This window comes from Argentina anserina, chromosome 6, assembly GCF_933775445.1.
Source record: "Argentina anserina chromosome 6, drPotAnse1.1, whole genome shotgun sequence".
In the NCBI taxonomy this organism is placed as follows: Eukaryota; Viridiplantae; Streptophyta; class Magnoliopsida; order Rosales; family Rosaceae; genus Argentina; species Argentina anserina.
In genome coordinates this window covers 16,547,270-16,619,358 of record NC_065877.1, presented here as the reverse complement: position 1 = coordinate 16,619,358, position 72,089 = coordinate 16,547,270, and the positions used below count along the sequence as shown (strand labels likewise).

The following is a 72,089-nucleotide window of genomic DNA, read 5'->3' as shown; positions in this document are numbered from 1 at the left end:
TGTGAAGCCGGGTGATTAGTACTATCCCGTGCTTAAGTGGATTGCTGGTAAAATTATTTTGTGCTTTGTGAGTTAGCCTTGGGCCCTAGTCCCTACAGATAGTGCACTATTATACTCATAGGAGAATTGACCTTGAGTAGACATACTTTGGTGTTAGCCTGGGTATGTTGAGGCTTATCCGTGTTTTTGGTAAACGTCAACCCTAATATGTGACTTTGTGATTAATTACCAGTTTTCTTGAAAATTCACAACAGTTGATTGAATATATTGATGTTGATATGTATATCTATATGGATAAGTAAGAATTCGTATGACCAAATACATCTGGTTCTTGGTACATTTTACTTGGTTGTTCATATTTGAATTTCTCATTAGCCAAATTATTATAAGAATGTATTATGTACTTACTGGGTCTGTGTTACTCATGATGTTACACAATCTTATTTTCAGGTAATGAGTAGATGTTTGGGAATATGATGAATCTACTAAATAATGATAGTTTTTCTTCAAATATTATTTCAAGACAATAAATGCGAGACTCATGTATCTTCGCTAAATTTTAGTATTTCTAAATCTGTTGTATTGTAAAATAACTCTGATTTTGCTTCCAAATAAAAGTATTATTCAGACATATATTTCTATCAGTTTTATTAAGGAAACCATATTTTCATATAATAGTAGTATCGGATTTGGGGGCGTGACATAATGAAAAAAAAAGTTTAACGTAGGCTCAAATTGGTTAATACTATGGTGTCCCAAGCAGGGCACAAATAAGGCATAAGGTTGTTTGGCATAAAGTGGTGGAATCCTAAAAGGATCCAACAATCATTTTTAAAATCAGAGTATATTATGATAAAGAGTTTTGAAAGTTTCACAAAGTAAGTTCTAGCATTGTTCATTACAATTCTATGGCATAAGAATTGATCAAAATAGATGTAATGAGGTTATATAGCCAAGAAACGATAGAATAAAATACTCCAAAGAAAAACACATATATGGCTTGAAACTCACAAAGGTTAAATGAATCCAAACAAGTAAGGAACATGCTTATTTTGTACCTAAGTTTCAAAATCCTTATCTACTACATGTTCGTACAATTTCTACACATCGATTAACCATCAAATAACAATGAAACAAAATTCAATTTAGTGATCATCTATCAACAAATCATTCAAAGATCAACTCATCCTAGACATTTAAAGGCATACCTAAGACTCAAAACAAAATCAAAACAACATAACATAACAAAAATAGAAAAACAATCTAAAAATCAAAAATCAAAGCAAGAAAATAAAATCAAAGCAACAAAATCGAAACACATATAAGCATCAAACAATATAATACAATGAATTATGTATACCACACCCCACACTTAAAACTTACATTTCCCTCAATTTACAATATGATAAGCAACGAAAATTAAAAAGAGATAATGGATAAGAAAATGCAAACACTCGTTGATGGCTCCTTCATTGGCCTTAAGTTTAGAGTCCAAAGTCTAGACTATTTCCAAAAATTCACTTTCTTGCAGTAGGTTCAAGAATAGAAGTCTCCTCAACGTCATGTTCCACAAAGTTCTCATAGTACGGCTTCAAACGATGTACATTGACTTGAAATTCCTTCCCTTGCACCGGACTCCGTATCATTATTACACCAGAAGGAAAAATGTTAGTGATAGTGAAAGGCCCTATTCATCTAGAACGTAATTTACCAAGGAACAACTTCAATCGAGAATTAAACAATAATGACAAAGTGTTTCTTCCTAATCATACGGTCATGGAACGCCTTAGTCATCTCTTTGTAAAATCATGGCCGAATCATAGGCCTCGTTCCTAATTTCTTCAAGCTCGTGCAATTGCAACTTCCTATGCAATCCGGTCTCATCAATGTCCATGTTAAAATTCTTGACAGCCCACCATGCATGATGCTCAAGCTCCACTGGTAGATGGCACACCTTGCCATAAACTAACCGAAACGGTGACATACCAAGAGGAGTCTTGTATGCAGTCCTATAGGCCCAGAGAGCATCATCCAATTATTGAGACCAATCCTTGCATGATAGTCCAACTGATTTCTCCAAAATTCTCTTGATCTCACGATTAAATAGCTCAACTTGTCCACTTGTTTGAGGGTGATAAGGCGTAGCAACCTTATGCTTGATTTCATACTTCCTCAACAACGCATCAATGGTCCAGTTGTAAAAGTGAGACCCTGCATCACCAATGATAACTCTCGGCATACCAAACCTAGAGAAAATGTTAGAACGAAGGAAATCTGCAACAACTCGAGAATCATTAGTCCGGGTGGCTTTAGCTTCCACCCATTTAGAAACATAATCAACACAAACGAGTATGTACAAGAAACTATTAGAGTTATGGATTGGTCCCATGAAATCTGCCCCGATAATCAAATATTTCAACATGTATAATACGTTGCATCGACATTTGATCCCTAGGACCAAGATTACATGTTCTTTGGCACCTGTGCAAGTCATACAAAAAGCATATGCATCTTTAAAAATAGTAGGCCAAAAGAAACCACATTCGAACACCTTAAGGGCTGTTCTAGGTGACCCAAAGTGACCACCACAAGACTCAAAATGACAGAATGCTAGTACAGATTGATGTTCAGAGTCAGGGACCACCACAAGACTCAAAATGATTTGATCAACACAAATGTAATACTTAGCTAAAGCTTTAAGTCTATTCTTTTGAGCATGAATTTAAGTATCCGGGAATTACTTAGAAATAAGATAGTTCACAATATATGTATACCATGGCTCACTTACCTCAACTCGAAAGAGTTTCTCATTCGGAAAACTCTCTTGAATGGCCAGGGGTTCGGCATCTCTCACTAAGCGGCTCAAATGGTCTGCCACAACATTGTCACTTCCCTTCTTGTCCTTGATTTCGAGATCAAACTCTTGGAGTAAGAGAATCCATCGAATCAATCTTGGTTTGACATCTTTCTTCGTCATTAAGTACTTCAAAGCTGCATGGTCAGTGTAAACAATAACTTTGGATTGAAGTAAATAAGAACGAAACTTATCTAAAACAAAGATCAGAGCAAGAAGTTCTTTCTCAGTTGTGGTGTAGTTCTGTTGAGCATCATTGAGCGTTCGGGAGGCATAGTAAATGGCATAGGGCTGCTTGTCCTTCCTCTATCCTAGCATGGCTCCAACTGCATAGTCGGAGGCATCACACATTAACTCAAACGGCAAAGACCAATCTGGCAGTGCCATGATCGGTGCTGACGTTAAAAGCTTCTTCAATGTGTCAAATGCGTGCTTGCAATCATCATGAAAGTGAAAGAGACGTCTTTTTGAAGCAATGAACTCAATGGTCTCGCAATCTTGGAAAAGTCCTTGATAAACCGATGATAGAACACTTCATGGCCAAGAAACGATCGAACATCCCTCACAGTTGTGGGGAGGGGTAAGTAACGCACAAGATCTATTTTAGACCTATCAACCTCAATTCCTTTAGATGAAACAATATGGCCTAAGAAAATGCCTTGCATAACCATAAAATGACATTTTTCCCAATTCAAAATCAAGTTAGTTTCTTCACAACGTTTAAGCACAAGTTCCACATTCTCTAAACATGTATCGAAATTTTCACCATAAACAGAAAAGTCATCCATGAAAACTTCAATTTTAGAACCAATATACTGAGAGAAAATGTGATACATACAACGTTGAAACGTACCTGGAGCGTTGCATAAACCAAAAGGCATGCGACGATAAGTAAACATACCGAAAGGGCATGTGAATGTCGTCTTTTCTTGATTTTCCTCCACAACACTAATCTGATTGTAGCCACTATATCCATCAAGGAAACAATAGAATGAATGACTAGCTAACCTCTCAAGCATTTGATCCATGAATGGCAACGACATGTGATCCTTCCTTGTTGTGGCGTTAAGCTTCCTATAGTCGATACACACATGGTAACCAGTCACCGTACTTTGAGGCACTAACTCGTTATCTTTGTTCTTTACCAATGTGATTCTGTACTTTATTAGCACAACTTGAATGGGAGAAATCCACATAATGTCCGAAATATGCTAGATGACACCACAATCATGTAACTTAGTGATCTCATCCTTGATAACTTGCATCATTGTTGGGTGAGGACGTCTCTAGCCCTCCTTTGTTGGTTTTGCACCATCTTCAAGTAAAATTTGATGCACACACATTGTAGGGCTGATTCCCTTGATGTTGGCTAGGGTCCATCCTATGGCCATCTTGTATCGTTTCAAAATCTCAATCAACCTCTCCTCTTGTTCCTTGGTAAGTGCGGAGGAAATGATCACAGCCAATGTATCCTCATCTCCCAAAATGGCATACTTTAAGTGGTCCGAAAGAACCTTAAGATCAAGTTTTTGGGCTTTCACCACAGAAGGAAGATTCTTGTTAGTCGTTAGGAGAATTTGACTAGGAGAGACATAACTTACCTCACATGGCAAAACCTCAAGAGAGGCCACGTTCTCTAGCACAAAAGATGGCACTACATCATTGGCTTCCAACTCAGAAACGTTGAAGCCATCACTTGAAAATCCGGCCCATTGGCAATGGTAAGTGCCAACTGGTCATGTGCCAAGGTATCTAGATAGTTATCTGCAAGGGAATCAAGAATGTCAACTGAAAAACAATCACTTAATTCCGAAAGGGGATACCTCATGGCTTCAAATATGTTGAAGCTAATCACTTCACCGTTGAACTCAAAAGTGAGTGATCCACTAAACACATCAATCTTCGTTCTTGTAGTCCTCACAAAGGGACGCCCCAACAGAATAGGGACTTCCTTGTCATCTGTTTCAGTTGGCTCCATGTCAAGGACATAGAAGTCCGCAGGGAATATCAAGCTCGAAACCTGCATAAGAACATCTTCAACATAGCCCAAAGGGACTTTGTTGGAACAATCAGCTAATCGGATAACCACACTATCTTTTTTCAAATCTCCCAGACCTAAGTTAGCATAAATGTAGGAAGGCATTACATCGATCGATGCTCCTAAGTCTAGCATTATCTTATGAAATTTGTGTTACCGATTGTACAAGGGATAGAAAAATTCCTTGGATCCTCTTAGCTGGTAGCTTCCTTTGTAGCACGGTTGAGACCGTCTCACTCATTATGACCACTTTCTTCTCTCGAGTCATCCTCTTATTGGTGCACAACTCCTTCAGAAACTTAGCGTACTTCGGGATTTGTTGAATACATTCAATGAGAGGCATGTTCACTTCCACCCTCTTAAAGATGTCGAGCATGACTTGATCAAAGTCATCCTTCTTTTTCTTTGCGAATCTATTGGGGAAGGGGACACGAGAAAGAGTATTAGTTGAAACCAAACCACTAGAGTTAGGATCCTTACCTGTGTTATGCACGGCATGATTACTTTGGGGCAGAGGCACGACATCATTGACCTTAGAGGAGGCATGGTCCTTCTCTAGGTCATTACATTGAAACCCTCAACCTCTTTGTCTTTAGAAGGCACGGCCTTCTTGATTGGCTGTAATGGAGCATCCAAGATTCTCCCACTTCTTGTCATCCTGGCCTTCGCATTGGGATTTGGCTCAGTTTGGCTCGGCAACTTACCTCCTTCATGAATCTTACCCATGAAGTCGATCATTTGTCCCATCTGCTTCTTAAACTCGGTTATGTCTTTAGAATGAGCTTGTTGACATGTAACTAAAGCTTGAATAGCAGAGCTTAAATTATGTTACCCTTGAGCAAGGGACTTCAAAAGTTCATCATAGTTAGGTGCAGATGCATTATTCGAACCATGAATATTGGAATTAAATGGGACATAACTTTGAGGTACTTGAGGCCGCACAAACAAACCTGAAGGAGAAGGTCCTTGACCTTGAGCATTGGACGGTTGAGCATTGTTGTTCCAACAAAAGTTGGGATGGTCTCTAAGTCTAGGATTGTATGTGTTCGGATAAGGATCATATATAGGCTCTTGTTGCCCCATGAAGTTCAACTCCTCTTCAGTCATTGTACCATTTGGACAATTCTCGGTGGTGTGGTCCTTGAAGGAACAAATGCCACACGCTTGAGTGTTGATGCTCGAACCATTGAATGCCTTGACAAGAACGTCAAACTTTCTTTCTAAAGTAGTCATTTGATTCCTTGTATCAACATCATACACCCGACAACTCTTGCTTCCTCTCTTCTCCTTAGAACTAAATTGGCGATTGTTGTCAGCCAAGTCATCAATCAAGGTGTAAGCTTCTTGACTAGTCTTGTTCATGAATGTGCAGCCACATGCCGAATCCACCATACTCTTGTTAGTGGTGTCGAGTCTTTCATAGAAGAATTGCACCAAGTTATCCAATGAAAAACCATGGTGAGTGCACTTTCTTTGTAGGTCCTGAAATTCCTCTCAGGCCTCATAGAGTGAATCACCATCCTTTTGAGTGAAGTTCTGAATCTCCCTCCTTAGTCTTTTCGTGAGTTGAGCCGGGAAGAATTGTTTCAAGAACTTCCTAGTCATTTTGTCCCATGTGGTGATGATTCCCGCAGGCAGAGAGTACAACCAACACTTAGCATCGTCCTTAAGAGTAAATGGAAACAAAAGCAACCTCAAACCTTCTTGAGAAAGATGATGAATTGATTGGAGCTTGCAAATGTCCAATAACTCTCTAAGGTGAACATTAGGGTCTTCCATTGAGGAACTAGAGTACTTAGGCAGCTGCCCAAGCAATTGAACCGGAATGGAGAAGTTGGCTTCATTAGGTGGAGTAAAAACAATGCATGAAGGTGATTCAGGGGTGGTGGGAATGAAAGCATTCTTGAGTGTCATTGGAGCATCGGCAGGAACTAGGCCACGGTCTGCAATTGTGTCTGTCTTTGAATTGAAGATGAAGGGGAAAAAGGAACCTCCTCTTCTTCTGATCTAGGTGAAGAGTTTAAGATTGAATTGCTTGGAGATGATTCGAAATCTAGGGGTCCACTTGAGAAAGATTTTTGTAAGTCTCTAAGTGCTTCAATTCGATCTTTGAGCTCTTGTGTTTTCTTAGATATTGTGGACATGCATAGTTCATGTAAAACAAAAGTTAGAAAGTTAGCATTGAAGAATACAAAATGAAAACATGAAACATGCTCTTCCTTAGACATATACACGACACACTTATGGAAGAGGCGCGACAACTATGTTATCATGTTACAAAGTTAGTTCTTTATGTTTACAAAGTTCATACAATTCACAAGTTCTTTTGCCGTTTCAATGATTGAACGATCGATTGATTCTAACTTGTAAACCGATGTGGACGTGCGGCCTAAGTATGGATGTCTAGACACAAGATCAAGTCTTTATTTCAGAAGGCCATAGCTCAATTAGAGATAGTAAACATGGTAGGACTCATTTGTTAAACTACGGAGAGCGAACTCCCTATCGACTCTATCACCGAGATATATGTCAATTTGTAGTTCTCTGAGATCCAAATTTGGTCCCACGCACCAGGGTAATAAAAGAACGTGCCCCTCACTCAGCTTAACCTTGTATGCATCGTTAGTAGTATAAATCAAGAGGATATTGTTCACAAACCGGGGATCCATCCAGGACAAAGAATCACAAACATTTAACAACGAATTCATAGGAGATATAAAGATTTGATATATAATCGGATCAAGAACAGAAAAATAAATCCTCAACTAATATATACATGTGATCAAACAACTAACACATAAGCAATTACCAAACAAATACCATAAGAACAAAGGTAACGAAATCAAATCTCAATTAAGTTCATGCCGTAAGGTTCATTATACATCCTAGAATCAGTTATGCAGTTAAGTTTCTCCCAAAGTTCCTAACCCAATGACACTTTAACACATTCAAACTCAGCCTCAGCCTCATTCGAAATATAACATACTAACCTATTATGCAACCCCAGTCATATAAAGAAATTAACATATTCAAAGGCATAAGTCTAATCGAACCTAGGCAATAATCGGTGAAGGTGACAAAGAACAAACAACTAATCAACTCCCAAGTATCAAAATCGTTTATAACTTTGGATTATTACACATGCAACGTCAACTTCCGGGTATCAATCACACACATAAGTAAGAACACACTGAAAGTCCTTTAAATAAAATAAACAGAAACTCATGGCATAAAACCTAAAATCATTGAATAAAAATCGAAAACCTTAATTCATCATGTTATTCGAAAGTTACAATTATCTCATAGACAAAAATAAAAATAACTTTAACAAAACCTAAACAAACATCATACAAGAACAAGAACAAGAACATAAAAACCCGAAAACTAAACATGAAAATCATAGAGTTACACTTTATAATTCTTCTTCCCATGTTCCTTACAAAGGTAGCACGAGATCTTCCAGAGTATGGTATCCTAAGCTCCCAAGCTTTGGACAGAAAATATGGTGAAGGGTGGTGAATTCGGATTCTATGGTTCTTGGTGAATGAAAGTGTTTTGGGCAAAGCTTTGGCTATACTTGTGTGCAAGGTTGATGAATTTTTTTCCGTGGAAATGTGGTTATATATATAGAGGAAAAAACCCATGGGAGCCTGGTCACAAAGTCCACAAAGTTGAAACCAAATTGGTTTAGGTTTCCTAGATTTTTTTCAATTCGGCAGAGCTGACCTTTGTGTCTTGTTGTCGCCATAACTTTCTCTAGAAAATAGATATTGAGGTGATTCTAATGGCATTAGAAAATAGACTTCCGTAGCTTTTCATCAATATATCATACATTGTCTGATTCATTGGGAGCTGTCCACGGGAGCCCGTCAAGTTGGATGACTTGCACTGCCAGAATTCTAATTCTGATAAGGATTGTACATTAATTGCATATCTTCTTCCTCCTTTAATGCTGATTTCTTTTGTATTAATTTTCTCCTTTGAATTAGGGAGGCAGAAAAAATCATAATTGTTGCAGCCTTGTTTGAATTTTCTTACCTCTTCTTATTTATTTGTTGCATGCCTTCTTTGACTTTCTTACCTCTTCTCATTTATTTGCTGTATGCCTTCTTTGACATTCTATGGTGCAAGAATTTATGGTGATTCTGATATAGATTCATGCCTCTATATATAGGAGAAACAATGTGCCAACTTTCCCTCACAGCCCTTGGATTAGAAGCAAATCAATGGCTGAGATAATTTTGCCGAGCTCACTGGACTTCTAAGTAATGATTCGGTGATATCTCCCTGTAGGAATATGATATTGATTAGATTCCAAATCCTACAGAAACTAGACTCCACAGATTTCTATCCATATATGGTACATCTTCTAATTCGATATGAGCTATCTAGGGGGGGAGCCCGTCAAAGTTGGACTACAAATCTTGACAACTTTCTGATTTTTGCATGGATTGGGCTTTTAAGTGCATATCTTCTTCTCTTTAATAATTCTGATTTATATGCACGAAAATATCTTCATATACACCTTGGAAATCCATCTCCAACTTGGTTTTAGAATCCAACTCTCAATAGGAAACCATCAATGCTGCACGGTCTCTCATTATTCTTTGCGCAACTAGGATTGTTTTCCTTTTCCAACATGGATTTGTATTTCCTAATAAGAATAAGTAAGTTAGAAACAAAGAAATTGGAAATGATGAATCCTACTCGAACAAGGAATCATATCTTAACAAGGATTCTTAACACTTTACATAACTAGAAAATCTCATTTTAATTCTAAAATATTAGGGATGTATATTAAGAGGTTTGGGGAGTGTATATTAAATTTGTTTCTATCATAAAAGGTTAAAACAAAAAATAACAAAATCTGAATGTGAGTTCAAATGACACAGCAAACACAATCTATAAAATACTAATTCACTTTAAAAATGTAAATCTCTCACAAATTCTGTAGATTCGTGAGTCATCAACAACACCACCTATTTTTATCTTGTTGAAAAAAACACCACCACCTATTATATTAAACTCATATCGGTTGTTGTTCAAGTTTCTTTTATTTCTACTGCTATGACAACCCAAAAAAATGACCCTCTCTGTATCGAAATTATGAAACACTGCACGGAGAAATCCATATTAGACCTGCTTCATCTCTATCAAAGTTTGAGTTCTTCATATTCCTTCTCGTTTTCCATGCCTTTAGGTTTTTGAATCAATTTGGTTTTCTATCACTAAAATTGAAATCAAAGTTTGGTTCGACGGAGAGTAGGTGAGAATTGATTTATTTGGTTAAGATTAAATTTGATGTTCGACAGACAACTGAAGAAATCAAAATTGGTACTTATTTTTACTCATTCTTTTATAATGAGAAATTCGTATAGTTGTAGGAACTACAGACATAGGTTTGTTCTATGAGTTATATATTGAATTGTTTGATTGTTGAGAAAATCATATTCTGCTTTATTGATTTAGTTGATATGTTGTCTATAAAAAATAGTGTTTAATTTCTTTTGTATTTTGATACATTTAAATTATAACATTGCACATTACAAATAAAACCATCAAAAATATATATTTTTTGAATCAAAATGCCAACTCACTTGTATTTCAACATGCATAACAAAAATAAGACACCCGAAAGCCGACAATAAGAGCAACCTCTTCTAGCTCAAATAAACTAACTATCCATACGTGAAACTAGCCAACAACTAGTTATCCCTAGGTAAAACGAGCCAATAAAGTCAAGATCCACCCACCTTTCCATAGTCATGAGACACTAAACTTACAGGATACATATGATGTATATGACATAAATAAATTTTAACAACTAAACTATTGTATCACTGCGACGCGATTCAAATTACGCCTTTCTGGCCGATTTTTCAAGATGAACTACATCCAAGGCCACCACTTGCCAGCCTTCCAATGGCTTAGCCCAACGACCCAAAGCCAAAGCACCTAAAGCCCAGACCCAAACAAGAGGAAGTCTGACCGATCTTGGCCGCCGCCAAGCTGCTGCCATCATCGACCTCTGCCGGAGGCAGCCATTACCATCCTCTCCACCTAAATTGGAGTGCACCATTAGAGGAAGACTCTGGGTTCCAACCCAAAAAATCAGGCCACCACTACTCAATATCTGACGACGCCACCTCCATCTTCCCATAAAAACTGGAGTAGACCACAGAGGGGATCTGAACGAAAAACCATACCACCACCATAAGCCATTGTTCTCCCACAAAACACAATAACTAAGCTTTGCTGAAACAACCATCCAAACCATCCAAAAACAAGGGAAGAAAGAGAGACGTCACCGTCCTTCTTGATCTATCTTGCAAAGCCCAATTGTGGCTGAGAAGAATTAGTGCCGAGAGACAGATTTTTGAGAGCCACCACCAACCAGTGAGGGTGCTCTTAGCTAGAGTTTTCACGAGTGCGAGAGAGAGCATGACCAGTTACCCCCGCTCTGCCTGATGTGCACGTGTATACGACCAGTTATCCCTCGCTCTGCTTATGTTGAGTACAAACTAAACATAACTGCACGACTAGTAGTCCGCCACCCTCTGCCTAATTTTGAATTAGTCAATTTAGGTGCATGACGAGTTTAGTTTTGGGTACAAGTTTGGTAAAGCCTTCAGCTCATAAGATTTTTAGAGATCCAAGTTTCCAAGAAGTATCACACATATATTCGGCCATGTTTTCCTAATGGAAGCTTATATATTTTTTTTCCATTATGAGTTTACTAAAATATTACAGTTCTTGAGACATGAAGCATTTCATGTGTATTACAAATCAGCGATTTATTTTTTCCAATAAGATTTTCAAAAATTGCATGCAAAACAATTTGTGAAAAGAGAAATGATTTTAAGAAATAAAGATTTATGAGAAACAGTTTCACTACTAAATTAAGTCCTCTCACTGAGTTTATCTCACGTTTTCCATGTTTTCTCGGGCTCTTTGGTTTTTCTGTTTTGCCCAGGTTAGCGTTGCGGAGGTCGGTACAATACACACGTCGATGGCATATCCACTCAATCACCTAGCATGCTCGTGTATTATTTGAGTTATAGATATGTTGATATAAGAGTATCTAATACCATTAGCTATATTGATGTTGCATTGTAGTAATGGAGATGAGATATTTGATATATTGTTTTCATTGATGGATATTGAAGAGTTGTTGAGGTGAAGGACAAAAGGTCCTATAGTTGGAAGAAGTGTTGTAAGTGTATCATTAAAAGTGTATTCTTTAAATTACAGGATTTAGGGTAGTCAATTTTAAGGGAGGTTATGCCGAATTTCAATATAATCGTTCTCTAATCATGGCTACACAGGTCCATCTCGGATTTCAAAGGGAAATCCGGGAGCAGGCCTGTCACCACTAACAAAGGAGGTATATTAAAATTTCAGCATAGTCTCCATTGAAAGTAGCTAACCCAATATGTGAAAAACTGCACTTCTAATAATGTCCAACCATCCTAGAACTCTCCGCTTCCTCCAAAAAACATATATCAATCCAACATAATTTATCCCTATGATTATAAGAAATTAATATCCAACTTCAACATCAAATATTCCAATCTTAGTCACACAACTTAAATCCAAACTCTTTAAACATAAGAAAAATAATCTAATAAATATTTAGGGTATCAAAGCAACTAAACGAGCACAAATAAAGCGATTTGTAGGCTAAGCAGGTAACCTACAGTCGGGTACTCGGCGGAGAGAACGCTGCCTCACGGTAGCTATAGGGAGTCGGTAAGCCTGTGAACTGGGCATTTGAAAATGTAGGGCCCAGGGGAAAATATTTAAAATGTTAAAGTGAGTTGACAAAATAAATATCAGAAATAAGGAGATTTAATGAATACTTCCCCAATTTCTTTAATCAATAAAACAGACTCAATGCACGCACGTATTGTTAAATAAAATCGAACAATAACATAATCGCTTAACGGACTAGTCCTCGCTAGTCAATAAAATCCAAAGAAATGAATAATGGAGATGGACTAGCCCTCCTAATCAAAATAAAATATGCAAAAATAATTATAAGGAGTGGACTAGCCCCGCTAGTCAAATAAGATAAACAAAGAACTTATAAGGAGTGGACTAGACCTCATTAATCAAATAAGTAGTAAGCCATACAATATGCCCCCCGGGCTAAAAACATAATCTCAAACACCCAATATTGTCACGTCACATTAACAGAGAGAATATTAGGTTGTGACATTATCGGCTATGTCTTATCGCCTCCTAGGTAGAAAAATGCTCCCATAAATATCTCATCACCTCCCACGCGGAAAAACAAGGTCACCATAAGGTGATATAGTATGCTAGCATAATCATCTCAAAGTGTATGGCCTCGAAAGATAATGAGTGAACTAGCCCCGCTAGTCACAATAAGATAAATGAGAAAAATCGTAGAAAATAGACAACATTCCTATCTGTTGATCATGTTCCCTTTATATAGCTAAATGAGAGGATACCAGAAAGAATGAGATATAATTTCGTTGATCGTGCCCCCTTTATACATTTAAAGGAGAGGATATCAGAATAAAAATAAGAAATCACTCTTATCTATCGATCATGCCCCCTTTATAAATACCAGAGGAAGTACGGTTCCCAATCGTACGTATAAATCTCAATTACAAATAAGAGAAATTCAAAGAAGGAAATAATATAATCTGACATGTCCCACATGTCAAATAACTCTCACATATAATCATAACAATTCCGACAATCCCATTCCCGGATAAATAATTAACAATTTCCATGTATCAAATAAGGCGTTATAAAATTCACATATTTATTTCCAAATCAAATCAATAGTTATCATTATAAGAGAATCAAGAAAAATAATAACTTCATATAACGCCAAAATTAATTAATTCTAAATATTCATGCCTGCATTATATTTCAAAATAAAAGTTCACTCACAATAACTGAGGTATGCTGAGGGTCGGTTTGAAGATTCGTCTACTCGAATCTCCTCACCTCCTGTTACAGAGACATAGAATTAATTACCACAACCCGGTAATATTTAATAAGAGAAACATAATCACTCTCACTCGCCTAAGTCTGTTACAAGTTCCACCAAATTTTCCTCAACTTCACTAACAACCTCCGTACACAATCCAAAATATTCTAGCATCCTAACACCAAGAGTTCCCCAATTTATGGATCAATATGACAACTCGTTACGGTTAAAATACGTAGAAATAATCGCATAAACTATCTCAAAACTCCTCCAAAATTCCACAAATATTCCTAAACCATCCTCAACTAACACACGATTTGAAATGTCTTCGAAAACATCCCCGGCATAGCAGCAGCCACCCCTGGCACCGCTGGAAGTGGCGGCTGGCCGCCCCTAATCCGACCACCACCAAATTTCACTACCACAATCTAAATGACATTTTTAACAACTTTCACAACTACATTAACAACCAATTCTAAGTCTAAATAGTCCAATTTATGAAGAACACAAAATCAGCACTATTCACAAATCCTATTATTGAAATTTTGATTCGAGTACTTACACTACGATTTGGTTTAATTCATTTGGATGGATTGTTGATGAGGCTGAGGCAAGCAAAACTCCCCAAGAATTTCAAGTGATGGCGGGCGGAGGTGAGAGTTCTGACCAAAAGAAGGAAACTACGGTGGTGGACCTTACGGCGGCGATATAGAGCCGGCCACCAATCCAAAAATCACGAGGCTTGAGTAAACTTTCGATTAAGACCGGTGCGCCGGTCTGGTTTGGTCAAACGCTGAACTCCTTTATTTTCTTTTTTCTTTCCTTTTTCTCTTTAAAAAAAAATAAACCACACTTATATAAATCCTTCCTACAACAGTAATTTTCCAAAACAAGCATTACTCCGACGACACTCCGTTAAAACAGCCCAAATACCAAAATACCAAATTCGGACTTCGGTCCCAAACGTACCTAAACTTAAATGATAATAATAATTAACGCAATAAAAAGATTTGAGTCATATCAAGCTCACTCTTGTTTTCTTGTACATCTCAACGACCAAAAGAAAATATCATAATTAAATTCTCTTTTAACTCATGCACTCATGAGCTTGAGCAGATAACTCTACTCGGTTACCTCACATGCAGTGTTACGACAGACAGACTATAGCTATAATTGATTATAACTAATACCCGGCCAAAGACTTGGTTTTCGATTTATTTGTCATTGTCACAACAACGGTGACCGTCCGAAGACAAACATTTTAAACACATCACCACGTTAAAAACCCCACTTACAACATTTCAATCCCACCATGATAATGTTGTATTCACCATAGTCACCACTGTGAACGTCTGAAGACAAAAACATTTTAACACAACTCGTATGTTAAAAACAACTCACACGACATAACAATCCCACCATAGAAATATTCTACCTAAATCCAAGTGACTCAAGCATAACACAATATAAGCATAATTATGCCAATAAACCAATTTAAATAGAAAAGACTATATGCAAAGATATACATGTATATTACATTTATCATTAAATACACATATATATAATTAATATATTATATTAAAGCATATAATAATTATTTTTAAGGAAACATTTTAATAAAATCACCACCAAGGTTAACATCGACACTGGGAGATTTACTCACAATTCCACACCATCAATACATATGTTCCACATAATTTATATATATATATATATATATTTATTATAATACATGCTTCCGTGGTCTCTGGTATCAGAGTCGTAAGAGTTGTAAGTAATTAATCTCTGTTTTTTTTAAACCTCTTAGTCCCCAGGTGGAGGCTCTACCTCCTAAGTGTGGATCTTAAGTTGATCTACTTATTAACACTCCTTAATCCCCAATTGGTAGGCCTAGCCTCCTAGAGTGGTCCTTGAGTTGAATCTTTTAAATCCTCTATTTATTGTGCTATTTGTTTGTATTTATGTTTCTATTCTTAAAACTTTAGGAATTTACTTCTATTTACTGGGTTTCTGGGTTTCCTTCTTCTCCAACCAAACAGTAAGTTTTCCAGGTCCAAACATTAAGTCCCGAGTGAGGCATGAGCGTATGCGGCATGAGCGGAGCAGAGAAGAGTGTTACTTTTAGGTTTAAGTATTCTAAAGTCAATTTTCTATCATTTTAACTCTAGTACCAGATCCCTTTCATCTAGCACAATGAGCAGACTTTTCAGATCCAATTCAGTCTCCTCTCGAGGGTCTAGTTTCTCCTTGAATATGATTCGACATTGTTAATGAAGAACAGATCGAATACCAGTCAAATGATAATATTGACCCTAATGATTGGAACATACCTAGAGTACCTACCAGTGAAATTTATAGAAAGAAATGGAATCTTGCAGCCTTTAAAGGAGAACACCACATTAAATCAGTAGAACAAGTATACGCCTACCAACTTCTCAGTCCATATTCAATTAAAAAATATCAGAAAGATGGTCACCATTTCCTTCATATCGGCTTAGTTCAAATTGGTATTAAGCCTTTAACAAGGCTTGGTTTTAATGCCTCCATTCTGTTATGCTTAAGAGACGTAAGGTTTACCAACTTCACTGATAGTACCCTTGGTTTAATCGAATCAAGTCTTTTTCATGAACCAGTTCACTTCAATTGTTTCTCAGATTTTTCAATCAGCTTAAGTGATCCTCATATTTTAAAGACATTAACTTTAAACATTAAGACCTCATGATTCAATATCCTTGAAGGAACCCAACCTCTTGCTTTAATCTATCAAATCTATTACAAAGTTACTGGCACAAATATAAATTTTCAAGCCATTAATAGAAGTCCTAAGAGCCAAACCTTGTTGATTCAAAGCAGTCAAAATAATGCAAACATCACTGTTCCGCAAACTATCAGATAGTCGGATGTCCATCTTCCAACTGAATGGTCTCTTACCAATGAATATCAACCAACAAATACTCAACGTAATCTTTCTGATTTAGATTCTATTCGTCAATACAACGATGAAACTATAAGAATTAACTTCCAAAATTCAAGAATTAGCAAAACACCAAGAATTCAAGAAATTGGAAATTCGTCTAGGCATTCTTTTGCAACTGCCAGACAGTCATTCGCTGGCTCAACCACTGCAGATTCAATGTCTCACCGTGATCGTGACATAGAACTCGATAATGTCATCAGAGAAATTCGAATAAAAGAATTAGAAGAACAAGTTCAGAATTTAAGAATTAACAGTATAAGAAGAAATGAACAAGTCAGCTACCCAAATTATACTGAGACTGAAAATCATAATAATACAACTGTTGAAGACAGACAAAACTCTCTAACATCTATTGTAGCTCCTCCAGAAAATCCTCATATAAATATGCTTAGTCAACCATTCAAAATCAATTATTGTAAATTAGATACTCATTTGGATGCCAGAGAAAACATCCTTAGAAGAAATCTCTTTAGGATGAAATTTCCTTTTGAAAATCAAAGAAAACAATTATTTAAAGATTGGCAAAACTTGATACAAAAAACAAAAACTGAAATATTCTTTCTTGATTTCCTAGACCAATTAAATGAACAAAAAAACATTCAAACTTTAACAAAAACAAAATGGCAAACTGTTATTCCTAATTCAACTCAAACTAACACTATTTCTTCTAGTTATCTTCCTTTAGAAACTATAGTTTTTAATCACAAATCAAGCCCAGTCTTAGCATCGCCTTTTAAAAATCCTTCTGAAGATCCAAAAGTTAAAGAGCTTTACCCAGATGCTAAGAAAATCATTGAACAAAATAATTACACAAATAATTACTTAGTTACGATTGGAGAACAATTAGACAAAATAGAAACAACACTTGATCATGTTACATCTAAAGTTCACATTCTACCTAACCCCAAAGCAGAATCTCCTATAATTCACTTCAACAGTAGACCGACTGTCACGCCTGCAAATTCAATTAAAAAAATAGAATAATTGTTAAAAAATCTAAAAAATGAACCAACATCGTCTAATACAATCTCTGTAATCAATACGAAACAAACTTCTGATTCTACTTCTGATAGCGATTCAACCATAATTTCTCAATTAGACAAAGCATTCCAAACTTTGAATATTGATCGAATAATGCGGCCAAAGAAACAACACTCCAAAAATTGGACTGAAAAGCCACTCCCAATAGATATTCAACCCAACACTCATTCAAATATACAATTTGCAGTTTCTTCTGACAAAACATATGAATGGAACATTGATAATTTATCAGAACAAGAAATATTAAATAAACTACATCACATGTCTATGGCAGCAAATAGTTACATCACAAATCACAACTTCACACAACCCGAAATTATTGATATTCTATCCTCTGGGTTCACCGGAATGCTGCATTCTTGGTGGGAAAAACATCTCACTCCTGACGCAAGGTCTGATATTAAACATGCAATACAATGTGAACCGGATGGAACCTCAATCTTTCATGAACGTTGTAATATGGGTATTTCAGATGCTATAAACACCTTATTCTATACAATCATTCAACATTTTATAGGTACTCGGAGTCATATCACTTCTCGGATTCATGATCAACTCAGTAATTTAAAATATCAGACTTTAAGTGATTTTAAATGGTATAAAGATGTTTTCATATCTAGAGTAATGCTTCGAGATGACAATAACCAACTATTTTGGAAAGAAAAATTCATAAATGGTCTTCTCAAACTTTTTGCACATAAAATCAGACAAGTCCTAAGTAATGAAACATGATTTATTAATTATGACTCGTTAACCTATGGAAACATAATTACAGTTATATAGAAAGAAGGCATGAGAATGTGTATTGATATGAAACTAAATTCCCAACTAAAATCAGAAAAGAAATTAGGCAAGTATGAGTTGGGAAATTTTTGTGAACAGTATGGTTTACCATCATTACCTCCCTCCAGACGGAGAAAGTCATCCAATAAATTTATTCACCATTCAAGATTTAGTCGTCACAAACCTTATTTTCACAAAAGAGAAAATTTTGAACGAGACAAATTTTATTCAAAAAATAAGCCAAAGAAAAACTGGAACAAAAAACCGAAATCTTACTCAAAGAAAAGATCTTTTGATAAAATTAAAACGAAATGTTTTAAATGTCATAAAACCGGTCACTTTGCAAATGAATGTCAAGTTAAAACTACAATAAATCAATTAACACTTACACTAGTTGAAAAAATGAATCTAATCGAAGTATTAGAATTAAGAAATACAGATTCAGAGAATGACATAAGTGAAGATATTAGATCTTTATCAGGATCCTCTTTTTCCGAATCAGAAGAAGGATCTTCCCCCTCCCCAAAATCACTTTTGGCTGCAACGATGCTTGTTGCAAAACAATTAATGTTCTTTCTAAACAAGAAGAACAACAAGAATTATTAATTGATTTAATTGCTAGAATTGATAATCTTGACTTAAAAACTGAGTACCTCAAAAAATTAGAAAAAATTAATTACCCAAGAAGATGTTAGTAAAACTCCCCCACCCAAAGTCAGTCTTACCTCAACATTTGATAGGTTTAACAAAAGTAAAAAAGAAATTACTATCCAAGATTTACAACAAGAAATTAAGAACATTAAAATAGAAATTCATGGTTTACAACAATCTCATTCTAAGCTTATAGATGATAATATAAATACCAAACAAGAATTAAACATTATTAAAATAAATGATGCATTTTCTAACCTAGAAAACTCTCCAGTTAATGAAATATTATGAAGAAAATAAAATCCCAAATGATGAAGAAGTATCTGAACAAAATATTCTTAGTGTTATTAATCATATTCAACTCAAAAAATGGTATACCACTATCCAACTCAGAATCAAAGATTTTGAACTCACGACAATAGCCCTTATAGATTCTGGAGCCGACCTTAATTGTATCCAAGAAGGTTTAATACCTTCAAAATATTTTGAAAAATCTAAAGAATCTCTCAGTTCAGCAAATGGTTCAAAAATGAATATGAAATATGAAATCCCTAGAGTACATATTTGCCAGAGTAAAGTTTGTTACAAAACATCATTTGTCATAGTAAAAAAACCTAACTGATAGGCTCATCTTAGGTCTACCATGTATTACCTTAATTTATCATTTCCTTGTTAATTATGATGGAAACATTACTTACTCTTTTGAATAACCAGTCAAATTTAATTTTCTTTCAAATCCTGAAATTCATACTCTAAAAGCATTACAAGAAAATTCAGTTACAAAAACTATCAATCGTATTCAAACAAAAACTAAACAAATTAGTTTTCTCAAACAAGAAATTAATTTTAAAAGAATTGACAACCAACTTCAAGATGCCACTCTTCAAAGTAAAATTAAAAATTTTGAAGAAAAAATAATTAAAGAACTGTGTTCTGATCTTCGTACGGCTTTTTGGCATAGGAAAAAACATATCGTTTCATTACCATATATAAAAGAATTCAACGAAAATAATATCCCTACCAAAGCTCGACCAATACAGATGAATAATGAAATTATGGAATTTTGTAAAAATGAAAATAATGAATTACTCAGAAAAAGAATAATTCGACCTAGTAAATCTCCTTGGTCCTGTGCCGCCTTTTATGTTCAAAAAAGTGTTGAGCTTGAAAGGGGTACTCCTCGTTTGGTCATCAATTATAAACCATTAAATACAGTCTTAGAATGGATCATATACCCTATTCCCAACAAAAGAGATTTAATCAACATGCTAAATAAATCAGCAGTTTATAGTAAATTTGACATGAAATTAGGTTTTTGGCAAATCCAAATCAATGAAGCTGATAAATATAAAACTGCATTTGTTACTCCTTTCGGCCATTATGAATGGAATGTGATGCCATTTGGTCTTAAGAACGCTTCCACTGAATTCCAAAATATTATGAACGACATTTTTAATCCTTACAGTCACTTTTCAATTGTGTACATCGATGATGTCCTAATCTTCTCTCAGTCTATTGATCAACATTGGAAACATCTTCATCAGTTCTTTTCCATTATAAAAAACAACGGTTTAGTGGTATCCGCTTCAAAAATAAAACTATTTCAGTCAAACATCATATTCCTAGGATTTAATATCCATCATTTACAGATCCATCCCATTAACCGAGTTATCCAATTTGAGACAAATTTCTAGATGTCATACTAGACAAGACTCAATTACAAAGATTTCTTGGATCATTAAATTACATAGTGGATTTTTATCAAAACCTCCGAAAGAAATGCAAACCCTTATTTGACATATTAAATAAAAATCCTCCTCCATGGACTCTTACTCATACATCTATAGTCAGAGAAATCAAGAGTCATGTTAAAACATTACCTTGTTTAGGAATTCCTCTTCCAGATGCTTTTAAAATAGTTGAAACTGACGCTTCAGATATAGGATACGGTGGTATACTTAAACAACGAATTTCTCCTAGCCATCCCGAACAAATTGTCTGTGTTCATTCTAGAGCTTGCCCAGTCTAATTACAGTACAATCAAAAAAGAGATTTTATCTATCGTCTTATGTATCAGTAAATTTCAAGACGATTTATTAAATCAAAAATTCTTAGTCAGAGTTGATTGCAAAAACGCGAAAGATGTGTTAGAAAAAGATGTTCAAAATATTGCTAGTAAACAGATTTTTGCCAGATGGCAAGGAATTTTAAGTATTTTAGATTTTGAGATTGCATTCATCAAAGGGAGTGATAATCATATCCCAGACTTTCTAACCCGAGAATTTTTATAGGGTTCATCATGCGACGGTCCAACTCTCCCGGCTTCCATAGGGCCGGAAAAGAAATAGTAAACCTTGAATCACCATCACCACAGAAAGACTCCCCAGTAAAAAATGAAATAAAAGATGAAAACCCTAAGTCATCCTCATCTCTTAGTCTTGTTCCTCATGCAGGTCATACTCTCCTGCCAGTCACAAATAGATATAGTCCACTAGGAACTACTCTCAGTCAACCTAGACCCAATTACCAGTCAGCCTTAGTTAATGAATATGATCATTTCAAACTCCAGACAACTCCACCTCCCCCGGCGTTTGTCCATCATCCAAAATCATCACCTTATCAGTTTAGGGCTAGAGAATTTTGTTTCTTTGCTGAGCCGTCCCTACTACAGTTAAAATCACCAATTGCTATGGCTAAACTTTTCTATGGCCCAATCAACCATTATCCTCTTGGTAAACCATTATCTTTCTATCACAATTGTCTCACTGCTTCTGAGTTAATCTCAATAAAAGCCATCTATGAAAATCAAGATCCAACAAAGAAAATTTTGTATCATTCCCTTTATATTAAAAAAGTTATCCCATTATCTGATTGGGGTTTTGATGCTTTTTCCAAACACCCAATCTTCAAATGTACCTATCATGATTATATTGATGCCTGGAATAAAATTTTCCTCCATCAAAAACAAGATTTCAGTCATTCCTGGTTTACCAATTTTGACAGTAAATTCATCCGCTAATTCCCTTTATGGTTCGGAGAATGGTGGGAGTACCATGGTGCTTCTTATGATATTCTTCCTCCTACCCTTCAATCAGCAATAAAAAAATTTAAAGTTTTAGTTCCCCATACTACTTACGAAGACAATTTTGAGCCAACACTCATGTTCATATCCAAATACAAAATTCCTTGGATCTTAAAATGGAATTACGACTTTCACAATGAAATTTGTATTTCTAGAAACTATCTAGTTAAATGGTGGGACAATTTCAACACCAACAGAATTCTCACCCAATTTGAAAAAGAATTCGCAGACAATCCTCTCAGTCAAGTTACAGTTAAGACAGCTCCAGTAAATCTCCAGTCAACACATGGTCAGGTCACAATCAAGTCATCCCCTCCAGAAGTCATTTTGGCCCACCAGCCGTTTGCAATAAGCCCAATCCAGCCCAGCACGGCCCAAGCACCATCCTCCTCCAGTCAGAAAAATAAGTCAAAAGGTCTACATCTTCAAAGTCAACCTCCACCACAGCATCAGAGCTACTAAAAATGGCTAACAAGCTCATTCAACAAGCAGTCACTCTATCACAACAGGCTGTTAATCTTTCAGAAAATAATGAAGTCGAAGATAATGAAGATAATTGCTCCTCATCATCAGAAGCCCACAGTGAAGCAGCTCCAAGTCAACCAACCAGATGGGCTGACTACCAAGACAGTCAAGATCCATATGAACTATAGACAATACAGTATGTCTTAAACCCAGTCAAAGACTCAAGCCCAATCAAACTCAAGACCAGTGATTAATTTTTCCACTGAAGCTACAGTCACCCGGCAAAACACTATTTACTCACATGCTAGACAGTCCACTATTCAACAAAAGTCAATAGTAAAAGCATATTCGTTTCTTATATAAGGAGGCCCTCTCTCTCATTAGAACCACCAAGGAATTTTCCAATTCCTCTCTTCTCTCCCTCTCTAGACAATCCGAGAGCTTCTTCATTGTAATAATTCCTTCTTCATATATATACGTAGACAACTCAGGAATCACCCACTAATACTAGCTCACGGTTGCTATACATTTCAAAAATCACTTTTATAATAAAACCATTTTACTAACCTATGATTCGTAGTCGATCAAGTTCATATGGGTTAAAAAAACAAAACTTATTTGTAAAACAATTTCGCATTTAGCGATTCAACAATTATAAACTAACTTTAATCATGATGATCACTGTGAAATTTACTCACCTTATTTCCTGCTTGAGACTTCCTTAATGAAAAGCAAGGTACCCTCACCCATTTCATCGATCACCTAGTGACACAACATAAATGTTACTTAGTAATAAAATACCAATGTAACATTTACAGTACTAACAATACATTACTAATCACATGAACAATACTTAACTTATCACATTAACAGTACTTTATTATTCACAACATCGACCACCTCCGATAGTCACCAAATTTCACCACCACAATCTAAACAATATTTCTATCATCTTTCTCAACTACATCAACAACCAATTTTAACCATAAATAGTGCAATTTCAAGAATTCCGAAAACATCTCCATTCATAAACCTTCGAAATTAAAATCGTCGATTCTTCTTGCACAAGAATTGAATGAAATCATTTTGAGGGCTTACTACACATAACACAAGCTTCAAAACCCAACAAGAACTACCTCAATTGGTGGCCGGAGTAAGGAGGTCTCTTCACTCCTTCAAAACAGGACAAAAACTCTGTCTCTGCATATCTGGGCTCCAAACAGCTCGAATTGAGTCATCAAACCACCATAGAATTGTAGAGGAAGAAGAGAGCTTTGCAACGATATCTCATGCAACCAAATCGGAGGTCAGACGACAGAGTTATGGAGGAGGATGATCCGGCGTCCAAAAATGGAGATTATCGCATTAACAATACCCACTACGGTAATTCCTGATTTTTTTTCTCCTTTAGACCCCATATTTATACTTTTTTTCAAAATGCCGCAGCCTTATTTTGATTCATAACGTTTTCATACGAACTCCGATTAGGGCGTGTCGCGTGTTTACGAACTCGTATTGACGATCTCTACAACTTTCATGAATGAAGAAGTTTTATGAGATTCCTAACGAATAAAAAGTCAACTCTTTGCCCCTCTCTCAAATGTTTCCGAGTTATTATTCATTCGATCAATTTCGTTTTCTCCCTCATACAATAATATCAACTCGGGTGAATTTGTTCTTATAAATTATGAAAAGACGATAAATAAATTTAAAAAGAAAATAATTAATAAAAAATAAAAATAAAATACGCCAAAAAAAAAGGGACGTCACACAATCCTAAACCTAGAAGAAGATTTCAGTCGCAGTTGGAAAGGGGTTTCGGTCTCTTATATCTTGGGGTTGCGTCTCTCTGGGGTTGCCGCACTATTCAGAGAGAGAGAGAGAGAGAGAGAGAGATGGCTGAGCACGACCTAACCCCGCGCATCGCGCCCAACCTGGACAGGCACCTGGTGTTCCCTCTGATGGAGTTTCTTCAGGAGAGGCAGCTCTACCCCGACGAGCAGATCCTCAAGTCCAAGATCGACCTCCTCAACAAGACCAACATGGTCGACTACGCCATGGACATCCACAAGTCCCTCTACCACACCGAAGACGTCCCCCATGGTAATCTCTCTCTCACCCACCTCTCTCTATTGATTCCTTGATTGATTCATCGTATTGATGTTGTGATTTGTTATGTATGGATCAGAGATGGTGGAAATGCGTGCTGAGGTGGTGGCCCGCCTCAAGGCTCTCGAGGAGTCGGCGGCGCCTCTCGTGAACTTCTTGCAGAACTCCGCTGCCGTTCAGGAGCTCAGGCCTGACAAGCAGTACAATCTCCAGATGCTCAATGACCGTTACCAGGTCCTTTTCTGTTTCTCTTTCAACACTGTTTTTGTCGAATCCTAGGATGTTTGTAATTTTATGTACCAATTATCCTGTTAGTCTCTTAAGTTGTTGTTTTATTATCAGATTGGTCCGCAGCAGATAGAGGCATTGTATCAGTATGCCAAATTTCAGTTCGAGTGCGGCAACTACTCCGGCGCCGCTGATTATCTGTACCAGTACCGGGCTTTGTGCACCAACAGCGAGAGGAGTCTCAGTGCTTTGTGGGGAAAGCTGGCTGCTGAGATTCTTATGCAGAACTGGGATATTGCTCTTGAGGAGCTTAATCGCCTGAAGGAAATTATTGATTCAAAGGTTGGTCTTTCATGACACAGATACTTGGAGAGATATGTGTTTATTGATAAGGCTATGTTATTTATTGAGGTGGTGTTTTTTTGTTATTGTTGCAGAATTTCAGTTCGCCCATGAATCAGGTGCAAAGCAGAATATGGTTGATGCATTGGAGTCTGTTCATCTTCTTTAACAATGACAATGGAAGAACTCAAATCATTGACCTTTTTAACCAGGACAAGTACGCCATCTGCCTTGTCTATTTTACATTTTGACTCTTACTAGTCTAACTTCTTCAACTACTTCTAAAACCTACTTGTTTCCCTTCTATTCACTGCTGGAAGATTTTAAAATCGTCATATCATCTATCTGTTTCAATGAGAATGGGATGGAATTTTTTTGCTCCTGCCTGCTATTTGTCATCTTTGTCATTGATACTCTTGTTGCTGCTATCCCTTTCTCTTTTGCTTATGTCTTTGAAAAATAGCTTTTGATAATTCTCATGAATAGTCTCTGCATTTGTTATGAAGTACAGTCAAAGTTTGGGTGCGTACTCATATCTCATACTTAGAGCTATATAAGATATGCGGTCCCTTCTGGCCCTTGTGATAACTTTGGTAAATGTGAAAACTTCTGCTGTTGCTCTGGTCAATGAAAAATAGATTGTATAATTCTCATAAATGGTCTCTTCATGTTGTTCTGAAGACCAGTCATGGTTTGGGTGTGTGCTCATATTGAGTGGCTTGAATTTTTCTTTATGTCCTTACTAAATTGATTTGACTTACAGGTATCTGAATGCCATCCAAACCAATGCCCCCCATCTCATTCGTTACTTGGCCACTGCATTCATTGTCAATAAGAGAAGGAGACCACAATTCAAGGATTTTATAAAGGTTATTCAGCAGGAGCAGCATTCTTACAAAGATCCTATCACTGAGTTTCTGACATGTGTTTATGTTAATTATGACTTTGATGGAGCACAAAAGAAGATGTGGGAATGTCAGGAAGTAAGTAGCTTGCCTTGCTCTCATATATGATAATTTTCCAGTTGATAATCAACTGATTAGGGTGTTTATGACTTTTAGAATTTACTATGTCGATTAAAACTAGGCAACAGCTTATTATAATGTGTCTTGGTTTTGTATTAAACTTGATGTGGGAATTTTGGTGGTATGACATTTCAGGTGATATTGAATGATCCCTTCCTTGGAAAGCGAGTTGAAGAAGGCAATTTCACCACTGTACCATTGAGGGATGAGTTCCTTGAAAATGCTCGTCTTTTTATCTTTGAGACTTACTGCCGCATTCATCAGCGCATTGACATGGGGTTAGTAATTTTTTTTGATTAAATTATTATTCTAATCACCACTCTATAAAACATTATGAAAAGTGTTATGATCACATGAGTTTGCAATTTCTCTCGTTCTGCTTTGTTCCTTATGCTTTTCATTGTGTTTTAGCCCCCACCCCCAAACTCGTTTTTGTCGGCTTTATCTTTTATTTGTATGTTTTTGGTCTGGAATGTGGGCATAGAGTGGTGATGTGGGATTGTAATTCAAAATATGGTCAGGAATTTCAGACATGCAATTTCTTAGATGGCTATTCAATTTAACTTATTCAAAATTCTGAGAACAAATGACTTCTTACCTTTATTTATCTGTTCTGTTTTGTGGGAGAATACATCTGCTTTCTTTTTCTCTTTGCTGTAGAATATAATCTTTCCTCATTCCTCTAATTGGGTACTTGCTTGGCAGAGTGCTTGCTGAAAAATTGAATTTGAACTATGAAGAGGCTGAGAGATGGATTGTGAATCTTATTCGGAGCTCAAAGCTTGATGCAAAGATTGACGCGCAGTCTGGAACTGTTATCATGGAACCTAACCATCCAAATGTGTAAGTTCATTAATATCGATTTTCTCACATTTGTATATACCACTGCTGCTTTCTTATTTTTGACTCATTTTTTTTGTATGTTCACTTCACTGATTTCCAGGTATGAGCAACTGATTGACCACACCAAGGCATTATCTGGGCGTACTTACAAGTTAGTTGGTCAGATTAGGGAACATGCTCAGACACAGCTTGCGCGTTAAGTTTGGTGTCGATTTTTCTCGGTTATTTCACCGTTATTTTCCAGATGTAGACTTGAGATTTAAATTAGTATAAATTTTGTTGACTTGTAAGTGGAAAGGGTTGGGAAGTTTCAATTGGTAACATCAGGATTATCGGATCAAACTGTAATTTATTTTCTGAGTTGATTTGCTGGTCTGTACTTTTGGAGCTAATGCTTATGTTTGGTGATGTCGGTCGATCCTTCGACCTGGTGGTATTTCTGAAGACATCACTGCCAGGCCAAGGGACCAGCAATGTAGCTAATGCTTATGAAAAGATTCTTTTTAGTTCCTCACCTTGATTATACATGCAGTGGAACTCTTTAAAGTAGATGACTGACACTAGGGAAGCAGCCTGCACTAGGTCAAAATGTTCAAAGTTGCACTAGGTCCTTGCCAGAAACAGGACTCTAACCAACAGGGACTGTTTTTCTTCAGATGCCTTACTTAGGCATGCTTTTGCCAAAGCAATTTTCTCGCGGGCTTGTCATGGTGTTACGTATGAGGCAGCTGATTGGCGATGAGTTCCTAGGATAGTAGAGACGTTTTTATTCAACACATTCTGTTTTTGTTAGCACGCTCCTGAAACACCACCTCAGGCTTCCTAACTGACATCTTTATGTCATATTCTTTTATCTCAATAGTCAATCCTCTCACTATACAGTATATACAGTAGAATTTACGAATACGATATGGGTTTAATGCTTTAATAATATTATTATTCCACATAAGGGGAATATATAGTGATACAATACTAAGTCTTAGGAGGATATCTCCAAAGCCTACCGTGAATATTTCACCTATATTTACAAGGAGACTAAATACCCTAAAATACTACCATTACTCTCAAGTTAGTGCATAGATGTTTGATCATTCCCAACTTGTCAATTGCGTCAACAAATGATTTCCTTGACACTCATTTTGTAAGAAAATCTGCTAATTGATCCTTTGTATAAACGAAAGGAACTTGAATGACTTTCTTGTCCAAGTTTCCTTTGATGAAAAACTGATCTACTTCTACATGCTTAGTCCGATCATGTTGAACCGGAGTATGAGCAATTTCAATTGTTGATGTATTATCACAATGTAGGTGCATAGGTCTCTTGAGTTTGATCCCTAAGTCCTTTAACACATTTCGTATCCATAACAATTCACAAACTCCGTGAGCCATATCTCGAAACTCAGTTTCAACACTTGACCGAGAAACAACCTTTTGTTTCTTACTACGCCAAGTAACTAGATTTCCTCCAACAAACATGAAGTACTCAGATGTAGATCGTCTATCAGTCTTATCACTTGCATAATCAACATTTGTGTACCCAACTACGTCTAATTCACTATTCTTTTCAAATAACCTTTTCTAGGTGCCATCTTGAGATATCTCAGAATACGACACACTGCATCCATATGCTATTCACTTGGACAATGTATAAATTGACTAACCATACTCACAACATAAGCAATATCAGGTCTAGTATGAGAAAGATAAATAAGTCTCCCTACTAGATGGACGTACATTCCTTTATTTGTAGGAGTTTGATTCGGATAGATGGCGAGGTTGTGCTTCATCTCAATTGGCATCTCTGCAGATCTACAATCAAGCATCCCAGTCTCAGTTAACAAATCAAGTACATACTTGTGTTGAGATAAAGAGATTCCCTTATTTGATCTTGCTACTTCAATTTCAAGAAAGTACTTCAACTGCCCAAGGTCCTTCATCTCAACTTCCTTTGAAAGATAATTATGTAAAGCCTCCATCTCTTTAGGATCATCTCCTGTGACAACCATATCATCCACATATACTATCAGAGCTGTGATCTTACCCTGATTAAGCTTAACAAACAACGTATGATCTAAATTGCTTTGTTGATAACCAAATGCTTTCATTGATTTGGAGAATCTTCCAAACCAAGCTCTAGGGGACTGCTTTAGGCCATATAAAGATTTCTTCAATTTACAAACCTTGCCAAAAGCACAAGGCTCATAATTGAGTTCTAGCAGCATGTCCATAAACACCTCTTTTTCTAAGCTTCCATTCAAGAATGCATTTTTGACATCAAATTGGCAAAGAGGCCAGTCTCGAGCTACTGCGAGTGAGATTAGGATCCTAACATTGTTTATTTATGCTACAGGAGCAAATGAGTCTTCATAGTCGACTTCATAACGCTGTGTAAATCCTTTGGCCACCAATCTTGCTTTATACTTGTCGATGCTCTCATCAGTTTTGAGTTTCACTGTAAACACCCAACGACATCCTATTGTTTTCTTTCCAGCTGGCATAGTCATAATATCCTAAGTTGAGTTTTTCTGCAGGGCTTTAAGCTCTTCATTCATTGCTTGTTTCCACTTAGAATTCACCAGTGCATCTTGTACAACACTAGGAATAGATACAATATATAATTAATTGACAACAAAAGCATGTGACTCAGACAACCTATGGTTAGACATGTAATTCGCTATAGGATATTTTGTTTTTGTTTTGATGTCTGGTTCATAGTGTTTCTTAGGAATACCCTTGGTCACCCTCTGTGACTTCCTAGGTTTAATATTATCTGCCGTTGTAGAATTTCTTGGATTCAAAGCTACCTCAAATGGAACATTTCAGTGGACTCCCTAGTTGTCAGTGTAGGTAAGAAGGAAATTTCTGTAACTGGTGATGAATTTTGCTCAAGGCTATGGGTCTCAGACACAATTTGCTCATTTTCAACTTCACAAAACTCGCACGGCCTTTCTAGGACTGAAAAAGAGCTTGACACGTCAACATCAACATTAGGTGACTTGTCAACTCAGCTCGGCTCGTAGACTTGGCTCGGAGCTGCGGCTTGGCTTGATTTGTGTGTTGGTTGGGGATGTTCGTTTCTCATCTGATGCATGTGTCCATGCTCATTAGTCTCCTCATGTGTGGTCTGCTCCAAAACAATGGGCCCTACATCATATGCTTCAATTCTCTTTGCAGCTTCTCTTCTAACACCAAATCACAATTCTAAGGCCTAGTTTGGCACAGCTGTGCTGTGGGTAGAATTGATTTTGAAACTACTGTGAACATAATTGCTTTTAAAGTTACTGCGAGAGGAATCAGCTAAGGTGTTTTGTAGACTATTTTGTAAATTGTTGTCAGAAAAAAAAAACAATTTTGAGTGTTTGAAAAGTTATAAGTAAAAGTATTTTAGAGTGGTATAATTACTAAAATGATTATTAATGCAATCACCTTCATTAATTTTTTTAACGTATGTGGCAAACTTGAGTTTTTAGTAATTACTTACGTAAAACTCTACAATTATACAAAATAAATTCTCAACATAATTAAAGAGAGTCACTACACAAAATATATTAGAGTCAATTCAATAAGTCCATACACCAAACGTCTTTTGGATTTATTAGTGTTCTTTTTTGTCCCATACGACAGACATCTTTTTGGATAAATAAGCAATAGGTAACATTTGATATAAATTGATAATTCATTACAAGAGATATATTTCATGGAAAAGATTACTAAATTAGACATGGAAGCTTAATATTCTTCTGAAATAAATATTTATGCATTAGAAGTTTCAAAAAAGTTGCTCTTGATTTGGTGAATTTTTTTATCCATAACAATTAGTTTTTTTTAATGTAAAAGAAATTGAACATTTCAACTTTCTTTATAATATTGAAAGAGATAATGAACTCTTTCTCATTAAAAAACAGAAAATAGAAAAAAGAAAGAGATAATCTTAACATAATTGTCTCTTTCCAAAAAAAAAAAATAATCTTAACATAATTGTACTATCACCGTGCCCAGAACCAACCCATTGAACCGAATCTGGGAATTCAATTGAAAACTCATGATTACTATTGAGATTGAATGGTGAATAACGCAAAACATATATCCATTAAGATTTGGCTTTACTCTCTTCGTGGGAATTACAGTTTGCTGGGGAAGGTCGATTATATCAATTGATTTTCATTTTGTTGAAATGTTTATGGATATGACTAGATGCCTACAAAAGAAGGTAAGCAATTATTCTTCCGCGTCCCTCATGGTTTCTGCAAAAGCATAAATGAAAAGCTAGTCCTGAGTAGCTTTTGAAATTCTGCAGTGGGCGGAAGTGCTTGTGGTCAAAAGCAAATATCTGGGAGGTTACCAAACACCTTGGAGTTTCACCAAAAGCAGGGTCTAAAAGCTATGCCAAACTGGGCATAAGTCCTCTAATTCAATTATTTAAGATCGAATGAATGTTGATAATTCCCTTCACAAACTCTCTCCCCCTGAAGGGAACACTCCGAAACTGTATTTGAGAAGTAAGGTTCGGATTCACAGAAAGAGACATCAGGAGAAGTGAGTTTGCAGGTCATAACATTTGCATCCCTCTTGAAATTTTGCGTAACCCACAAAAATACATTTCTTGGCACGTGGATTGAACTTGCTTCGTTGTGGCATGGGAATATGAACATACACTGTGCAACCAAACACTCGGGGCTCCAAATTAGGCATGGAGGGAACATAAAGGAAGTGTGTGAAGTTGTTGAGGATTTTGAAATTCAATTACCCCAGAGAGTGTACGATTAATAAGAAAGGCAACCAAATTCACAGCTTCTCCCCAATATTCGGAATGTACATTCATGCCAAATAATGAGGCATGAACTACTTCAAGAAACTGCCGATTTTTTCGTTCTGCTGAGGAGTATAAGAATTGTAAGTTTGATGTCGAATTCCATGAGACTGGGTAAACTCATGCATAGGGACATTAATATATTCTCCACCATTATCAGATTGGAAAACATGAATAGGTTGTTGATATTGTGTAGACACTATCCTGTGAAATTATTTGAACCTGGAACATACATCACTCTTGTTCTAGTCATGCGTGTGCAATCATCAATAAAAGTGACAAAATACCGAGAGCCACATAGTGCAGGAATTTTCGTAGGACCCCAAACATCTGAGTAAATCTTCATAAAAGGAACATGACTTTTGTGTAGACATGGTAGATATGATATGTGATGGCTTTTGGTAATTCACATATATCACAATGGAAATCTGAAGCGTTGAGATCTGAAAACAACTGAGGTTGCAACTTCTTCATATAGTGAAACTTCAGATGTCCAAGACGGCGATGCCATAGCCATACAATTTCCTTAATACTCTTGACGCTATGAACTTGGTTAGCTTTCCCTACAAATTGTTTAAGTTTTTCTCTAGTCTCTGTCAGATCTAAGTACTACAACTTCCACCTCTTTACACCATAACCAAGAATCCGCCGAGTCAGAATGTCTTGAAAGACACAAAAAGATGGATAAAAGGTGACAATACATGCAATGGCTTGAATGATCTAACCAACAGATAGGAGACTATATGCCAGTGATGGAACAACTAAAACAGATTCTGACTCAACAACTAACTCATCTATCCACTAGAGCTACTAACCACTCCCTTAACCACAATCTCATGTCAAAAGAACTTGGCCAAGAGATTTCTCACTCAAAACATAAACAACCAAACTTAACGAAACTAAGTCACACAAGAGTAAGACAACAACTCTACTCTAACCACAACCTTCCCAATTTCACTCTCACTCAAGAATTCACTCCTCTATCCACTAGAGCTACTAACTACCAATTTCTTCACACCTCACCATCCTAATCATATCTCGTGTCGAGCTACCACTAATAAGATTGAGGATCTAAATTTGCAACATAGTCCGATTTGTGAATCTTTGAAGCTTTGTCAATGCACACCCAAATGATGGGTAGGTCGTTGATTAATGTTGTCCACTAATTTGATAATTTACTATGCCAATGTTGGCTAATTATACCTATATCTCGCCTATATCTTTCTAAACACAAATATACCTTTCATTTTAGTAGGTATCTCTCATGGTCATTTTTATCTTTTAGGATAAATCTTAGTGATGAAAAAAGTGATGCATACTTGCAGATGCCAAGGTAGTGACCATAATTTTCCTTGAGTATTGTAGAAATGTCCGAATGTTATTCTCCTTTCGCTCAATTTTCAGTGATTCAGTCAAATGGGTTGTCGCTCAATAGTATATAACCAATTTAGTTTTGGGGCAACTGAATGAGTAATAGATATTGGTATTACATGCTCATCTGCATCTTTTCCGCTACTATAAACTTTGCCTCGCCGCCCAAAATTCCCTCATGGCTCCTGAAACAAGTGATATTCATTGGTTCTTTGCTCCATCATTAAAATTTCCACACCTCTTGGCCGTAATTAGGCAATATTAGAGGTGTTTGATATTGGCAGTGACTAACTACCTTCACACAGCCTAGGCTACTCAACCTCTACACTTCAGGGAAAAAAATATGAACCGAATCATACTGATATATACAACCATACGACTACCTTGGCTTCCCCCTCTTTCTGCTTCCAGGACTCGCACCATTACTATGTCATGGCGTGGCTTCCTTTGTTTCCCAGCTCCATTGGGATAAGTGATAAGAATTCCAGCCAGCGATGCTCACGCTCATTGCATATATACTATTCCTTCATTTGCATGATATTATCAGAAGCAGATAAGCCCTTCTGATCCTTGAGATGTCTTGCCTAGCTGCTAGTTAAAAACCCCTTGAGATCCAAACTAATGCGATATCACGTCTGCCTCGGGATAACAGGGGACGCTGCTGTAAATGCAGGTTCAAGAGTCTCATTTACACTCTTCTTTGATCTCTTTGGCCTCTTGGATCTTGTATCATGTGGATCAGTATTTTGTAATGAATCATCCACTTCATAGCCATCTAGATCATCCATACTTTGAGAATTCTTCAGTCTTGGAGTATGCTTGTCAGGCACAGTTTTCCTCTGCACATATGTTAGTATCATTAGCAGAACAGATATAAACTATAGAGTAATAGCAATAGCACATCTGTTTCTTCAGCTAGTAGTAAAAATAGTAAATCTAAGCATGATTACAACAGTAAAATTAGATTAACTTCAGTACCCTTTTATTATTGGATTTTGATCTTTCGACATCTGGAAATTCCTCATTCCCAGTACCTTGTGATGCAGCGGTGTTTGTTAAATCTTCCAAAGAGGCACCACCTTCTGCATCTACCCGTATACCCTTTGTCTGTTTCTTCTTTTGTCTATCTTTAACCTGGTGAAACAAAATGATATATATAAGACTACACACCTATAGAAATCAATGACAGCCTACAACGAAAACCTTGTACCAAACAAAGTTCAAAGAGATATTCTATCCAAAAGTTGGTTTAGTGCAAAACACCTGTAATGGAGCTTCTCTTAATTTCTGCTCCAACTGGGCATCATCGAGAAGTAGGGACACAACATCCTCAGGGGCCAAAAGGTCACCCTGAACATGACCACCCATCATTACAAGCTGCTGGACAGTATTTTTCTGACTTGCGCGTTGCAGAATCTTCTCCTCAACTGTTTCTTTACAAATTAGGCGGTAGACAGTAACCTATACCATAAGGAAAAGAGAATCTGTAAAAACTAAAACTAATACCAAATAAAGCAAAGAACTCGTATGTTGTTCAAGGAAACTCTTTTGTAGAATCCATATAAACAGGTGAGATATCTTTAAATCACCAAACAGATGGTACTATGGGTCGTTGATTGGTCTTTGGATTTTAGTAAAAAGAAACTCACATCTTTTGTTTGACCCAAGCGATGAGCTCTATCCATTGCCTGTAAATCCAGGGTTGGATTCCAATCACTTTCATAAAATATGACAGTATCTGCAGCTGTCAAGTTAATGCCTAGTCCACCAGCTCTTGTACTCAGCAAGAAAACAAAAATATCATTTCTGCAAGAGAAAAATTATGTAGAAGACATTAATAAAGTAGTACGTTATAATAGGAGTTTGAACAGATCCAGCTCTTCAAAACCATTGCATGATAGCAAAGCCTACCGTTGCTGGAAGTCTCTGACCATGTCTCTACGATCCATTATGGTGGAGGATCCATCGAGTCTGAGGTACCTGTATTTCCTGTAGTTCATGTAGTCCTGCACATTTTGTTTCATTAGAAACATAAAAGCTTGCCATTAAGACAGATAGTAATCCTATGGTATTTTCATAGAATTTTTCAAAATTACAAGCTAGCAAGTGAAGTGACTGGAACAACACAAGCTCAACTAAAACATCTAATTCAGGTATAAGCTTCTCATATTCTTTGCTCGAGTTTGGAATTGAGGATTTGGTCTATCGAATTCTTAAGTAATCAATCAAGAAGCAGAATACAAAAGCCAGTTCATTGTTGCTCCAACTAACCAAGATAGTCTAACAAGAAACAAATGGATGGTTATGTACCTCAAGAATATTCAGCATCTTTGTCATCTGTGCAAACAAGAGAACACGATGATTTTCTGCCCTCAACCGTTTCAGTAATATATCAAGCGTCTGAAGTTTCCCCGAATCCTATTTTAAAAAAACGAACAGATTAAGCTCATTTTACTATAAACACAAAATTAATAAGAAATAAGTGGTAATTATAATCAAGAGAGTAAGCCATCTTACAGTGAGCATTTTTGCTGGGTCAAAGCTTTGTATTGGAGGACAAGACCCAAAGATTCTGTATGTTAACTGGAGAGCTGAATGTGAAACAGGCAGTTCAGAATCAATCTCTTCTATTAAATGATGAGGAGTGTTGGGTTTTCTGGGTCCATTGTAGTCAGATGTTCGCCCAAAGCCAGACAACAACCTCTTCAGCCAGGGATACTGTTGTTCTTCACTCATTTTGTAGGCAAAGTTTCGGTCAGAACTATGGGCATTAACCTAGAAACATGATAAGAATATTTGAGAAAGGAAATATATTTCAAACTACGACAAGCTTTGTTCGTGCCATATGTTGGTCAATTTGCCTCACCACAAACAAAAAATATAACTATATGTAAAAGATTAATCACTGGAAACATACTGGGGGAGCTCTTGTTCGTGGGATGAATGTGTATGTCGACCGGAGAAGCCTAATATTAGAGAGAAGCCTATCACGATGAGAGACAACTAGATCCTCAAATGGTGTACCACCAGGTCCAGTGGCCATGTTCCTCCTCAAAATTGTAGTTATAGATCTCGAAGGCATCAGCAACATTCGTGTTACCGCTCTCACTTTTCCACTATCAAGAAAGTTGTGTTCAGAATCATCATCAATGGTTTCCATTAGAGTGTCTATAAACCCATCAAAAAATTGGTGGTCCCATCTCATAATGGAAAACATTAGCTGCTCCATAAAAGAACCAGTTCCTAGAAATGCAACCTCTGCAGGGGACAGATCCATCAGATGAGTAAAACCAAATGTTCCACTTCTAACCGACAACTCATCAGAGTCATCCTCTTGCAAGAATATCGATTGATACACATTATGTGGTGAATATATGTTAAAATGTTTCTGAAATAATTCACTGTAGACACCATGGCGAACTGCGGAACAAAACGTTTCAGAATTTTGGAGAATTTCTTGATACAAAAGTTTGGGGATCTGAAGAAATAAAGAAGTCCCAGTCAGCATCAGTTCATTTACTTGAAACCAAAGCAGAAACCATAAATGCAGCAAGTTAACTTTATTCCATCGAATAAACATATCAAAAATATATGGGTTACTGAAGCAACCAATAGCTAACAAATCTGTCCATATTACAGCAGTATCTAGCTACTTTAAACCCCATAAATAACACCAGCACAATCAACAGGCTACGGAGACGGTGGTTATTCCGGGTGTTAAATGACCAAAGAGAATTCTGTACATAGAGTGCATATGAGAGAAAAGGGTCTGAGAATGTACCATGTATGTTATAGGATTTTGACTTCCTGAGTAGTGTACATCTTCCAACTCCCCAAATGGAGGAGGAAGAAGAGAATTTGAAATCTCACCAAAATGAAGATATGTGCTTCCTTCATTCCTCTCAAATAATTCAGGATGGTTGCAGACCTATCATTAAACAAAGATTATACTTGTGACAGTTGTTAATATTAAACTCATCACCATAACATTGCATCCCACCCTAGCAGTACTAATAATTTTGCTTGTAGCCGAAAAAAAAATGCAATGGAAAAAATAGCATACTTTTCTTAGCTGAATGACTATATTCATCAAGTTCAAGATTTTCTTCTCATTAAGATGGCCACGATTGTTGTCAAACAACTCAGCAAGAGATATCTTGTTTTTGATAGCTTGATAAAAAGCTTGTTGTCGAGAACTCAACTTGCAGTGCACGGTAACTTCAGTTTTCCTGGTAAGCTCAGAAATCACATCTGTCTTAACTCGACGAAGCATGAATGGCTTCAATATGGAATGCTGTACGCAGAAAATCAGTAGTATTAAGTCAGAAACCTTATATACAAAGTATAAGAAAGTATCAAATCTCACAATTCCAAGATGCACTATGAAATACATAATAGGTTGCCTAACAATTTCTCAATTATAATACGTGATTCAGGCATTACTGTCGAAAAACAACATTACCCCCCCCCCCCCCCCCAAACCCCCAATTCACTAGATGATTCCCTCCATCTCAATAACTATATATAAACCCACTGATGCAATACTTCCACCTACTGACGCTACTTAAAGTCCACAATTCCCAATGGATAGATAATAATCCATATATCTAAATAAAAAACTGACTTAATACTTTCACTATTGACCAGCCAAACAAAAGCAATCAGCATCTTTTGATCGGCTATTTAGAAGAAATTTTGCCCAAAGCCCCATGTTGAATCCTTTTTTAGGTTTGCATGTTTTCAAATCACACATAGGTGAATGGTAAACATGCACCCCATTCACAATCGACAGTTCTAACTAACTGGAGAATATATGATGATACAGCATATTCTAAGCTCATGAGCAACATTACACCACGTCAAGAGAAATATACAATAAAGTGCAAGATCATAAAAGCACATATCAGATTTCCGTACTAACCAATCTGTTCAGCTGGTGCTCATTCAAAGTGCCCCCATGTTCCGCATGGTTTTCAATTCTGGTAATATTTATTGATATATAAATGTTAATACGAAAAATTAGTGGGTAGGTAGAAGTTTGTAATATGAAATGCATACCCTTTTGAGAACCACTCATTGAATTGTTCATGACTGTCAAATAAGGTAGGCATAATGAAATGTAGTAGGGCCCACAACTCGGCCATATTATTCTGGATAGGTGTACCAGTAAGCAACAAACGATTTCGACAATTAAAGCTGAGCAGCGTCTTCCATCTTATACTGCGATATGAAAATATACAACATGGGATGAGATGGGAACAAAAATAATTTAATTGAGAATATAAATGATCAGGCAATCTAATTGGCTTTCAAACATTTTCGTCAATCGTTGCCTGACATATTATTTTTATGTTACCGTTACATGTTATTGTCACGTTACTATTATTATTTAAATTAGTGACATCATTCTATTAGGTATAATTCCCTTATTCATTATAGGCAAAGTAATTTATAACGAGTATCTTATATCTCTAACTTCAGAAAATATATATATATATGAGAAAGATAAAAGGGTGCCTTCGATTTTTTTTTTTTTGTTCTTTCTGAAAAGGGGTGACTTAGATAGATAATACAAGCTTGTCGGTAAAATATTAGTGGTGAATGGTAAACTACAAAACTAAAATAGTGAATTAAGAAAGACAAATGCAAGGTTTTTAAAAGAGAGAAAAATAAGTCTTTTGTTTCTTTCTATTACAAATGAGGTTTACTGCCATCAAAGCCATAAATGGAGTTCCACTTAGTTGAGCTTTGAGATGTCACACCAGGGCTCAAGAATGACTATTAACTAGGTAGAGGTGACCAAGACCCAGTATGAGCAGTTTCAAAAGCCTTGCAGTAATTCATAAAGCAACATTTTAGTCCAAACCTGTTAGAGCTTTTGATAGCTTGTGCTTCATCCAATACCATATACTGCCATTTCACACGCCGGAAGCACTTCTCATCAGCCACTAGCAACTGGTAACTGGTAATGAGAATGTGAAACCCAGCATCCCTGACAAGCAATAGAACACAAGTTTTTATATGAGTTCAATATATCAAGGCATGGCATTATTCTGGTACTAGCATGTTTCAAGAAAATATGAATCACACAAAAGACGAGCTCCTTTGTTTCAGAAAGATAAAATCATAATCAGTCTCGTGCTTCACTAATCAATTTTACTTGAAAATATAATATTTAGTTTTGTGCTTCACTAATTTTTTTTTTTTCACTCAAGTCATCAATAATCCCATGTAATAAACTGAAAAGAAAATCTCATATTTTGACAATTATTCTTCATACGATATGCTGACAAAACAAGCATGTTGATTTTAATACCTATATAGCTAGCTCAAGCTTACGGCCTCTATGGAGTAGCATGTATGTCCCTAGGCTGTCCTTGGATATATGGGGGGATTAAGCTAGACTAACTTTAGGCTATATTTTGTGAGACAGAAGACTATCTTTTACTTCAACTTTTATTTCTTACATAAAAAGGAAAACAAGTTCTTTCATTTCCTTGTTTCTGAACACAATGCAATATTTCTCTTCATAAAACCATCTCATCCTTCTGCAACTCTGATACTGAAGAATCCAGCTTGGTCGCTAAAATTTGCAGATTTTGGTACTGGTTTAGAGCCTTTTGTAACCAATCATCTAAAAAACTGGTTATAGTTTCTGATAAGCAATCAAACTCTCGGTTAGAGCCCAAACAATTTCTGCAGTACCCCCTTCTGCACAATACATACCAAATTGATATCTCTCAACTGCAATACCTAAATTTGCATAATTCAATTTAAATACCCATATTGCCTATCGCTTCACCCTAATTGAATAAGTAATTAGCGTGACTTCTCCTAGGTGAAGGATGACTCAGTCCTTTTCACAATCTAATGAAGTATAGATTCTGAACCTTAAGCTTTATTATTATGCAGGAAAGAGAGATTCAACAATGCTGAGGGAGAGTAAGCAGAGCAATGATTGATGATGGAGGAGGAACAATGAGCAACGAGGGAGACAACGGTGAGCAAGCCACAAGCACTCCTGAGTCCTGACTAAGAGAGGAATAACAAGAGATGGGAATGCATCCCCGATTAACTATGGAACCCTTTTCAGCACCCTTGGTTTGGCAACACAGCAAAGCCCATTTCAGAAAGATGGTACTAACTACTAACTAGTCAGTACCATTCATTTAGTATAAGATCATACCAAACAAACCCAAACTCTAATATCATGTAGCAAAGGGACCCATAATGTACTCCAGATTTTACCTTAGCAACGAAATACATTAACTCTTTTACGGTTACCGCTTGTCAAATCTTATTTCACCATCATTCCAGCCTACAGTATCATACTTTTTTATTCTATCAGTATTATATTTTTTAGGCAAACAATGGTCAGATTAACTTTTCAAATACCAATAATGCCCTTGATTTGATATTATAAATTAAATATAAGAATTCGAGGAAATCATGGTAGAATGGAACATTTGAAAATAAGAACACATAAAATTTAAAAAGAAAAAGAAAAAAGAAACAGATGAAAAGTTATCTACAAGTGGGAGACAATTGGCAATTTAACTGCAATTTCTTAAGTTTCAGTATTCAACTAAATTATTTGACAAAAAAAATTAAAATAATAAAAAGAAATTTATTGATGAAAAGGGAAACGTTCTAACTACTTTTCTGTGATCATTACCCACTTATAGGTTATAGTTTTATTTTACTTTTAGAAAGTATTTTGTAAAGGCCCTTTGCTAAAAATGTCAGCAAGACAGCAGGACTCAAATATGAGAAACTAAATTCATATCTAGTAACCAGCCAATATTTTTGTTCAAAATGGGTATTTAAATCTAAGATCTCTAGTCTCTCTCCTTTCCATCCTACCAAGACAATTCAATTATCACCTTTTTTCTTGTTCTTCAAAATGTAAGTAAAAAATAACAGCAAGGCCATAGAAATTTACCTACGGTAGAGTTTCTTAGCGTTGATCTTTTTCCTAAGTACTGAACGCTCTTGAAGACCACCCCAATACGGAAGAGTAATCAAGTCGGGGCAAAAACGACTTATTTCATCAGCCCAGTTGTTCAAGACAGAGGCAGGAGCAACAACCAGAAAAGGCCCCCATATATTTTTTTCCTGAAGGAGACAACCAAACCAAGTTACTACAGAACATATGACACGAGTGAAACACCAATTCAATCAATTACCTCAGCCAAATGAGCCAAAAATGCCATGGCCTGGATGGTCTTACCCAGGCCCATCTCATCAGCAAGGATGCCATTCAAACCCTGAAAGCCAAAGAAATCTTCTAAACAGCCATTCGAATATATTAAAAACAGAAAAGATAAAAAAACATTAACAAAAATGCAAGTGAGCTACTATTGCATGCTTGGTGTGTCAATGTATTGCATACGGGTTACCAACCTGCTCATAACAATTAACCAGCCACTGGAGGCCTTTTAACTGGTATTCTTTAAGGGAACCTTTGAACAGCTCTGGTGTCTGAACTGTTGATGTAACAGGCATAGTGGAGCTGCATTTAGACACAGAAACTTTGTCAGCGAAAACACTTGGCATTAGTTTTCTAGTACAATTGAGAAGAAAAACAAGATGAGCAACAATTAAAAAATAAGAGACTGACGGATTATGCAGATCCATGTTATTAGCTCCAGCGACATCCTGTGGTGCCTCAAGCTCAGCAGCTTCACGCAGTCTCAGACACTCATCATCAAATGCATTAGTTATCTTTTTCTGCTTTGAAACTGCATCTTGAGCAGCTTTCAAGGCCTCCTTCTTCAGTTCAGCTTCCTCAAAATCTTCTTCAATATTCTTATTATCTGAGGAGCTAGGAGATTCATCTTGGTCATCTTTGTTTTCATCTCCTATAGGTAGATCTTCAGTTGGCTGTGAACTCTTGTTCTGCATGAAGTGACTGTAAAGTTCAGTCTGTTTGATGAGAAAATTGAGCCTTTGCTCGTGTCTCTTTGCTTCTCTTTCCTCCTCCAGACGCTTGCGCATTTCGATAGCTTCTTTTTCCTCTTTCTTCCTCACTTCAGCCTGCCACATTTTCAACAACAAAAATAAGTTCAAAAAATCAGTTGAGCTTTATAGAAAAAGAAACAAATATATGCGTTCTAATAGTAGTAAGAATAATATATTGATATAACAGGACATAACTTTCACATAGTTTTAAGGAAATAAACAAAAATAACGCTTCCAGGCAAGTAATATCTACAGATGCAACTAGCGTAAGGCCAACAGGATAAATACATTTTCAAACGTCCATGCACGTAATACTCAACATGAGCATTTTCAAAAAAGAAAGATAACATACCATCTCTCTGTCTATTCTCTTCCAAAGCAGTAGCATGTCTCTGGCTAGTTTTCTTGTGCGAATTGCAGCACCCCTCATCACTTTAAGTGATCGACTGACCTTCATTTTTACCTAAGAGATAACAAAAATCATAGCTTCAGTATAATTGTAAGATGATGAAAAGCATTAATCGGGAAGTTAAGAGAATCAGTCTCTACAAGATCCAACAGGACATGAAACCCTTTTGAAGAATCAAAAAGTACCTCTCTTTGACAGCTCTCTGAGACCCTCTTGGCATCAATCTGTTGCTTGCGGTGAAAAGAAGTAAAAATTCTATGATGCTTTGGTATGTCTCTTCTTACAATGTTTACCCAAACTCTACCAATCCTATCCATTTCCTCCTTCTCCATCAGAGAAGGATCTTTCTCTACCTTCTGCTTCTTGGGTAGGCTTCGTTCAATGATCTGCAGAATGCTTAGTAAAAACCTGTCCCCGTGAATAAAAATAAATAAATAAAATATACGACTCCTCATAATCTAAGCAGAATAGAAACCTCATATGTGTCCCCTTTCTCCAAAACCTTCACATAATTGGGTTGCAAGAGACCACCCTCGGACAAAATAAACCTTTTTATCCTTCCTGCTGCCCCCTCTGGGATGGAATTCAACCCAATATCAGAAACTTTGAGGCTGAACTTTTGATCAGATGTAGAAGTGGACAAGGCCTTCAATCTTGCCTGAAGGGAGTCATACAGGGAAGAGGGTTCCCCCATTCCTGCCCGATTTTTTGAACCAAACTTTTTATCGCTACCCATCATTTCTGCTAAGGATCCCAAATCCAATGTGCCTTCTAAGTAGACTTCCTCCACCCGAAAATCAGAAAAGCTAGGCAAGTGTAAAGGTGTCACCAGTTTATCATAGATTGGTGGAATCTTGTACGTGAAACCATCTCCAATATCCAGATAAGGAGGTTCATATATTACTCTGCAGAAAATAAATAAAGATATAATCCTTGGATAACAAACTTATGTGAACATAATAATGGTCCATGGCAAAATATAACCGATGCTCACAGGGAAAACCCGAGGAAGGGAACAAACCTATTGACAGCACTTTGTGGGGCAAAATCAGCATCATGGTAGTTCCCTGGTTTATGAGCAATAGTGTCATTGAGCCACTCGGATGTGGTTTCCATTTCATAAAACCCTCTTCGGTTCTCATTTGCCGACTTTCTAGATTTTGAACCCTTATTCCCCTTCAACACTGGAATCCCCATCTTTGTGGCTGCAGGACTCGACAACGAGTCCTTGAACCTCCTCTTGTACTTCTGAATGTGTTCCCCAAGCATTGATCTGTACTTCTCCTCTGTAATGTGCGTCCCGTAGTAACTGTCATCCTCCTCATAATCACTATTCTGCGACCGCCTCCTTTTCTTTACTGAACTCAGTTCGCAGTCCGACATCATCTCATTGCCATTAGCTCCACCTACCCCACACTTATTTCATCAGTACATACAAAATCCACAGCTTTCCTGCTCAACTACTTCTCTAACCAACTTTTCTACTTGTGTAAACACATTACAGTGTACAATACAAAAAATTAAGGTGCATAAACTCGAAATTATCGAAATCAAATTGGACAGATTAAGCTTGAGCTAAAGATAACGAGAAATTGGGAGGGGCAGTACCTTGGCTACCTCTGCTCTCATCCTGACTACTATTGCCGTAATAATCAAAATCATCATCAGGCTGCGGAAGTTGAAAGTTCATCAACGGCTACATTACAATTCAAACAATTCACAATAAAATTCGACATTCTAGAGACTAACGAGAACGCACGGAATCGAAAAGCGAGGAGGAGAGAATAGAGAGCGGGGTAGTACGAACCTCGAGATTGAAGAGGTTGGAGTAGGAGAGAGAATCCTTGGATTGGCGCCGGGGGTGGTCCATGGCCGGGTGTGTTATGCGAAGTAGAAGAGAACCCTAGGGCTACGAGCTCAGAAAACCCAAAGTTGTATGGAGAAGAAGAAGCCAGACTCCATTGCGGGTCACCCGAACTTGTTTTATACCGTTTCTTCCTCCGCCATTTTTAGATGTTTTTTGCTCTCTTTTTTCTTTTCAGCGAATTTACATGTAGGAGACCAATTCACGTTTTTTTTTTTAATTTTCTTTCGGAAAGCCACAGTTAAATATTAAATGCGACGCAGCACAGAAAGTCACTCTCCGTAATTTTCCGATGTATCTTTTTCTAATTAATATAGGTTAATTTAAATAATGAATGATATATAATCTCTTATTCAACAAGATACTCAATGTAATGCATATATATAATATTTTTTATCAATGAATAAAGATGATGTTTCTCCATATTTGATGTGTATTACATTCTTCTGTAACACGTTTTCAGCACGTAGTTCTAACCATGAGTTCCTAGGTCTGGAACCCTAATTTCTAAAAAAAATTTCTTTTGTCATGAAAATAATTCGATAGAAGAAGATGTAAAATTCATTCTGTCATACAAAAAAATTCGACGGAAGGTGAACAAAAATATTTTCTGTTGAAAAAAAATGAAGCAGAAAAGACAAAAAAAAACAGAAATTGTTTCTTGCTCTGGGCACCCCCGTCTGCTCCGATATGCACCAACGCCGCCTCCGTCGCCAATGTGCCGCCCTAACGATGCTAGTCTTACCCATAATCCCGTCGTCCCCCGACCTCAAACCTGGCCTTGCTGTCGGAGCCTCGGCGTCATCGTTCGCAGGCCGGATTGACCCAGATTTTAATGACACAGCACAGCACCAACGGCGCTAAGCAACCAGACGCCAGCAACGTGAACCCAGCCTTGGGTCGCCGACTTACGTGCCTAAAAACCCAGAAGCCGACGACCCTCCTCGAGCAAGGCGCTCTAGCCCTTCGAAGTCGACCCAGATTCAGTGGGTTCGACCCGGTCGTCCTTCTCAGGCTTGACCCGACTTGGTAGAAGAGGTTTTTACCTCTTCCGGTAAATCATTAAATTGGTAAATGGGGAATGGTAATTTTTCCCCAATAAAAAAAGTGTTTTTACCCTACTATTACTTCAGTAATTTCATTTTTATTTTTACTGATTTTCTAATGTGATGAATATAAATCAACCATATGTTTTCATTTTGGTGAAATTGATCACATGACGATACAAAATCGAATTGTGAGAGTCACTTCGCGACACATTCGTGGATTCAAGCGTGACCGTGGAATTAAGCAAGAGAAACTAATACGTTGTTTATTTGTTAAACAACCAAGTATGTTTTTAAATTAACGTTGCTGCTTTCATGCAATTTCAATTCTTCTGAATTTTGTCTTTCATCGGAAACTTTCAACCACCATTTTCCTTTTCAACCCGATTCTTTCGCTACTCGGGTGGTATACATGGATATGATTCCCCTGGTACCTAGTTTTAGGAGTGGCTGGGAGTGTCGTTGTTACCATTCATAGTTGTTATGTATAGCTACACGTTTGAAAAAAAAGGGACAAACATCGGTTTGCAACAAAAATTGTCGCTTATATCACCGGTTTGTGACTGAAATTGTCACTTATACCATTGTCACGGAAATTGTCATGGTTTATTGAATTGAGTTACCATACTTTGGGACTTGACCTACAATTTAGTACTTGGAAATTGTATCGTACATTGATACGTGCGCCTCAAATTTGACATTTTCATGTTGGATGTGTTTATGCACCTAGTTCAGATTAATTTCTTTTGGTGCAACATCGTTTCATTGAAAGACAGAATTATGGTCAAAATATACAAGAGCGAGATATGAGAAGTTCTTGAAACAAGACACTTATTATATGGAAGAACGTGAGAATATCTTCTCACTATTACATAGATTACAAAAACAATTATACATTGCGGCTATTAAATGAAAATAATGAAGCATAAATGCTTCAGTTAATAGTCTGAATAACTATAAATCCGTGTATTTTCCCAAGTTTTTGTGAATATATTCACTGCACAAGTGTGACTATAATTACTTAGTCGTTACACTTTGAATTGATTTCATGGTCAAGATCTCAATCCAATTGTTGGCTATAAAATTCTCATGTAGTTCAAGTAAACGAATATACGAGAATGTCTTGATGTATTTATGGTTTCATTACCTAAAACAATATGTTAATGCAATGTCACGCATTACATAATACATGACACTACCTACATAAGCTCACAGTTTTAATTGTGGCATAAGTCAGGCTTACATGATCTTTGTCTGGCGGAATGCATACTTATATGATCTTTGATGTTGTTATCATACATTTGTTTCGGTTCTCCATAATCTTTGGCAGATTAGGTCATCATCTATTGACTTTGACCAACATTTTACACACTAGCATTGCAAAACGCCGAAGGACTCTGAACCATGAACATTTTATCTCTGTTTTATTTCGAACCGACAATGCTTGTTGTAGCATATTTATGCCTCATTGGCATGATGAAGCCTTGATTGATGTCTTGTTATGACATGTTTCCACCTTGTTTTGGTGATGATTTGTAGTGTTACACGCCATGTAATGCACTCTATATTTCACTGTTTCAAAATATGGTGTTGTTTTCACAAAGTTCGAATTGAACTAAGGCTCATACAAGATTAGGGGAGTGGCAAACTATAACAGGTTTGCGAGCTACGGCCTTGGCAGTATCGCCAAGATGTTCCGTCCGCCGCCCGGTTTTACCCCTAATGGCATCAAAAATTAGCCAAGCTCTTGTCTCGGCCACCTAGGCATCATGCAGCCCCCCTGCAGGCCCCCCACAGCCCATGCACAGCCCCCCGTACGGCCTTCTCACGAACTCCTAGCTTTTTTGGCTCTATTTTTTTATGTCGGTAACCCTTTTTGGGTATGCCTAGGCAACACCGATCCTTATATTTGGATCTATAGTGTATATGCATGATATTTTCATGTCAAAATCACTCATGAATGACTTTTGAGGGTCTAAAACCCTTAAGTAATGTTAAGCGGCCATTTGGGACTATATCAATGCATTTGCCGAGGTTTATATTGTGATATTTATATGTCTTTACCTAAGACTACTTGTCTCTTTATTCTTATTTATGAATATGTTAAAGAGATGTTGAGTGCATAGCTAAATGAAAGCTATTAATGGATTTAGTTTTAATCTATTGTGACTATGATGACGAGATCATCACACATAGAATCAAGAGCGGTTTAGATGCTCAAGTTTTAATGTCTTACGGCATTATGATTCAAGTCACATGCTTTTATGCATCAAGAGAGAAATTGAACCTATGAAATGGTTTTATCATAGTAGTTGTCTACGTTGATGAATTCACAACGATACCATATATAAAAATTGGTGAGACGATAAGCTACTTGAAGACAATCCTTGTGCCAACATTATTTATCACCTACAAACTCATTGTGAAAAAGTTCTTATGTATCGCTTCTAATGATGTAGCGCATCTCATGAATTGAAAAAGTGTGAATTGTATTCTTTCACGATACTACGATTCGGAATAATGAATCGATAACTCATTTAGGCTATTCTTTTGAGCAAAGATGTTATACGGATCAACAAACTCCTCCAAAGTAATGGAGATGTAATCTATGTATTACCATGTGCATAAGCTCCCTCTATGATTCTTCATTGACTATGCTCAATCTCCAAGCCTATTCTTTAGCAAAGATTAAGAGTGACATGTACCCTCCTACACTAAAAAGAATATGACATAAGATGGAAGCCAAAATTGGCTTATCATGATTTCCTTTGAGGATAAATATATTATTGTGATACATATATCATGGTTAAACTCAAACCATAATACTTGATGTTATGGAACATCGAAAACAATGGAAAAAGTTGAAAAAGTCTAAAGTTTCAAGATTTACAGATTGTGGATTTGTCATTGTGAGGACCGGTTCACCTACTTTTCGGTGGGCTATCAAGGTGCTACTTGCGGCCACTGATTCTGAACATCCAATGCTACCTACTCACAAAATTTGAGCCCATTTACATGGAACATGTTAAACCGCTCGACACAAGTGGTAACTGACCTTTGGCGAATATTCCGGCCGGTTCGGTATCTTTCCGACCGGTTTCGATTATGAGGCTAGTGGCATTGGATTCCTAACACCCATGTTTACTTTCTCCTAAAATTTCGTAGCATTCAGGGTTCGGAAAGTTAGTGAACCATTCAAGGAAGTGTAAAACAGAGGTTTGGTCTTAGTCGTTAATGTGCCTAGGGTTCCAACGAACCAACAATTTGAACCATAAGGTACGGCTTGTAGCGTGTCTTATTTTACGGTAACCATCTATACCATCATCATTGACGTTACGGTTGTAACGATTTGCATGTTAGTGTTTCAAGTCTAAGAATATGCATGTTTGTTAACAGATTATGTTAGCGGTTTATCGTCCACATATTTTATGTGCCAAATTGCGCCTCCACAAGTGCATAATGATGGGTTATTTGATGTTGAATTTTATCTTTGAATAAGACATGAACTTCCACCTATGAATGCTTATATAAAGACCTTAACAGGTGATCTCGTTTAGTCACTTTTGATGAGCCAGTCTCCCCGTCGTTAGGGGGAGAGAAGAATAAGTTTGTTCAAAATTCAACGACTTGATTTTGTCGTGGTTTGTCTCACTGTGCCTCATCATGTTCCTAATAGTCCTATAAATGGAAGTGACGAGATTAGAGATACATGCTGCAACTATGCCTGTAAGGATTGATGTCCGACAAATGGACATATAGTCACTCTTTATTGGTGACGTGGTGACTCCACAACTATGGTAGATGGTGTCACTAGGCCGTGGCTCTTATGAAAGTGTAGAGAGACCAATTGGTTCGATAATAATTATTGAATGCGAGTTATGGCACAACTTGATCTATGATCAATGATACTCACTCGTCTGTTTTCTTGGATGATGGTTATCATTGGGGGATGCCTTAATATCAATACTAATCCAAATGAGAGATCTTAAAGAATGACGATGTTGAATGAGTTTGATGTCGAACTATACATACTATGTTGAAGTAAAATTCCAACATTGTAGATTGGCCTACATGGAAAGTGATATCCGACATGAATTGATGGTGATGATCATCCCATGTCACCGCCACAACCTCTTGGAAAGCCGTAGGATCCAATTTTAACAAAGAGATAGTCATTGGTCAGGTAATGCCAACACCGTAAATGTAAATCCTATCGTTATACATTTGTTCTCATAATACCTTGTCAGTTAGGTAGTTTCCAAAACAACTGAATTTTCAAGTTGTGGTCACATATCATCTCTGTTAGGACTAAGTTAAGAGATGGAGATAAAGATCCTAAAATGGATTGGTTTTCTCCTAATTCAAGTGCCTCCAGACCACAGAGTACGATAACTTGATTAAGGTAGGGATAATAAAATGAAGTGTGATGGACTCTTGTTGAACTAAGAGTCAAATGCTGCTTTCCGAAGCTCCTTGCTCAAAACTCAGGGCTCACCACCCTGACAATGCAGGAGAATTCACTTCGAAGACTTTTTATTGCATAGTCGGGATTGGACATCCCCGTAACCCCATGTTCATTATGCATGAATGGATGAGCAGGAGCGACAATTAAACAGTTGGAGCTTATAGCTAGGGCCCTCATTACACGTAAGTAATTTACCCATAATTGTTTGGATATATGCAATATTGCATGCAGTTGTACCTTATGAATGAAATGATCTTGAGAATACTAGGTCTCGAAAGTGATGACCATTATTGATGATGTTGTTCATCGGTTGGCTAAAGGCAACAAGGACGTTAAAATAATATCTACAAGTATTCAATGAATCAGTTAATTCATAAAAAACGTGTTTTCGCCGTATGAGTGATGATAAGTCTTAAGAGATGAAACTCTCCACATTTAAGTACGATATGTGTATGCATGTACTTGTTGTAATATACATGACTCGACACCTCATTCAGATTAAACTCATAAGGCCAAGATGATGGCTGAGTGCGCTCACACATATGTTAATGCTTGATCACAGCATGTTATGACATCAAATCCTATATCCCGACACAAAAGACACTTTAATGAAGAGATGTCAGAATCTGCCCAGATTCGTAGGTCCAATTCCACGTGACCTATATGGTAGCTCACTTGTTGGAAAATGGTAAATTTGGTATCATTGGAAATCTCTATGTGTCTACTTTCCAGCAACACCAACCATTTGACAATATCTATTATATTGAGTATGTTATAGTTGTTTTAGTAAAGAGGACAGATCTGTCCAGAAACTGCAGCTGAGTCAACATCGACCGAGATTTGTGATCAGCTCAAAACGAACTAGGTTGTGAACCATATATCACTAAAATCCATGGGTGTCTACTTTCTAGAACTTTTACAGTTCATCCATACCTATTGTATCGAAGAAGTTATGACTGTTTAAGTGTGTGAAAGAATACCACGCGTGACTCTGTTTTTTTATTGCAAACTCTTGTTTTGAGTTGTTATGCAATTCTCTTTCTTTTGATCCATGTATAGATAAATGTACATGTTTGATTTAAGAATGTTTGGCGATATTTGATATTCAAATCATTGACCCATTGCTATTGAAGAATGTGAAGAGCGTTCGTATACGCTATCTATCTAAACTCCAAGATTGAGTTACCGATCAGGGGGAGTTGTTTTGCAGACTTCAGGAGGAGTCTATTCCACATGCTATCTTCAATTGTAGTTGGTGCGTTGTGCTCTTTTTCCCTTCGACCAAGTTTTTAATTTTACCTAAGGGGTTTTTGTTTTGCTTGGCAAGATTTTTACCGAGGCAACGGTTATGCACCATGACACATTAGGATCGCGATACAAGGAGGAGTGTTGTAGGAGAATTACTCTTCGTAATCTTCCGGTGTATCTTTTCTTAATTAGTATAGGTTAGTCTAGATAAGGAATGATATATAATCCCTTATTCAACGAGATACTCAATGTAATGCCTATATGTAAGGTCTCCTTATCAATGAATAAAGATGATGTTTCTCCTTATTTGATGCATATTACAATCTTCTGTAACAAGAAACAATTAATTAGCTACATACGTGGGGCTATTTTGCGATTACAAAGAACTAGCCTTCATGCACGCGCGATGTGCGAGCAGAAAGGTGGCTCTCACGCGTTTGCTTTTTTTACTTCAGTTGGGACCAAACTAAAATTTTAGAATAAAGAAGACGATCAACTCTCTTTAGTGATATATCCCGTGACAGTTCTCTTATGTTGTAGAGATAGTGCATGAAACTACCCAAATTTGTTTTCCCTTTCCTCCCCCGCTCAATCTCTCTACTTAGGGTGTTTTTGTTTTGGATTTAGCATGTGTAATTTACCATCATATCCATTTAACAATAGATTAAGAGAAGTAGAGTTTAATAAATCTTGGTCAATTTGAGTAGTTCAAAAATTTAACCAGTTAACATGTCAACTATCATTCTTACTTTATCAATAGAAGATTTATAATTAGTTAATTACTTTAAATTAGACCTATTTTTCCCTTCGTTTATAATCAAATATATAAAGTAAGTGGCAATTGAAAGTATTTGTACATAACAGTTCCATAAGCATTATTATCATTCTTACTTTATCAATAGAAGATTTATAATTAGTTAAGTACTTTAAATTAGACCTATTTTTCCCTTCGTTTATAATCAAATATATAAAGTAAGTGGCAATTGAAAGTATTTGTACATAACAGTTCCATAAGCATTATTGTCTTCATTAAATTGACAGTAGAGAAATTACTATAATGGGATTTCTTTTGATCCTTATAGTTCATAAGAGTTGTGTACATGCACGTTTACTAATTGTAATGGGATTGACAAGGAATAAGAGAGAGAAAGAATGGGAGAGAGGAGTTATTCCCTTACTTGTGTTTACTTGTAATATGGATTATGATTCATTATTAGGATTGATTCTCTTCTATGTGTTTACTAATATGTAGGAATCAGAATCCAGAATGAGAATTATGTGTATTTATAAGGGTATTTTTGGATTATCCATAAATGATGAGAATAGTTTTGGAATAAAAATTTGATTCTCCCATGATCAAGAATCAATACTTAGTCCTCCTACCGGAATGAAAATGAGGGAGTCATTCTTGAAATTATTGTGGGAAACACACAAAATCATTCCCTAATAAGTTAGTAAACATGCATTTTAAGGGGGAATGTGAGCCACTCCCTATGGAGTCATTCCCTTTTCTGGTTAGTAAACATGCATGTAAATTCTAACTTATCACTAGAGGTTTCTAGTTTAGCTCACATAGTGTTTCGACATTTGACCGAATCTCCTACTATTGTGTTCATACTTTCCGCATCAGATACGAGCAGAGTTAGGAAATGCGGGACAATTGTTACACGTTGGAACTAGTCTGACTATGAAGTTAGCCCATAAACACAACAAAATCAGGACTTTTTCAGGTCTGTATCTCATTCTCTTTGCTCTACTTCATTGCCCGTGTTCACTTGGTTTGACTTGCCCCTTAGAGGGTTGACTCTGAGACACATATAAGTGTCCCCTTGACACATGCATTTCTAGATAGTTGGTTTTTGTCATTAGAATCTGTACTATCAGTAATCATTCATATGTTTTTTATTTAATACGATAATTAATATTCTACGACGAGTCTGTTGTGAGTCGAATTTATACGACCTCTCACTTGCGAGCAGATACTTATGCCACTAAATCAAATGGTTATGGATTCCCATATTTTTATTCATTACATTTTTTTATCATATAATTCATTACATTTGAATAAAGTTATTCATTCTAAAGTGACAATAATCGCCAAAAAAAAACGGTAAGTAGTAAAAAATTAAAAATGTGTCGAAATGTTAAAAACCAAGCCTCGGAGTTCTTATAAATTATTTCTATCGATCTACCGAGAGTGGATCCCCCACTTTATACAACTGCAGAGCTTAAAAGCTAGACCCCCTGCCTTGCTTCTTCCAATTCCGGGCCAATCTCCGCAACTGTAAGCTTCTCTATTTCAATTCCCTTTCTCCTTGACTCTTCTATTCCATTTGGTCTAGTTTGTAAATAGCGTATGCATTCTTTGCCTCTAATGATTGAACCAGAACCATGGCCCTTATCTATTTCGGCTTTAGGATTAACAAAATCAGGATTCAGCTGAATTAGCTGTTCCGTTTTTTCCTGATTGCTCATTTCTCCATTGCCATGCCAAGTATTAATGCTGAAAGCTTGAAACCAGCTCCCAGAATCATGATGTAGTGATCACAAATTTTGAATCTTTAAGAAATTGTATGATAAACAAAATCAGGACTCGGTTCAATATATATTGCGTTGCACCATTATATGTCCTTTACTTGTCAGAAATGTAGCTTGGTTTGTTTTAATATTGAATATACAATTCCAGGGTGATGCTCAAAGCTCACTATTGAATTTATTTATTTTTTCTTTTGTTCTTTTGGTTTTCCTAAGATGTTTTAGCCCCACCCAGGTTTTCATTCCAGGATCCGCTCACTGGACAAAGCCAATGGCTATTATTTGCTGCAACATTTCCCTTCGTCGTGTATTAACAACGCTGGTGGTTATGACCATTTTAGTGGCTGAGAAAGGCGTGTGCATCCGTATCCCGGATCAGATCACTGAAACTACAAGGCTAGGGGGGAGCCACCCAGCTACCAGCCCGTCTTTGAAATCAGCAGTTTTTGCTCTGGGTAGCTTTTGGAGGTCTGAGGCCGTGTTTGGGTGCTTGAATGGGGTTCTTCAGACCACTGTTGGTTATGCTGGTGGATCCAAAACCAATCCCGAGTACAGAAGTCCTGGGGATCACGCCGAATCATTGCAGGTGGTCTCACTTTTTTATTTGATTGATTGATTTTGTTTTCCAATTTTCTACATTCACCTATGCATCTAAGCCGGAAGTAAATAGAATCCATATCTCAACATTGTGTTCTAAATGGGAAATTGCATCTGGATAGTTCTAAGATTTCCACCAAATAGCATCATTTATTTGATCTTGTGCAAAATCTGATATATTTTATTCGTATCGTTCTCTTTTTCAATATGATCAAAGTATGGGGCTACAGATTAATTGTGCGTGTATAAATTTTCACTTGCTTTTCATTTCATGTGATTTATGTGTACATTCCTAGTTTTTTATAAAATTGCTACCTATATATGTTTGAGTGTATCGGTGACTATTGTAATTGGGTTTTTTACTATGTTCTGTATATGATTTGCAGGTGGTATATGATGATAGGCTAATCAGCTACAGGCAACTTTTAGAGGTTTTCTGGTCTAGTCATGATTATAGACAAGTGTTTGGGCAAGGTCCTGATGTAGGTAACCATTACAGGTAAAAGTTCGATTGACAACACATAACATATTCATCACTGCATAGCCAACTCATGGCCTCTAGTTATGTAACCAGATCTATCATTTTTACAAATGGAACTGAAGAATCTAGATTGGCTTCTATAAGCAAAGAGCGTGAGCAAACTAAGTCAAAGAGCAGCATTGTCACTACTCAAATCCAACCACTTGGACCATTTTATCCTGCTGAGCCTGAACATCAGGTACGATCAAGATCCTATGATTTTCTGCTCCATCTCTAGGGAATTTTTTGTCACATTGTTTACTCTAAACATTGCTTGTATCATCAGCTCGCTTTTCTTTTTGTGTGTGGTTTTTTTTTTGGGGGTTGGGGGGAGGTGGTTTGATGTAGGTTCCAAAGGTGAACTAAAATTCTCAATTTCCAAAGGTTCACTAAGAGAATAGATGTGTCAAATTATTGGGTCTGGCAGGGTGTACTTTTGTTTTTTCTCCTGGCGTATTAGATCATGCTTGGGATCTAAAAAGAAATTAAAAGACAGATAATAGCATGGTATGTATGGCATGTGGACTTTCATATTCAACTTCCATTCTTCAAGGTGCTGCTATGTCACTAAGAGAAATAGATGTGCCAAATTAAAATCAGTCTTGTATGTTTTCTGCTGGAAACAAGTAGTCTAGTATCTGGAAATGGATTCTTTGCGTTATTTGGAAACTGGGAGCTTAGTTGTTTCTTTTACAAGTCCAGACTTTTTTTTTTGAGAAATTGGGAGCTTAGTTGTACAAAACAAGTCAGACCTACCTCCACTTTGTAATCCCAAATTGCTGAATGACAGACCTACCTCCTATCATTTTTAACATGCAGAAGTTTGAGCTGAAGCGTAGGCCCTTCCTTCTTCAACTAATGGGAAACCTGCCTGAAGAGGAACTAGAGAGGTCGCATTTGGCAGCAAAACTGAATAGCTATGCAGCAGAGCTATGCCCTCCCAATATCCAGACGAAGATTGATATAAGAATCAACGACATTATTAAAAAAGGATGGCCAATTTTGAGTACTTTCTAGGTGATCTTTACAGTAGAAAGTTTTATTTGTGCACCATTAATTTCCTTATTTAACTGTTTCTCCAGACCCCTATCTATAGAATAGGAAATGCAATTCACTAGTGTTCTTTGCCCATTCAGGGTTGTCAGTATGTATCCATATAGGGATCTACAATATACATGAAGTACTAAAATTCGGGTATGCACTGCAGTTAAATCGGGCACGCAAGCTTCATGCACCCAATAACAACATATAGTGGAGATCAGTTGAAGTTTGCCTTGGTTACCTGCTGTTCACCACCGCAGGACTCTGAAACAATTTCAAAAGGGCAGTTGTTGATGTAACACTGATTAAAATGGGGCCAAAGATGAACTGGAAACAAATGCCTTGGCGGGGCTGAATCTCCCCAAACACCCGAATCCCTTAGAACTTAAAATTGAAACTCAACTATATGATGTCGCCCAGTAGATGATTGTCAATACCTCTTTTATGACTAATTGTTGGAGAAAGTTGAAAGCTTCGGAGCTCTGATTCTCCTCTCTTGGAGATGGGCCAAACCAAGAGTAGAGGGAGGTACCCGATGGGAAGGCCAGCTGAAAGGCATTGGTGCCGGAGTTGTTTGTCAATGTGGCAATTTGGTTGTCAACTAAACAGATTCAAAAGAACAGGGTCTATTTGTGGAAGACATTTTTTGTCAATAGTCATATCTGAAGACGGAAGGAGTGAAGGGGGCTAGATGTTAATGGTGGGTGTGGTAAGCTCTTCTCTTGCATGCAAAGAAAACAAGCCACTGATTCAAGACTAGGGGTCAAGGTTGCCAGAAACAAAACTTGCAACTTTGCCAACTAACCTTAAGTTAATGGGAGAGCCCGTGGTGGTTGTTGATTAGCAGCGCGGCCACCAATCGCCAACAAGAATCTCTGGAAGAAGAGTTTCTTCCCACAAATTTGTTTAGACACGTATACAAATTAAAGTTACCGACTAGAGATGAAAATATATTACAGAAAGAGATGCATGATTAAAGTCCCTAATCTATCCAGTAGAAGATGATTCTTTCTGGTTGGTTGTGGGTTGTGACTTTGAGAATTACCCAATGTTCACTAGTAACTAGTTCAATTCTTTCTTCTAATCGAAAAAACTAGTTCAATTCTTAGTATAAAGTTCAACTTAATCGTATTGCCATATGTTAAGCAATTCTTATTTTACCCGATATAATTGGTTTAAGTAGGTAATCTTTAGTTGCATTCTTGTTATGCTCACAAGCATAAAACAGTGTACAATATCGAAGCCAATTGAAATTCCTAATCATCTTACCAACTAGTTTTGCTAGGGTAGGTAACTAGGTATTATATAAATTTTTTTAAAAAAAAATCCCTCGGTGTCATCCCAAGTACCTCTTCAGCATCTCTTAATGTTTGATTCACATGCCGGTGCCTGTTAATGGGGAAACTAAAGTTTCAACAGAAGTTATTGCTTCAGACATAAAGTTGCATTCCTCCATACATTATCCTTCGGATTATATAATGTCAAGAAGCTGCTAAAACCATCGATCAGCCAATTTATCCCTCACTTTGATCAAAGTTGCACCATCACTAGAAATGAATAAAGGCTTCACGAGCCGATCATGATGTCCAGGTCCATACATATTCCTCTTTCGGAATTCTGATAACTTCAATCCAGGATTTCTCGACTCCGTATTCCTCCATCATCCACAGAATAACCCAGAAGTCCAGAACTGGTTGAGTGTCCATAATATAAGGCTAAACAATTTCTATAGGATTCCTGCTCTTGCAACCGAAGTACATCTGTCTATAGGATCAGAAGATAATGGTGAAGCAGTCACATGAAATTTCTCATCGGAATCAAATGACACTAACTTGGAAGCAATCACCCTATCATCCTCATCGCGTCGATTTAGTACTCAATGTAGAGCATCGTTTACCAAACAGCCATACCAAATGAGGCCACATTTATGGAGGGTTTTGTTGGTTTTAGGGAAATGCCACATGATCAAAGGCCACATATGATATGTGTTTTTGTTGATATTTTTTGTAGTGGCACGCCATGTTTTCTCTGAAGAGTTAAGACTTGGCCGGTAGCCATGAAAGAATCTCGACGATAACGGCATCGAAATTCAAGAGACTCGGAGGTGGGTCCGTTACCAGAGAAAACCAGTTGGGGCCGCAGCCGAGTAGAGAGAACGTCTGACATCAGAGAAGGCTAAAGCATTTGTCAATGGAAAAGCGTAGTTAGGTTTCACTGTTCTAAATCAGTTACTCTAACCTTTCTTATTTGTATCTATCACGATTATATCTTCTTTTATGTTTAGGAGATATTCATGATATTGAATCCTTGATAATTCGTTGTAAATCAATTCACTGGTAAACTAATACCCTCACTTTTTTCCAACCGGGTTACTCGGAGCAAAAACGTAAACCCTCAAATCTTGGTTTTCTTATTCCGTCTGATGGCACGTCTTCCGACGTTGTCGTCGGACAGGAAGCGATGGTGGCTGGGCAGTGATCTATCCTGCTAGGCCGATGTAGGGGCACGATTGTTTGGAGGTTTTTTTTCAAGGGGCGGTCCCGGGGTGTAGCTATGGGTTTGGTTGCCTTCTTGTCAGACACGAGCGGTGATCTGCAGGGACGGACCTAAGTACATGAGAGAGTGGACTCAAGTCCACCCAGATTTGTGGTGGTAAAAAAAAACCAGCCATTGGACTTCAAAATATAAAATATACGCATACTTAATGTATTGCTAATCTGCTATACTTTTGTTGTTCTAATTCCTTTCCACTATTTCTATTAATATATAGTTTTCTTTTTCTTAAATCATATAAAAAACTTAAGAATTCCCCTATATTGAATCTGAAATTACAAATAAAATTTTGTTGGGTTTTCTAATTGTCTTTGATGTTCAAATATCCTTCAATTTTTATATTTAAGGACTCATTCCTGTTTATTTGAAGTTCATATACTCAATATGGTTGTAAAACTATAATTGAAAAAAAATTTGGCCTTGGGCCAAAATTCAAGTCCACCCTCCATTCGGATCCTAGGTTCGCCACTAATGATCTGAGTTGTTTGGGGAGGGATGGTGAAGAGAGGTGGCATTGCGATGGGGAGACCAAGGCAACGATCCATTCTTAATTGGTTTTTTTTTTCATTTGGGGTGGTTCTCCGTTGTTCGATCTGCAATGATTCTTGCAAGATCCTCATGGTGGCTGATGAATTCGACGGACAACGATGATGGTTGCTGCTAGTTTTTGGCGCAGGGGTAACTGACGACAGTGGGGAGTTGACCGGTGCAAGGAGTGTGGTTCCTCTGATGGCAGCGTCTTGGGCGACATGCAACTCGTGGTCATAGATTGCTGGGCCTGGGCTTAGTCATATGCTTTTATATCTTTTTCTTTTTTTCTTCAATTACTCTCTTTTGTGCGTGTAGTAGTGTAGCGGGTCTCGGTCCTGTTCATTTGCTCTTTAGTTAGCGCATGAGTTAACTCAATGACTAGTATTGATGTACACCAATTGAGGTCCTTGGCGGATATACTAACGGGTTAATTTATGTTTGCTTGCTATTGAGCATAGTTACTAGTCTAGTGTAGGCTAGAATATGAGTTTATTCTCCCGCTTGACCAAACTTATGATTTGTATTAGAGTTTGTTCTCCTGTATGACTACCGGTTGTAAAGCTTCGGCCGTTATGGACGACTTTTCCATTGAAGTAGATTCCATTTCCCTAAAAAAAATGTCATTGTAAATCTTATTATTCAAAATCTAGTATTCATACACTAGTACAAATTCCTAAATAGATAACGATCTCGCACCGTTGTATGAAAAATTAATTTTCCGTTATCTAGGTGAGTGTTGTGTTTTTACATGTCACTCCACAACGGGTTTAATCTGATGTTAAGCATGAACAATTACAACGGATTTTACTTATAAATTGTTGTAGTTAGACATAGCACATACCGTTATGAGAAACACCATCATTGTGTATGTACTTAAACAATAACGGTTTTTACTTGTTAATCGATGTGGTAATATATCATATGCATTACTTGCAATCTTAGAGAAATTTCATACGCAATGGTTCCAACCAAAATACTATTGATTTTATGGACTTTAGACATTGGTTTTTAGTTTAAAAATGTTGAGAACAACATTATACAACAATTTCTCATAAGAAACGTTAGCTTTGAGAAGCTATTACATCATTTTTAACTGATAACGTTGTTGTTGGTAACAATTTAAATAGTAAATTACAATGATGTCTAGAATAAATCCGTTGTCTACTATACAGAGAGACAACCAATTTATTCAACTAGGATCTACTACAGCATTAATTCTAAAAATTAAATTAAAATTACAAAATATATATATATATATCAACCACATACTTCAAAGAATCACTTCACAGTTGAAATTTTCTGGTAAACATCACAATTGTCAGAAAAACTTATAACATTCTAGCTAGCTGTCATAAAAGTATCTAGCTCCCAAGTAAAGAAAAATGTAATTAACTATTGCAACAAATGAAATAAGTTTCAGTACGCATGTCAAGCATAGAGATCGATATGTATTTGAAAAGTCTATAGATACTTGTCGCTTACAAACTCTGCCCACTCATCACGGACTTCATCAATTTCTTCTTGAACATATGTGGTCTCCACATTTTCTTCCCACTAAGAAAAAACAAGAAAAAAAAACTTCAATAAATATTAAAGCCTAAATTGTAGTAGCCATCAATCTGCTAAATCAAAAAGGTATACTCATGTTCATTTGTGAATGAAAAGACTAGTTCAGTTGTATTCCTACAAATTTTGCATAAGGCTTAGCTACCACTGATAAGAGACCATTGCATATGAATCAAATACTCAATGACTAATCTAATAAAAATTTCAAAAGAACATTCATCAAGCTGAATAGCTAATTCATGCCAATTGAAGCTACTAAATAACCATGCCAACAAAAATCTGACAACCACATATTGTGTGTGTATATACCTCTGCAAGTTTAGCTTGCATATCATCAAAGATCAGGTCCCTCATAAAGCGCATCACATAATAGCCACATTCTTTGTTAGTAGGTTATTTTGGAGCACCCTACAACATGTGCAACAATAATCTAGTAATACCCCAAAATCAAACTATATAATTATCATTTAATAAGAAGGTTGATGCATATTACAAATTAGATATACCTTCAGAATTTTCCAGTTTGGAGTTTTACGTCCTTGCCTATTTATTTGTCGGTTGAATACACTAATGGCACTTCAAAAGAAAATAACAAATATGAACTACACATAATCTTCAATAAACTAACAGAAATGCCAAGGGAAAAATAAAAAAACTGTATCTCAAAATTTCAATGTCAAACAAGAAATAACTTACTCGTTCACAACATGTTTCTATTCATAATCAATTATACTATGATAAAATGAATCAGCAAAATAGATTGTCTCCTTGACTGGAACAAAAGTTTTGTGGTAATAAATTTCATATCTAACTAGTGATTAGTATTGTGAATAAATAAATCAAACTTCTCTTTTTCTTACCCGGAGTTGTAAGGTATAAAGAACATTTTATAATTTTGTGCTTCTTTGAATCGGTCTGATAAGTTACGAGATCTTACAAAACTTGTCCCTCACCATGGAGCAGACATTACAGCATGATCCACAAAAGTAATAGTGCCCATCATTTCTAGCGCTTCAACCACATCGTATAAGTACCTATGATATTTCAAATTCAGAAAGAATGGTCTCCATAAACATACTACAAAATAAAAGATGAAGGGAAAAACATGTAACTTGATTTCTAAAGGAACACCATGAATGGTTGGGTTGGTTGCATCAATTTCTAGAAAAGTACCACGCGCTACTATATTATGAACCAAGTCGACAACTAACTTGCATAGTTTTCCCTTCAAGAGAAAACAAACATCATATTAGTAAATGTCAGGTTATACCAAGTCGTGATACCTACTGAGTTTTAACTATTTGGAGTAGTCAACATATACTTTTGAGTTTTGGCTTTCTTCTCCATTGCCATCCTCATGAACACCAAAAAAACTGCTCGTCATAATCTTCTATGTTGTTCCCCTTTAGAGATGAACATCCACCCCTCTCAGACGCAATCCCAAAATTTTGGGGATCATGCTGAACTTGGGGAAGGATAGAACCATTTGGTTGGGAGTTTGGTTTTAGGCTTGCCTCCAATTCTGCAAACATGTCAGCCCAAAATTTGTTTAGGTCTGCCATAACCTTCTCTCTTTCCCCTCTCTCCTCATCAAGCATCTTTTGGACACTATGTCTAACAACCTCATTAACATTCATTCTTCGGCATCTAGGTAGGTTGAAATAAACAGTTGGGTTACGTAACCTCCTACTCCTCTAACTCTGCCGCCATGCTCAGATGTTTCCAATGCCATAGTCAACACATCATTACTACCTTCTACTTCCAATATTCCATCACTAACTTGTTTCTTTAATTCATCCTTAACAGCAAAAACCAATCAGTAGCACAAAAGCACATTTCCAAATATAACATGTTAGTGAGAAATGAAGGAACACATATTATAGCAACTCAAGGGTAAATTTAACATGTTTATCATCATGTTCAATACTATTTTTATTCATTTTTCTCACAACCTGGTAAGTTTACTATTTGAGGATATAACACAATCTGATATCACATAGCCCATTAATTTGAAGTTCATATGAAAATATAGTGACTGAAATTGTACATATACTACTATTACATCTGGAAATCTGCAAAGTAAAAGTAGTATGTGCTTAACTTACAATTTTGTCTCCCAATTGTTTTGTCTTTTCATTAGGGATGTTTCCAGATCTATCCTCACGCGGTTTCTTTCACAATGTAGCATGATCGATATCCTTAGGATCCATTGTTTCCAACTTAAAAGAAAAGAGGATAGTTCAATAACTTTAATTTACAATGAAAATAATTGTGATAATCTCAATTTGCTAAACTATACTAAGTACCAACCAATTTTTTGTAAAAAATAAATAGATAAATACTGACCAATTTATCTTCCAAACCAGCATATCCTAATCGTGACATACGATGAGGATACTCACACAATGCCCGTCTCTCACTTTGCTCATTATGTCAAATCTACAAGACATACATTAAATATGCAACTAATGTTCATCATTATTTATATAGATCTATATCTTCATTGACATTGTAGAAACAATTAACTTACCTCCCAATCCTTTGATACCCTAGAAGATACAAATGTTTTCCAGTCTGCCAACTCAATGAAGTTGTACTCCGCAGGGGGTGAGAATAATAGTAACCTGTCTTCTTTGAAGGGAAGAATAAATTGACTCGTCAATCTAGACTCGAATTCCCTCCACTTACATGATGCAGATGATAACACCATTTTTTTGCTTTCTGGACCAAGCACAAATGCCAACTGCATTACAATGCATCAGAGGTGAGTATGCTAAAAAATAAATATGTTTAATTACATTAAAAATATATATCTCAAACAAAAGCACATTGTCAAACCTCAACTGATTCCCAAAGCTTATTTTTTGACTCAGGATCCACTTTCTTCCATGACGGAATAGTAATTGGAATCTTGGTGCGCGCTAACACCCCTATATAAGATTGCATCTCTTTTGCAACCTTTCCATGGGGTTGTCCTTTGTCATTGAACTCCACAGTCTTCCTAACGACCAAAAATTTTCGCCTCACAATTCGATGCATTGTGTTGATGCCACGCTTACCCTTCTTTTCAGTGACTGAGCTATCACTTGTTCTCATTGAGTCATTAGCAACAACATGTTCATTTCCATGAGTAGAAATAGGTGCTTTAGGAGAAGTAGCAGGTGTCCTTTTAGATTTAGTCACAGTCAGCTTCCGCTTTAGGTTGGAAATGACAACTTTCTTCTTAAGTTGAGTTGCATATGGTCTTTGCTTTGATGAACTCATACTTAGGAAATTTCTAGTTAGACAATCAAATCTGCAAGAACCTTCAAGTTAGATAATTTTAAAAAATAGACTATAACAAACTAGGTAGCTAGAACAAAGTACGTAAGACAAAATTTAGATCAAGTAGCTACAACAAAGTAGTAAGAAAAGTAGAAATAAATTAAGTAGAAGAACAAATAACAAGTCATTAACACAGTAGATTAATAAAGTGGCTATATCAAAGAAAGAAAAGTACAAGAACAAATGACAAGTCATAATGGTTTATAATTAGTAGTTAAAGAAGAGTATGAAAAAATTATATAAAACAAATGACAAGCCAAAAACCATAACGTTTATATACTATTGCAACACAGTAAGGATAAGTACATAACAAGTGACATGTTATAAACATAATTGATGTTCAAAATTCATCAACCCATGGATCATCACAGTCGGTTCTCATGAATTTTGTACCAATATCGTCGACTAAGTCTTCCAAATTTTCATTATTTGGTAAACCTTTTGAAAATGGGTGATGATCATCCAAATCTTCTTCCAACTCCTCATCAGATCTATTATAATCTCGGTCCGGAGTTAATACTACAACAAACCACCTGGAATCTAAAGGATCTTCCACATAGAATACTTGTTTGGCATGTGTAGCGACCATAAACTGATCACGTTGATGACCAACCTTACTTAGATTAACTAGAGTAAAACCTAATTCATCCACTTTAAGGCCACTATCTGCAACTCAATTGCACTTGAAAATAGGAACTGTACACTTGGTATAGTCAAGAACCCAAATTTCCTGAATTACATGTCTGAAACACAAGGGTTATTATCTCTTGCTCCAGCAACAAGCATAGTTTTTGCAAATAACCGCTCCACTGTTCTGAACAGATCGCACATCATCACGTGTCTTAGTGTAAAACTGAACCCCATTAACTTTATATGCTTGATATTTTAGTACATCTTTGTTTGGCATGTCAGCCAACCATCTTAAGGTGTCTGATATGCCATGATTCTCACGTGTAAGCTCATACGCAATCTTCAAGTTGTGATTAAAAAAATCATCAGTAAATATTCAAAACACATTATAATTAAAACTAAAACAACTAAGAATTAGTCTTTACTCGCTCTTGGAACCATTTAATGAAGGTTTTCATATGCTTCTCTTGCAACCACCTATTTTTCTTTATAAATGTCGGATAAGTCGCCTACAAGTACTCCATATGCTCACTAAAATAAAGTTGTTCATACAACACATTACAACTGGAATCATAAATATAAATAATTAAATAAATAACCATAGCAACAGTATTATATCACTTACTTAATATAAGGCTGGACTTCAATAGAATTTTCCAATACAATAAGATGGGCTTGATTGAATAGGTAATCAAGAACTGATTCAATAGAGGCTGCTGAAGTAGGCGCTGATCTACTATTATTTTCAGTTGAAGGGATTCCAACCGTATTAAGTTTTGAACAATATTTTGAGCAATACTCTAAAACTTATTCAGCGATATAGCACTCTGCCATGCAACCTTCTAATTTGTTGTGATTCCGTACATAATCCTTTAACACTTTCATAAATCTTTCAAATTGATACATCCATCGAAAGCAAACAGGTCTACATAATCGAACTTCTCTAACAAGATGTACCGATATATCAAATAAACTGGGTGGAAAGTACATCTCAAGTTGACATAATGTAAGCACCACATCCTCTTGCAACTTATCCAGCTTAGAAACATCCACCACCTTATCACATATGGTGTTAAAGAAGAAACACAATCTAGTTATTGCATACCTCAAATTTTTAGGCAAAACTGAACGTATAACAATAGGAAGCAATTCTTGCATTAAAATATGACAATCATGTGACTTAAGGCCAAGAAGTTGCATGGGTTGGGAGGAAACCAGATTTTTAATGTTTGAACAGTAACATTCAGGAACCTTCATGTCAAAGAAACTCTGGCATATACTCTTCTCATTCTTTGTTCGATTCCACCAGGCCATAGGCAATTTCTTTTCCCCATTAGGCTTTAAATTGAGCTTTATACCCATGTCAACAAGTTCCAACCGTGCTGCCACTCCATCTTTCGTCTTCCCCCTTATGTTCAGTAATGTACCAAGAATACTATCACAAATGTTCTTCTCGATGTGCATAACATCAAGGCAGTGCCTGATATACAGTTTTACCCAATACTCTAGCTCAAAGAAATTTTTTTTTCCAACATAGTGTAACACTTTCATCAGCATGTTCATGAGCTCTCGAAACACCTTTTTTATTCTTTCCCCAATTAGGTTTAAATCCTTCAACATTTTCCAGTACCTGATGTCCAGTCAAAGGAATAGGTGCCGATCTCAATTCCACTTCTCCATTTGTTGCAAGCCGCCTCCGATATGGATGATGACGAGATAAGAATCTGCGATGTCTAATGTAACAAGTTTTTTTTACAATGGTTCAATCTTTTGCCATCTGTTTCTTCACTACATATGGGACATCCATTAAAACCTCTTACCATGTGTCCCGCCAAATTACCATAAGCTAGACAGTAATTGATCGTCCATAACAAATGAGGATCTACATGCATCATACACGCCTTCAATTCCAACCCAAAGTTTTTTCAAATCATCAACTAGAGGTTGCAAGTATACATCTATATCATTTCCAGGTTGTTTAGGACCTGAAATAAGCAAGGTTAGCATCATGAACTTTCTTTTCATGCATAACCAAGGAGGAAGATTGTACATAACCAACATAACGGGCCAGGAACTATATCTACTGCTTAGTGCACTGTGGGGATTGAAACCATCTGTTGAAAGTCCAAGTCTCAAGTTTCTTGCTTCTTTACCAAATTCAGGCCACATATGGTTTATTAATTTCCACTGGAGAATCAGCAGGATGACGCATGTGGCCGTCATTCTCCCTATCACTTGCATGCCATGTCAAATTCTCAGCTCTGCCGCTGGTTTTGAACATCCTTTTAAACATGGGAATTGGTGAAAGTACCACAACACCTTCGCAGGGCCTCCCTCTTTCACTTTTTTGTTCTTTCCCAACTTCCATCTCGAAGCTCCATAGGTAGGACAAGATTTTGCATCTTTATAATCATATATGTACAAAATACAATCATTACATCATGCATGAATCTTCTCATAATCCATGACCAAAACACTCAAAGCCTTTTTTGCTTGATACTTAGAAGAAGGTAATCCCTGACCTTCAAGTAGAAATTTCCCATCCATAACTAACATCGAAGCAAAACAAGTATCACTCATTCCAAATTTCTCTTTCAAGTTATAGCATTCAATAAGGGCATATAGGTTGGTAAAGTTCTTGCAATCAGGATATAGAGGCTAGTCTGCGTTCTCAAAGAAATTAGAAAACCCTTTGGGGTGCATTTCAGAATCATCATTCTAAGTACTACCGTCCATATACATTGGGTCAGAGTCAATCCCAGGTTCATCTTCATCAACTTCAAGTTCATGTGCATTACCAGGTCCATATTTATGTCTATTATGATCACGAGAGTCCAAGTTTGAGGCTGACTTTGAAGGTTCTCCATGCCATATCTAATTTTGATAGTTTGGAGTAATACCATAGCTAAACAAATGACCTTTGATAATTCCAATGCCAAAGTCTTTAGTATTTCCACAATTCCAGCAAGGACACGAAATGATATTCTCATTTCTAGCATTTTCTACTGCAAACTTTAGGAACTATTCAACCCCTATTTCATATGCCCGTGATCTTCTATTCTCAAGCATCCACGATTTATCCCTCTTAAAATTATTACACAATATCAAGAGTCCATTTACAAAACAAGACTTTCACTCGAGTGGAAAAAAACAACAACTAAATAAATAGACATAAAAGTATTATTGCTAACAGATATATATATATATATATATATATATATTTCTCTCTAGCTAACGGATATAGATCACATGTAGAGAATTGACATCATTAGTTTCTCTAGAAAAAAATTATTTGAAATTCACACATATCAGGCAAAATAACGAACATATTAACCGGAATTGCTTCACAATATTCTTTTTACAAACAAAATGATAAAGTCAGCAACAGGCAATTACCTGAAGCATGAATTGAAGTAATCCAAAGCCTTTTACCAACCAAGAACCATGCCCAAATGCAAACCCAGTAGATTAAGATATTGCACCTGCCATGTCAAAGTAAATTAATTAGAAAAATATATATAACAATGAATACGCAAGACCACTGAAAAGGAAACATAAACTTGAGCATAATTATCAGTCTGAGCATTCTCTATTCTTTGTTAAATCTGTATATGTTGTTCTGTTATGACCATGGAATGAAAATAGTGACTTGTGCAGTTTTCATTTCCCTTCGCATTATTTTGTACTGTTAATGACATACTCTACCTCTTAATGGGAAACCAGCCACCTATTCTTAAAGCTGCTAACAAAACCATAATGATATGCATTTTTGTCCCATAAATAATAATTTAAACCAATCACTCTAAGAGTATGAATAGAAACAACCTAATATATGTCTTCCTCAATTCAAACTTCAGCAAACAAAATAAAGAACTCAACTTGGATAACCAACTAAAATCTAGTTTTGATTGGATATAGAGAAACAAGCCCTTAGAATGTGATAATGACCAAACAGCTAACTGACTGACGTACATCCTCATTATCAACAACTCTAAAGGGAATCATAGAACAAACAAAACACAAAACCAAAACAATAATATTTAATGGTCAAAGAAAATGATACCTGAAGCAAAATCCAAATTAGTGATCTCAGAATCATAAACTAACCCATGGCATAATCATCATTCATAAGCCTACTTATAATAAATTTTACCTGCAAAAGAAATTTTTAGTTAGTTCATAGAAACAAAGCAACTTCCAAAATATCCTGAGAAACAAATGATATGAATCTAATAAAATGGCAAGCAAGTGATGTTAATCAAAATTTGAAACCAAACTAAAACTCGTACTCAATCCCAGATTAGCTTTAACATCTACTCGTGAGAAATTTTTGATTAAGATGAAAGGAGTTGTTTTACCTTAACTGACAGATAAGTGGAGCATATATAGAAGAGCAGTAAAGTATTTGATCGTGTTTAGAAAGAGGGAACGGAAAAAAAGGGAGGGAACTCAACAAATGTGGAGGGAAAGTTTTGACGACCATATATATATATATATATATATATATATCTACATACGCAAGTTAACCCTCCCATTTTAGCAAAAACCAAGTTCTGGGCATGCCAGGGAATCGTTTTACAAGAAATTTATCAATTTTTATATTTTTAGAACTTCATGACCAACAATATCCACAACAACTGTTTCGACCAAAATATAATCAAAATTAGAACAAGATGAAATAACTTACCCAAACGGAGTACAGTGAAGTATCAGTCGTCATCGTGTCATGCGAACAGAAAAAATTTTGATCGACGATCGATGAAGACGGTATCACCGTCACCCATGACAAACCAATGGAAGCCCATCGTCTATAACAAACCATAGTGCTGGCGACGACTAGTGAGCCTCCCTTTGAATGTCCTAGTATCGATGACCTCTTCTTCTACTCTTCCCAAAGACCTTACCAGCGACAAAGCCATCGTAGGTCGGTTGTCTGTAGGAGACTGGCTTGTCCGAGTTGTTGAATGAGGATGCAGGGGATCACTTTGCCGGAGGTGGATAGGTGGCATTGATCTCCATGGCGGCGTCGATCTCGGTAGATCGAGGTTGTGGTCAGTCTCCCACTTTCCATGATTTTTTTTTCGATGGAGTTTTGATGAGTTAGAATAATAATACTATTTTTTTATATTTAATTGTACCAAGTTAAATTTATTTTTTAAAAAAACTAGCAGGGCCAACACCCAAAAACATTTTTATAATGGTTAACCAAGGGACCAACACTTTATTAGAATATGTAGATAACGGTTTTTGCCGGACCATTGTACAAGTGATTCGAGGGAACCTCTAATCGAGGGACCAACGCTTTTTCATCATCAATAGATAACGGTATTGGCGATTCCGTGATAGAAAAAAAAAACCACAACGTTTTTCATTAAACCGTTATCCAAGTGACGTTGTGTATTACCGATTTTGTACTAGTGATAGAAATCTCCGAATACATGATTATATTTATTGTTTCTCTCAGGCTAGGGTTTGCGTTTGCCGAAATATTTCCAGACCATCTGCAATGGATCAAGATCAACAACCTGCTTCTCTTGCTCGAACCGTTGTCAACTCTCGCCAGTCAGCCACTGTGAGCCGCCATATGCCTACCTCATGCACCAGAAAGCAACATGCATGATTAAAGATATCATCCACAACCAAGGGCGGACCCAGGTACAGCATAGGGTGGACTTAAGTCCACCTAGTTCTCCTTGCGGCCAAAAAAATCCTAGTGCAATATATATAAGAATTGATATATATATATATATATGAAAAGTCTTTCTAAACCCACAGACTACAAACAAAGTTTAAAGTGTAGGTGTTTAGCCCAACTAAAACTCTACAAACTCGTCCTAAAGAATAAAGACGTCTTATTTAGGCACACATCCTAATATATTTAACTAGCAACCAAGAATGTTACTATTGATACAATTGATTTTACTTTTTTTTTTCATGTTTGTGATAATATAAACGTGAAAACTTGAATATCTATAATTAGATTAATTCGTTGGTTAGTTGAATAATTGAATATCTATATTTTGATGTATAGGTGTTAGATTATAATGTATGAACCTCTACCGAAGAGATATAAATTTATTACCTCATGGTTTTCAGAAAAAATGTTGAGTTTTCTAGTTCAAATGTCATCTCTCAGCCTTATGTATGCACTCCACCTATTAATAATTCACCCCAAACTTCCATTCCGGAGCCAGTACCACAAGTTGACTTCATCAATGAGAAAGTTATACAAGAGTTTGAAGATTTATCGAATTGTAGAGTTGGATTTAGCTAGTTTAAACTCATATATTACATTTGAGGGATAATGTTTTATGTCTTCTTTTTAAGTGTAATTTTTCTTTATAGTTAATAAATTTTTTACACCATCGAGATTTTTCCTAATGTATATCAGCAAACTCAAGTCCACCCTATCTTCCAATCTTTAGTCCGCCACTGTCCACAACTATGAAGCGACGTCAGGGACTCCGGGCAACACATGAATTTTGGGAAAAAGTGAAAAACTGTACGTCTTTTAGTAACAATGCATGTCATGATGGAGTTTCAGTTTGAGTTAAGTTGATTTGTTGGTAACACGTAGGGTGGTCAAGCATGCATGATCGATACGTATATATATCTAGCTAATACGGAATCAAGTTACTCCAAGGAAGAGGCTTTTCGTTACTTCCCAATAGGCTTCGATCACCTTATTCCCACAAGACAAGGACGCTTGCCGTCTACGTAACACGGAAGCTTCACCATTGCTCCGATTCCCGCTTCGGAATCGGAATCGGAATCGGAATCGGAAGCGCACAGAATCGCTCGGAAGCGCGATTCTGGAAAAGTTGTTTTTAGAAGCGCAGTGGAAGCGCACGGTTCCAATTTGGAAGCGTGTTATCACAATTAAAGAGAAAGCGCAAGGACAAACCCAATTCAATTTCCAAATTGTGAAATTGGAATCAAAAGAGGACTGAAAACGTCAGGAAGAGGATACCTTACTTCTGAATATCAGTGTTGAGCACCAGAAGGTTGATGTTTCACCGGAAAACTCAACGTCCACGGAAGACAAAATTTACATAAAAGAGGAAAAATTCCAATTCATATCTAATCCATGAAATTCAATGTAAGGAAGGATTAGAAAGGAATGAAACAACTAGGACTCAACCTCACAAGCTAGACGTCCATTAAAGATTGAGAAATCGATCGAAATTTGTAGAAAATCCCAAAATTGCTTCTTCT

General features: G+C 36.6%; 3 protein-coding genes and 1 non-coding gene across 7 annotated transcripts; 3 read left to right on the top strand and 1 right to left on the bottom strand.

The window, feature by feature from the left end:
* Window positions 1–6,342: 6,342 nt before the first annotated feature.
* Window positions 6,343–6,449, top strand: LOC126801345 (small nucleolar RNA R71). Its single transcript, XR_007672835.1, has one exon. It is a non-coding gene; the product is annotated as a small nucleolar RNA R71 (small nucleolar RNA).
* Window positions 6,450–24,679: 18,230 nt separating this feature from the next.
* Window positions 24,680–27,782, top strand: LOC126801285 (eukaryotic translation initiation factor 3 subunit E). Its single transcript, XM_050528793.1, has 8 exons — window positions 24,680–24,959; window positions 25,045–25,199; window positions 25,308–25,535; window positions 25,631–25,752; window positions 26,299–26,518; window positions 26,696–26,838; window positions 27,266–27,403; window positions 27,504–27,782. The coding sequence occupies exons 1-8, from the start codon at window positions 24,752–24,754 to the stop codon at window positions 27,601–27,603; spliced, it is 1,314 nt and encodes a 437-aa protein (XP_050384750.1). The 5' UTR covers window positions 24,680–24,751; the 3' UTR covers window positions 27,604–27,782.
* Window positions 27,783–33,705: 5,923 nt separating this feature from the next.
* LOC126801284 (chromatin-remodeling ATPase INO80) lies at window positions 33,706–44,864 on the bottom strand. 2 transcript variants are annotated; one of them, XM_050528790.1, is made up of 23 exons: window positions 44,762–44,864; window positions 44,563–44,650; window positions 43,976–44,360; window positions 43,430–43,859; window positions 43,140–43,340; window positions 42,898–43,008; window positions 42,205–42,620; window positions 41,988–42,096; window positions 41,771–41,851; window positions 41,527–41,699; window positions 39,451–39,576; window positions 38,643–38,804; window positions 38,506–38,563; window positions 37,648–37,878; window positions 37,366–37,512; window positions 36,502–37,062; window positions 36,102–36,359; window positions 35,895–36,002; window positions 35,496–35,590; window positions 35,234–35,390; window positions 34,848–35,045; window positions 34,563–34,718; window positions 33,706–34,423 (listed from the first exon to the last, which is right to left on the bottom strand). In XM_050528790.1, the coding sequence occupies exons 1-23, from the start codon at window positions 44,822–44,824 to the stop codon at window positions 34,214–34,216; spliced, it is 4,524 nt and encodes a 1,507-aa protein (XP_050384747.1). In that variant the 5' UTR covers window positions 44,825–44,864; the 3' UTR covers window positions 33,706–34,213. The 2 variants fall into 2 exon arrangements, with proteins under 2 accessions (XP_050384747.1, XP_050384749.1); XM_050528792.1 differs by having other exon boundaries at window positions 44,563–44,623.
* Window positions 44,865–53,786: 8,922 nt separating this feature from the next.
* Window positions 53,787–57,044, top strand: LOC126799009 (peptide methionine sulfoxide reductase A5). 3 transcript variants are annotated; one of them, XM_050526115.1, is made up of 6 exons: window positions 53,787–53,861; window positions 54,348–54,698; window positions 55,096–55,208; window positions 55,284–55,428; window positions 56,049–56,246; window positions 56,437–57,044. In XM_050526115.1, exons 2-5 carry the CDS (start codon window positions 54,384–54,386, stop codon window positions 56,244–56,246), a joined length of 771 nt encoding a protein of 256 aa, XP_050382072.1. In that variant the 5' UTR covers window positions 53,787–53,861; window positions 54,348–54,383; the 3' UTR covers window positions 56,437–57,044. The 3 variants fall into 3 exon arrangements, with proteins under 3 accessions (XP_050382072.1, XP_050382070.1, XP_050382071.1); XM_050526113.1 differs by having other exon boundaries at window positions 56,049–56,444; XM_050526114.1 differs by having other exon boundaries at window positions 53,793–53,861; window positions 54,329–54,698; window positions 56,049–56,444.
* Window positions 57,045–72,089: the final 15,045 nt, after the last annotated feature.

Excerpts from the sequence above, each read along its gene's own strand:
- LOC126801285 (XM_050528793.1), top strand. The coding sequence starts at position 24,752 with ATGGCTGAGCACGACCTAACCCCGCGCATCGCGCCCAACCTGGACAGG. Across the intron at positions 25,200-25,307 it reads TGCTCAATGACCGTTACCAG|ATTGGTCCGCAGCAGATAGA; the intron begins GTCCTTTTCTGT and ends TTTTATTATCAG. Across the intron at positions 25,536-25,630 it reads AGGAAATTATTGATTCAAAG|AATTTCAGTTCGCCCATGAA; the intron begins GTTGGTCTTTCA and ends TTATTGTTGCAG.
- LOC126801284 (XM_050528790.1), bottom strand. The coding sequence starts at position 44,824 with ATGGACCACCCCCGGCGCCAATCCAAGGATTCTCTCTCCTACTCCAAC. Across the intron at positions 37,063-37,365 it reads AAAATCCTATAACATACATG|ATCCCCAAACTTTTGTATCA; the intron begins GTACATTCTCAG and ends TTATTTCTTCAG. Across the intron at positions 36,360-36,501 it reads CACGAACAAGAGCTCCCCCA|GTTAATGCCCATAGTTCTGA; the intron begins GTATGTTTCCAG and ends TCATGTTTCTAG.
- LOC126799009 (XM_050526115.1), top strand. The coding sequence starts at position 54,384 with ATGGCTATTATTTGCTGCAACATTTCCCTTCGTCGTGTATTAACAACG. Across the intron at positions 54,699-55,095 it reads ATCACGCCGAATCATTGCAG|GTGGTATATGATGATAGGCT; the intron begins GTGGTCTCACTT and ends TATGATTTGCAG. Across the intron at positions 55,209-55,283 it reads GATGTAGGTAACCATTACAG|ATCTATCATTTTTACAAATG; the intron begins GTAAAAGTTCGA and ends TTATGTAACCAG.